Consider the following 67632-nt stretch of genomic DNA (forward strand, 5'->3'; position numbering starts at 1 on the left):
CATGTATGCTATTGGTAAGTTTACTGCCCGTTACATCAAATGTACACATGCATGGAGTACTAAATGTGAACTATTTACGAAACTAAAAACACAAATATAGAATAATTTGCGAGACTAATCATTTGAGCCTAATTAATTCATGATTAAACACTAATTCTTACAATAAAACAAAAAAAACTACAGTAATTACTGAACTTTACTACCTCCAACGAAACACCCCTAAACAAGGCCTGTTGAACTAAACTAGGAGTACTGTATAAACAAAGAGGTGAGGACGTTCTCCAAAGCAAACCAATCGACGCATGGAATCCGTCCAAAACTGACCAGCACAACCACGGCGCAGAGCCGCAGACCGCAGACCGTAAGCGGCGCGCCTCTGTTCGGCGGTCCCTGTCCGAGCCGCTGTAGCCCGTAGACTCTGACCGCGCGCAGAAACGCCCGAGAATTCGTGGCTGCTGGACCGGACAAAAACCATGTCGCTGCTGGAGAGAGAGAGATGGATAGCTCGGCGATGGCGAAGCCGCCGATTGTTGGTATCCGGCTAGTCATTACGTACTCTAGATTGACCGGTGTTTTCTTATCTTAGCAGGAGCCGCGATCAGCTAGCTCATCAGCTGTTTTGTCCCTTGCTAGTGGTAACTTTTTTGTTCATCAGCTCATCAACGTTTTTTTGGTTGGTTGCTAGTGGTTACTGGACGTGCTTGTCGATGCCTCGTTGGTGGTGCGCAGTAGAGGCCTGTATTTCTTTTTTTTTCTCAAATACGCATGAGCACTAAGCCTTGTTTAGTTCAAAAAACACTTAAAAAATTTTAAAATTCTCCGTCACATCGAATCTTACAGTACATATATAAAACATTAAATATAAACGAAAACAAAAACTAATTACACAGTTTACCTGTAATTTGCGAGACGAATCTTTTAAGCCTAGTCAGTTCATAATTGTACAATATTTATCAAATACAAACGAAAGTGCTACAGTACTCGAAAATAAAAATTTCTGCCAACTGAACAAAGTGCTACAGTCTGATTATATTAAGCAGAAAAAAGTAATTTACAAGAACTGGTTAAAGACCGCGGTGGCGTTAGGCCACGTCCAAACACAAAAAAGACTCTGGAAACTCAAGCGCTACTAAGTTCAAACTTCAAAGTCCCCACCGGAATCCACTGATCCGCTTCAGCTCTGATGACAAGTGGTCGCTCCTAGACCGTAGCCGTGGCTCCTTGAAGCAGCACAGGTTTCGCTCTTTCCAGATTTGCCATGATGCAATTGAGTCCTCTAGCAGACTCAGATCCAATCAAACGGTCAGATTTATATCATCAATATATAGTTGAGTACCTTCCATTCCACAATTAATAAAAATCCTACTTCCTAAGAAATCAAACGGTATTAAATCTAACTAGATTTACATACATTTATATATTCAAATACATTTATTATGAAAATATATTATGTGCATATCATAAATATTAGTATTTATGGTATAATTTAATCTCAAAATACATAAAATATTTTTAAGGCTAAGACAATAGAACAAACGGTGCTCCTTTTTACATCAAAGGCATTTGCCAAATTTATCAGAAAGCTTAATAGCCACTGATTTCAATACTTCGGTTACTAGCTTACTGAAACAAGGCCCTCAAAAAAAGGCGACGATGCCACAAGTCTCAACCACCCCCTCGACTCATTTATCATCTACTAGGCGGAGTGAGTGGCAAATGGATGTTGGGGGGGTTGGGGGGGGGGGGGGTAGAGAGAGATGAAAAAAAAATCCAAACTCAAAGCGAAAAGGGTTTGATAGACCAAGAGGAGCAAGATAGGGAGAGATGGATGGAGAAAGTGAGTGATGGACAAAAGAAAGAATTTTTTGCTCTTCATTATTAACTATAGATATAGATATTTTCCTCAGAGTTAAATACATATAGCTTTTTAATATAAATGGCCCATATCACAGACACAAAGGGGACGAATCAAATCAATATAGTGTTGGTTTCAAATATTTCTTTGAATATATTGAGTAAAAGCAACATCTGTATCTATGACAATTGTAGCAATCATTCAGGCACTCATTCCAAATTCTAGATAATTTTGCTTAAATAAGCAAATTGATACAATACTTTGGCATTGGGATGACATACTTGAAGCCTGATATCTTTTGGTACTCGATTATGTGACATTGCAACTTATTGTGTAGATAGTCATACGATTAGCCAATCCATATTCGTAAATAGGTTCATAACACCAATAGCCAAACAACTCTATGAGATAATATTTGTTATCACAAAATATATGGAAATAAAAATTGGAACATGGGAATTGTAACAAATATAAGAGTATATCTAAATGCATAAAAAACTATATGCCTAAAAGCTAAAATGACCTAGAATTTAGGACGGAAGAGTACATTACTATAAATAATAATAAAAATATAGAAAACAAAAAGAGTTGTGGACTTGTGGTAGCAAAGTCATGCGCACATCTCAACATGGCAATGGGCTCTGATCCCCGACGGGGAATTCCTCTATTAGGGGATGTAAACGGGACAAATTTGCTCCCCACGGGGACCTTAACGGGTTAGAAACCAGCCCCGTCGAGTGTAGAGGGGGTTGGAGCGTTCTCTAGGTCCCCGTCCCCGATACTCGCTGGCTCCGAGAAAGCAGGCCGAAAAAGACCTAATAGAAGTATGTTTAGCCTAAGCCTAGAAACTTCGATATAAATACTGTGAAACCCTATCCCCAATACTCCTTTCACGCTTCCTAGCCGTCGGGGCGTGAGTCCTCTGTTCCTTTCTCCCGACATTTTCTCTATGGCAATTCCTCTGCACTCAGATTGCTCTCCTTCAAATTCCTACGACTCCATCCTGGTATTGAGCTGCTCGTGGACTTCCTCCTCCTACGGCATGACGCATGAGCTGCTCGCCCTTCTCCTTCCCCATGGCGACGATGCTTGCTCTCTGTTGTAGCTTCTCGCTACTAACGCACACATCTCGTACTCTCTCTAGTACTGTTGTTTCATCCTCCCTCTAGTGCTGCTTCGTGGTGGACGCGCCTGGACTAGACGGGATGCAGCAGCCATGCTCCCGCCTTCGACTTGTTGTCGGGTCTGTGATACCTATCAGAGTCCCACGACTCTATACGGGGACGAGGACGGGAAAAAGGTAGCCCCAAGACAGGAAACGGGGATAGAGAGCTGGGGAACTTATAGATATCGGGAGCAGGGACGGGGTCTCAATCTCGGGCGAGGATGTCTCCGTTGCTATCTTGACGCATAGCATGCAATGCGACATGTCAACACCACAACGGCGAACTGCCTTGCTATAGGTCTATAGGAGTAGAACTTTAGTGAATTAGTTCCATCTCACAAGGCAGGACATGGTGTCGTGAGTAGACATGCTAGGGACACCATCTCAACGCCTTGCTGACAACCGAGATACATCATCTCAACAAAATATAAGGTACTGTGGCGTGCCATGTTCAGATTTAGCAAAATTTATTAAAAAATAAAACTATAATTTTCAGAGAAACTCTCTAACCAGGTTTAACGTACGATTGTCATTTGAGTATTCTCGTTAATTGCTTTAAAACTAAAATATTTGAAATACATTGTGTCATTTAAGTATTCTCTTAAATTACTTTATTTTTTTTTAAAAAAAAATCGAATACATTGTATTATCTTTTTTTTCTTTTCTTGGTACTCGTACTCAATGAATATAACTTAACTTAGATTAGAATTAGAAATAACAAAACATGTTCCACACTAGTAATAGGATGTATCCATAAATCGTTGGGACATGTTCCACAGTCACACCCAGCCACACAGGAGAGACGATATGAGATTTGACAGTTCGCCGGGCGTGTGCAGTGGTGATAGGCCCGAAGACGATCCCGTCGGGACATGTGGAAGTCCAGGCTTGGCCGCCCGCTCGCCGGCCCACTCACCGCCGTCGCCGCCTCCCTGCCTACACGTGCGGATTGACCACCTTCTGCCTGCCGACTCTCAAATCTCCCCCTCGTTTTTCAACGTGTTCACTAGTGTCTCACGGTTTTCAGTGTGTTCGGCAGACCTTTGTCTGCCACAGCACGTTTTTGCCCCCTTCAACGTGTGGTTCACAAACGTTTCTTCGTCCATAAGCACAACTCCAGCATACAGCACCGCTGCAAGCCTGCAAAACAACGGGTCCAAACCAAACCAGCTTACCTTGTTCGCTTAAATTTATCCGGCGAATCAGTCAGTTATTTTATTTAATAATATTATTAAAAAAAACCGTGGATAATTCTTTGTACCTTTCAGGCAGCCAAGCGAACATGATAGTTGAATACAGACGAACAGCACTTCTTCAGACGCGACCAGCAAAATGATCGAAATAACATAATTCCCGTTTCAGTTTTTTCAAAGAGCCAACAGCTACAATATACTCTGTGCTACTCGAAGCTTGACGATGACAAATGGAGTATCTATATAGCCTGCACTACCTACCCCCATTGGAGATTGCAACTACAGGACCTTATAAAATAGAATTACTACTAACCAATGAAGGAACAGAAACCCTGCACTGAACCAATCATGTACTGTATGTATATGTACAAGAACACACACACACACACATGCCGCGCACGATCGACCACCCAATGCACTGTGCCATCCGTCCGTCTCCCTCCCTTCCGGCGGGGCCACACGGTCTCATTGCCGCCTTATCCAATCCAGCTATAGTTTCATAACCTATCTCCTCCTCAACGAGGTCAACAATGGCGGCTCGCCTGAGTCAAGCCCACACCGAGCGGTTGCGTCGCATTGCATTGCGCTGCCCAAGACAGATCAACCAACCAACCGCAGCGCCTTCTTTTTTTTTAAATAAATTCCCCCCTTTGATTGATGACCTTCGATCGCGTCGTCGTCTTCGTCTAGAACGGCTTGCCCCAGTACATGAGGATGTCCTGCAGCAGCGGGTCGCCGGCGTGGCCACCGACGACGGGGTCGAGCATGGAGCCGGCGGGGTTGACGGGGTCGGAGGCGAAGGTGCGCTCCCACTCGCTGATCTTGGGCTGGCTCTGCACCTCCCGGTCGCACGCCAGCTGCTCCGGCGACAGCACCTGCTCCGAGCAGCTGGAGTCCGCGTGCAGCCGCGGCATCGAGTCCGACGGCCGGTCGTAGTACGCCGCCAGGTCCGGGAATGGGGGAAGCCCGCCCGGCGCCGCCACGAACGGCTTCTGCTCCGGTGGGGAGCTCACCGCGGCCGCTGCGAACATCGGCTTGTGGTCGCCGCCGGCGACCGCCGACGGCTTCTCCAGCCCGCCCTTCTTGTTGTAGATGCGGCACAGGACCCAGTCATCCAACTGCACCCATCATCATCAGAAATAAACAATTTGTCAGATATGATGATCACGTAAGCACTAGCGCAAACTGATAATTGAATGAGAGCTAAAAGAATCACAAAGCGTCATTTCGATGTCTAATCCCAGACCCCACAAGAACTCTATTCATTCATATTCATATATCCAGTTGTTCTGCGTCTTTGCTGCCGTCGCCGTCGCAGGGCGCGACGGGCGAAAATGATTGGTTCGCCATGGGCATCGAATGCTTCCCCACCGAGGACAGCGACCCATTCGAATCATTTGGGCAAGTTGCGCCGGTGCAGCCCCCCTAGTAGCATGGCCCATTCCAAAAAAGAAAAAAGAAAAATCAGCGGCCCAAAACCGTGGGCCACGCTTATCCCCGCATTCATTTCGAAAGCAACACATTATCGTCGACTTCTTCGTTTTCTTTTGTGTTGTTTGACGCGATGATGACACGAATTTACGTTACGTTCGTCGTCGTAGAACACGGACGGACGGACGGACGGCGAGGTGCTTCTAATTTCAAGCTTACCCTGAGGCTGTTCTTCTTGCGGGCGGAGCGGTCGACGTCGGCGAGGCGGTACTCGTGCATGATCCAGTTGGTCTTCTCGCCCTTGGGCGCCTTGCCGGCGTAGAAGACGAGCGCCTTCTTGATGGCGAGCGGCTTGGGCGTGCCCACGGGCTTGTCGGCGCCGGTGGCCTTCCAGTAGCCGGACCCGGCGGCGCGGTTCGGCCTCGACCCGTTCGGGTACTTGCGGTCCCGCGGGGAGAAGAAGTACCACTCCTTCTCGCCGTACAGCGCCATCCCTGAACACACACACATACATCATGCACGGCATCAATATAATCGATCAGGTCGATCAACATCATCACGGCCGCCGGCCAGAAAACTGAAATTGTTCACGGTCACCGTACTGGGGAGCTGCCATGGGTCGAACTTGTAGAGGTCGATCTCGGCGATGATGGGGACGGCGATGGGCAGGCCGGCGCAGCGGCGGCAGAGGTAGTGCATCACCAGCTCCTCGTCCGTCGGGTGGAACCGGAACCCCGGCGGCAGCTGCAGATCCTGACCGCCGCCGCTCATCGTGTTCCTCCCTCGCTCAATCGCTGCCGGCTTGTGCTCTGCTGGTCGACGCTGCTGCTGCTAATGGGAGGAAGAGGGGAGGAGGGCTTGAAACTTGTTCCGAGTGCGGAGCCGGGCATTTATAGGCGCGGGCGACGGCGACACGTGTGGCCCGTGCGCCGGCCCCCCGCGGTAGCGCACACGTGGAGCCCCGCTCTGACCGGTTGACCGCGACACGTGGGCGCCGAGAGGCGGCGCCAATTCTGTCACTGCTTACGTCAGGTTTCTTGGACGGACGCGCGCTCGCGTCAGCGTTGGCGCGAGGGGTCCACCGCTGGGCGCGCGCTGCCCCCGGCCGGGACCTTCCGGTGGCGGCGCGACACGTCGGGGCGGCCGCGGTGGGGCGGCCGGGAGAGTACGGATGGCCGCGGGGGTGAGCCGTGAGCGTGATGGGGGAGGATAAGGATGAGTCGACGGCGACGCTGGAGATGATGAGGCAGGCGGCCCATGAGTTATGCGCGCGGTAGGTGCGTAGTTGGGACTTGGGAGTTAGGCCTTTTTCCAAAAAATTTCAAGATTCCCCGTCACATCGAATCTTGTGGCACATGCATGAAGTATTAAATATAGACAAAAACAAATATTGATTACACAGTTTACTTGTAATTCGCGAACTGAATCTTTTGAGTCTAGTTAGTCCATGATTGGACAATATTTGTCACAAACAAACGAAAGTGCTACAGTAGCCAAAACCAAAAATTTCCCTCAACTGAACAAGGCCTTAGTACCACGCCCGGCCGTTTTCTTTTCTTTTTCTTTTCTTTCAAATTCAAAAAGAGAAAAAAGAATGGAAAAAAAAACGAAGATAAGGGAGAGCCAGCTAGCTGATTTTGGAGCATTTAGGATTATGATTGCTATGAGATTTTGATTCCTTTGTTGAGTATATAAAATTAATTGCTACGGCCATAATTGCAGATTTATATAGGAATCAAATGGACTAGCGTCACTAGCAGCTTGCTTATCATAGAGGAGATATGTATTAGGGCAGCAGCATACGTAAGCCTATGACGAAAATAAATGTGACAAAGTGTAGACTTTTTGTAAGGATTTGAAAATACCATTACAATCATCTTTGTCATCATTATCCAAAGAGCGGGTTGTGTTAAGAGTTATCTATAATGTGAATATGTTCTTATAATCTACTTCATCTGTTCTAAAATAACTTAGAATTTTAGAATTTAACGTAGATGTAACGCCTTACATTTTCACTACGAAGATAAAAATATATAGAACCAGGGGGGGGGGGGAATACACTTCTACACCTACAGAAAAAGCTAGGATATTCTCGCAGCATCAAGTCTCGCAGTTTTCTTTTCTTTTTCTTTTTGAAATTGATGTTATTTTTTAGTTTCACGCTGGTCCACAAAGCTTCTGGCTACTGATATTATCTTTTATTTTCATACGCATGCGATGGACCTCGCATCATCTTGTATTTTTTTTGTGGCAAAATTTGAATAGCAAATTATTTTAGGACGGAGTGAATGAATATATATTTAAGGCAATCATACATATGAATACATTTTAAGTAATCATTAGTCAGAATCTACTAAGTTTAATTAGTTCCAATACTAATTACGTACACACTAAATAATGCATTATTAAACATTCTAAGATGTAATGTAAGCTTTTTAGATTTTGCCCTATTAAACTTGTCTGACTCTAATTAGATCTATATAAAATACTACTATATCTACTTTTATGATATTAAATAATGCATTTATCAAAATACATTTCATGGATGAATCTATTTTGGTTATAGATTATTTTGCGATTTTGGTAATATATCCATCCATCTAATTAAAAAGAGTACAAATCAAAACCAAACTATTTTAAGTTAAACTAAGTTCATAGGGAAAAAACATTGCCTTAACCTATAAAGATATTTCATAATAAATCTTATCTATTTGATATCATAAACATCATTATTTTTTATTAAAAAAATATTTAAGATGGATTAACTAATTGTTATAGCTAGAATTATACTCTTGTCTTTGAACCGATGGACTAAGCATTTATATAATATCGAAGAGAGCACCGATGCCGCACACAAGAGAAGACCATTGATTGAAAGGCGGTGGAACAAGCTCGCGACCGAACGAACACCGAACCCTGTAAATCCACACGTGACGAAGAAATGTGCGTGCGCACAGCATGCGCCATGCGGATATGCTCGACGAAATCACGAGCGACGAGACGAGACGACCCGCTCAAAGCTGCACGCACGCACGCATCCACGCCACGCGCGCTCAGCTGATACCGGTGACGACGCAGCGCGCGCGGTGGATTAGGTTGCCCGCATTTAGCTAGATTCCATCAAGATCAAGGTCAGGCTGCGTGCGGCGTTAGTCAACAGTCAGCACCGCCCGCGCGCTTTTCCTTGCCTTGCCTTGCCTTCACGCTCGCGGATCGCCCGCCCGTCCCTCCGGCTCGATCCCTTTCACGTCCATGTCCAAGCTACGAACTGGAAAAAAGCGCGGGTGAGTTCGGACGCCCAGCTCAGCGACTCGATCGATCGATCGCGCTGGGACGCACGCACGCGGCTGCTTTCAGGCCACCAGGTCGATCGCCATTCGATCAGGCAGCGCCAACCGGCCGGATCAATCGAGAAGACAACGATTCGTCGGTGCACAACTGCACATTGACTAGTGGCTCGTTGGTACGACGTGTCGGCCGGTTAGCTAGTCTCGCGTAGTAGTACGGGTTTCGTGTCGTGTCTTGTCCCCGTGCCTATCTGCTGTGTGCTGTCCGATCGTTCTGCCCCGTGGAATATGCTTATTGCCCAGGCGAATCAACCAACTGCAACTGGGGTAATAACCAGGCTAACAGCTAGCTAGTATGTCAAGATCACTTCATGCGTGCGTGCGTGCGTGCGTGCGTGCGTGTGTGTTCTCTATCACGCGGATGCCGCCCCAGGAAATTGGTGGCTAATGTGCGTGACTGGTTTCTTTCTGCCCGCGCGTTTTTTCTCCCCGCGCGCGATCCGATCCCCCTGCCGTACGTTCAGTTCTCTCGGGGTAGATGGTGATGGGATGTATGACACATGATGATGGCTAATGACATAGCTTGCCGGCTCGAGATACAAACAAATACAAGAGGGTTTCATCAGACATAATTAGGAATATACGATGCTCGTCTCTATTATTAATCGTTTAACAAAGATGATTGTCGCTAATAGCAGAGAGGGTCATTCTGAAGGTGTCAACTCTAGACATCGAGACAAACACTGTTACGACACAAACTTTTTCATACAAAATCTGATTGAGATAAACATTGTACTAAAATTGTAGAAATCGACGCAATCTATAACTTTGTAACGGACAAGTTTTGTATTAAAAATTGTTTAGAGTCAAAAAAAATATTTCAATTTCTTAGTTTGAAAATGAATTTAATATTTTCTAATGCTTGGATGCTGAAATACCTCTCTCTCACATAACTCTCCACTATAGTGTTTATTTATTTTTATTTATATGTCTCATGTATTTAGCTATTTGTAAATTGTCATTGATAACGAACAGAATTCCTCCTGGATTAGCTATTTGAGAACCATTTGGGACGCCCTAAGGCCTTGTTTAGTTCACCCTAAAACCAAAATTTTTTCAAGATTTCCCGTTACATGAATCTTGTGGCATATGTATGGAGCATTAAATATAGACGAAAATAAAACTAATTGCACAATTTACCTGTAAATAATAATACCAATCTTTTAAGCCTAATTGATTCATGATTGGACAAATATTTGTGAAATTAAAACGAAATGTTACAGTATCCAAAAACCAAAAAAAAACTAAACAAGGCCTAAGTCGTACTGTGCACAGTGCACAACTGTTGCTATTAGCTAGCTTTCGAGTGGTTAATAAACGAGCGCGCGCGAGGCCAATAACCTCTGTAGGCCCGCCGGAGTATAATATAAATAAATATACATGTATATGATTAGTCAAAATCCCAAAAGGGGGGGGTGTTTAATCATGCATATCCCATCAGCAACGTAGACATCGTGCTCATCACTTCACCAGTAGTGTCCTCCTCCGTCGTCGTTCCGATCGATCCCCAGCTAGAGCCTAGAGCAGCTAGCTAGCTAGCTATGCGGTTGAAAGTCTGGTGACTTTACAGCGAGGGATAAGATGCCGATGGATCGGATGTGCTGCGTACCGGTTGTGGTTGTGTACACTGTCACCCATCTTCGATACTGACGTACACTACTCGTAGCCACCGTACCAATCTAAAATTAAAAAGCAGATATGGTGGGAAAAGCCGATCGATCGACTGTTGCGTCATCATATATTTCGAGTATATAGTTTGCACGACAAAATATTAGTTCGTTCTCTCGATCACCTCCAAGCAACTGATGATCATCATCTTTTTTTTCTTGGCGATGAACTGATGATCATCTGATCTGGCGCATAATTATGCTTTTATGGATGCATGCAACGGTGAGATGAACCGTGTGGCAACAAAAAAAGAAGATGCACCTTTCGCTAAAAAGTGTTACGCGTGAGTTCACACACACACACAAAAGAAAAAAGAAAAAAATTGGGATGAGAGGCAAGCCGGAAATTAAAGAAGAAACAGAATGCATGGCATGCATGATGAGTCATACCCACACGCGTTGTTCTTATCTAGAAACCAGTAGCAGTAGGTACTTGTTTACGTATGCATGAAGCACAACCTAGCATCATTACTTCTAACTATAGCAGCTATAGTAATTTAACTATGGCTTCCCAGCTTTTCACATACACCACATGTACGTGACGGCCTCCTCTGTTTAAAAAAGGGTCACCTAGCTTAGCTGCTTCCATCGTCCTTAATTTTATTAGTACACAACTAGAAGCAGCTGTTTAATACATCCATTTGTACACGTCCTGGCTGGCTGTCTGTCTCTGGATCACTCGGCACAGGGAAAAAGAAGTAATATTCTCTAATATAATGGCGTCTGATTAGGAAGCCCAGCTGGGGGCGAAAGCAGTCGCTAACCTAACTCCATGTATGATCTCAGTCCGCGATAAGCCAGCGGCCATTTGTTTAAGGGCGTCTAGACGGTTCCAACGGTTTCTTTATGCTTAATTTGCTGCCCTGGTGAGGTGAGATGAGGTCGATCGATCGCCCCATTATAATTTAACTACAATGGCTTAGCTAGTGGCGCATTAGCGAGTAATCGGTGTGCACAGCTACCATGGGACAGGGCAGGACCGTGACTCCTAGTACGCAGACAGGTTTCGACATTATTTCTGTGATCGATCACGTGTTTGCTTTCACGTTGGGAGAAGGCCGCCTCTCGCGGCTGCATTCAGCTGCTGTGTCGACCTGACCTGTACCGCACAGGAATATGCTAAGCGAACAAACGCAGTGGAAGATTTTAAAATTGTTATCGGTAGTACTACGTGTCATCTGCACACATTTGATGCCAGACCTGATGGCCAAGGCCCAAGAGAGTTGCCGAAAGGTTCTGAATGTTGAGGATTCAGGCCTTGTTGAGATGCGAAAAAATTTTAGATTTCGCTAATGTATCATTTTCGTTTGTTTGTGGTAAATATTATCCAATCATAGACTAACTAGAGTCAAAAGATTCGTCTCGCGATTTACATATAAACTGTATAATTAGTTTTTGTTTTCGTCTATATTTAATGTTTGATGCATGTGTCGTAAGATTCGATGTGATAGAGAATCTTGATTTTTTTTTGGTTTTTAGAGTGAACTGGCATTGTTCAGTTTACGAAATTTTTTGGCTTTGGCTACTGTAGCACTTTCGTTTGTTTGTGACAATTATTATTCAATTATAGAGTAACTAGGCTCAAAAGATTCGTCTCATAAATTACAAATAAACTGTGTAATTAGTTTTTATTTTCGTCTATATTTAATACTTTATACATATGTACAAAGATTTGATGTGACGAGAAATCTTAAAAATCACATGTGTTTCTCTGGGTTGTGCTGTGCTGTAGTCCAGTACAGTAGTGTTTCGGTGCAGCCTGGCAGGCACCGTCCACTGCTCTACAACGGGCAATGGCTTCGTGAAATCTGCGATAAATCTGCCATTTACTGCTTGGTTTTTTTTTGAGAATTGTCTTGTTTGTTTGGCTAATAAATCATGATAAAAAACATTGTTAGCTGATTTGTTGTGAGAGAAAAATCTTCAAATTTGTTAGTGCTGACTGTACTGTACTGTGCGGAGTCGTTTTGGATCTGAAAGTCTGAGGCCTTGTTTAGTTCCGAAAACTGAAAAGTTTTCGGAACTGTAGCACTTTCGTTTGTTTGTGGTAAATATTGTTCAATTATAGACTAACTAGGGTCAAAAGATTCGTCTCGTGATTTACAGTCAAACTGTGTGATTAGTTTTTATTTTCGTCTATATTTAATGTTTCATGCATGTGCCGTAAGATTCGATGTGACAGAAAATCTTGAAAACTTTTTGGATTTCGGGGTGAACTAAACCAGGCCTGAAACGATGTACCCCTGCCTTGTTTTTCCAATGCATAGCCGAGTATTCAAGGCCCCTACAGTCAGTACGAACCTCGGTCCGTACACGCGGTATGGGCGAATCAAAAAGCACGCCGGGCGGGCCCCACTTCCTGAGAGAAAAACCGCGCCCCACCTCCCAGTCCGTGCAGGCCGGTAGTACAAGCAACCCAGCAGCGCCGCGCCGGGAATCAGCGATCGGCTGCGGGGCCCGCGACTTGGGGAGCAGTTGCAGCCGTCCCGCAGCCGCAGACGGACCTGCACCGCGTCCGTGCACCGGGTCTAGCGGAGGCCCGTCGCTCCCCGCCCAACCGGCCCCACCAGTCAGTGTAGGAAAGCGCCTGGACCACCGTGCACCTGCATCACCTGGCTCCACTCTCAACAACTCCGTCCGTTGGCCTCCTTGCTCTGGTCGCTGCCGCCTCCCCCTCGTGTTCACACTCCTCTAGGCGCCTGAGGCCTCACGGTCTTCGTCCTCGCCCCCGCGTCGCAGGCTCTCAGACCCGCGTGGAGCTCACGGCGGCGACCGCCATTGGACTATTGGAGTTCCCGGAGGTACGAAACCCGCCTGTCTCCCCCCGCCTCGAATGCCTAGCTTTCTTCGCTCCTAGCGTTGCCCGGTCCCCTTGTATCGTCGTAATCGTAATCATGCCCGTTTGATTGCTCTGGGATCGGCCCGTGCAGTCCCTGTTGCATTTGTGATTTGGTGGTTGTTCAAGTGCTGCGATTAGAGGGGATGGAAGCTTGATTTCGTGCGCAAGCAGGTGCGTAAACCTGCTCGCACACGCGCACGCGCGCGCTCTGAGTCTGGATTCGGGATTAGCAGCAGGTGTTTGAGGTGATCCTGCGTTTCGACTTGGCTAGAGGCCCTGTGATTACGACAGATTTAGGGTTTAGGAGGGGAATGGGATTTAATGGGCGTATGGGTACAGTACTCTTTGCACTAGGCGGAGTTTCTGATCGCCAGCTTTTTGCACGCGTTGAGTATGATAATAATTCGTTGTTCTCATGCCTAAATTTCCACATTTCAAGAGATAGGAACGAAAGTATGTGCAATTTAAGGTCCAATACATTTGATAGGCTATACCAGTGATGACTTTATGAGATGTGCTTGCATGTTGGATTGTCTACATTTCCTTAAGTGGAGTAAGACTCATAAATGGCGTTTGAAATTTCCTTAAGCGGTACCAGAACTGTCCAGTCCATCCTTTTTGCTTTGGTGAGTTCTGCAGCTAAAATAGACTTGCATTATGCTCTTCAATCTTCATACAGGCCAATGGAGGAATCGGTGCCAGTGTCAATAATCAGCAGTATTTCAAACTTTCGTACCCTGTCTACTAGTAGTGTGGTAGAAACTGAGCTAGTTAAAAGATACTGCCGGAAGATTGATGAAATCCTGGGTCTTCTGAAGCTGGTCCTCGATGAAGTTCTTCCCCAGATTACTCTAGATGATAGAAAAATTCTTCTTCTTGAGGAACTGGATGCTACCATCAATGATGCGATAAAGCTAGTTGGAAGCTGGGATTTGATGATGAGCAAAATTTATTTTGTAATTCCCTTACCCCTTCCATTTACTACTGTCATTCACATAAGACACAACTTGTAGCTTATACAATGCTTTCGTTATTTAATACTTGCAAATTATTATATGAAGGTTATGCAGGTGGAGTCCCTTATTACCAAGATGCAAAATTATGTGCTTGAAGTGTGCCAAGTTGTCAATTCTGAAGTGACACCACCAGAAACCAATTGTGTTTCAGTGTACTTGGAGGTAATGAAAAAGCTTTATTGTCATATCAGTAGCACTCCTTTCATATGATCTCATATTCTAATCACTTTGGTTCTTGCAAATTTCAGAAAATAAAGCAATTTCAATGTGAGAAAATTATGGGTATCATCAAGGAGGCTTCCAGGGACCTTGTCAAAAAATTTATGCCAAAGTCAGAGACATTGACAAATATCCAAGTCTCTTTGAGCTTGTCCACAAATCAAGAATTGTTGATGGAGGCTGTTGCCCTTGCCAAAATTAGAACAAGAGTCAGCGCTGAGGATAGTTCAGAACTAGATGGTATCAACCATATCTCTGAATTAGTCAACCATATGCTTGAGAAACATGTGGAAGAAAAACAGATGCATAGTATTAATGGAGTGCCCATACCTGCTGATTTTTGTTGCCCCCTTTCCCTTGAACTGATGTCAGATCCAGTGATTGTGGCTACTGGTCAAACATATGAACGGGTTTTCATCAGGAAATGGCTTGACTTGGGTTACAATGTCTGCCCCAAGACACGTCAAACTTTGGGACACAGCAATTTGATTCCTAACTACACTGTCAAACAGTTGATTGAAAATTGGTCTGAGATACATGGTGTAGTGCTACCAGACCCTGTGAAACTCTTGAGTTTGAGCTTTTCTGTTTCCCTCAAGCCGATTAATGGTAGAACAAGTGATAAATCTCCTTCCTCTGAAAACTCTCCAAGGACAAATAAGTTTGGTTCACCAGATCATATGATATCATCAGATGACAGTTGTCATCCTAACTTGCTGCATGAGAATTCTGATTCAGATGATCAAATCTCCAAGGCTTCATCTTCTGAAGACACAGATGATTCTGAAACTGATTCTTCAAAGTTACTAATTGCAGCTACTGAAGCAAACAAATTAATAATATGCAATGCGACTACTGATGGTTCTGAAGCCCTTGTGCAATCGAGAAAGGATGGTTTCCATGCTTCTGATGTTGAGCAGCATCTCCAAAGCAACGGTATCAGTAGTGATATTGGCTCAAGTGCTTCTTCGAGCAGCAACCATCTTGAAGTCGTTGAGAAGAATAAGGAGGAACAGGTCTCAAGTAACAGCATTGCATCAGAGACTACAAGGAATGGCCCAACTGCCACCTTCTCAAAACCAAATTGGCTGCCAAGGTTGGGTGGTGTTCGTTCTCGAAATCATTTAGTCTGGCAGCAACAATCAGATAAAGCTGTTCCAATGGATTCAAGATCTGATTTTGCTAGTGCCGATAATAAAGTTTGTAAACTTATTGAGGATCTGAAAAATGAGTGTACTGATCTCCAAAGGGCAGCAATAGGAGAGCTGCTGGTTCTTTCAAGGCACAGCATGGAGAATAGAATTGCCATTGCAAACTGCGGTGCTATACCCTTCTTGGTGAATCTTCTTTATTCTGCAGATCCCAGCATGCAGGAAAATGCTGTAACAGTACTCCTGAATTTGTCGTTAGATGACAACAACAAGATCACCATCGCAAGTGCAGATGCCATCAAGCCTCTCATCCACGTTCTTGAGACAGGTAACCCAGAGGCAAGAGCAAACTCAGCTGCAACTCTCTTCAGCCTTTCAGTAAATGAAGATAACAAGGCCAGAATCGGACGCTCTGGAGCGATCAAACCCCTGGTTGACCTGCTGCAAGATGGCAGCGCGCAGGGGAAGAAGGATGCAGCAACGGCTCTCTTCAACCTATCGATATTTCATGAGAACAAGGCCCGCATTGTTGAGGCTGGGGCTGTAAAGCACCTGGTGGAGCTGATGGACCCAGCAGCTGGGATGGTTGACAAGGCCGTCGCCGTTTTGGCAATCCTTGCCACGGTGCAGGAGGGAAGGAGTGGTATTGCTCAGGCAGGTGGCATCCCGGTGCTGGTTGAGGTTGTTGAGCTGGGCTCAGCACGGGCGAAGGAGCACGCTGCTGCTGCTTTGCTGCAGCTCTGCACGAACAACAGCAGGTTCTGCAGCCTGGTGCTCCAGGAAGGTGCCATGCCTCCTTTGGTGGCGTTATCGCAATCAGGCACGGCCCGTGCAAGAGAGAAGGTACAGTTGCAATTGCAGTCCAGTCCGTACCATATTGGCATAAGCATAAACTGCACTTGCAGTCCAGTCCGCATCATATTGGCATAAGCATAAGCTGACACTTTCAGTTCTGTACTTCATGTTTGAGAAGTAAAAACTTGCAAGACAAACCTATATGTTATGCCGTAGTAGTTTAAACAGCTTAACTTTTTTATTTTGTATGTGCAGGCACAGGTCCTTCTGAGTTATTTTCGTAACCAGCGTCAAGTTGGCAAGGTCGTCAGGCGCTAAATTCAGACATTGTTGTGGTTTCGCTCAGGCGTAACTTAACCTCTGATGTAACTATGATTGCTTTTCCTTCCGTTCTTGGGCAACCATACTGGTTGAGCAAGTGGTGTACATCCCGTAGTGACCGTAGGCTATTACTATTAGTGATATTCCTGGGTAGCGAGTGGTTGAAGAGTGAGACGTCTCCGTTGTACATTATGTGCTATTTTTCAACCGTAATCATTTTTTTCTTCTTTGACCATTGTTGGAGGGGATGTGATTATTGTTTACCCCATAGTTTGCAACTTTTATACCATTCCCTGAAATGACAACTCATCGTGTTTAGTATTTGTCAGTATTATTAAGTACTTTGTATTTTTCTAGTACTTCTCTTACTATGCTGACATATTTCTAGCTGTTGTTAGTATACGGTGCTGAGTATTACTGGATAGTGAACGATGCTGACATATTTGTAGCTGTTGTTAGTATCTGTGTCAGTAGCTATCATTATTTATCTCATAGTGTTTCGGTATTTATTTTGATTTCCTTCAATACTTTGTTCCCTGCTTCTGACAAATCATAGCAATTGTGTTAGTATTTTTGTGAACAATTTCTATAACTTGGATTCAGTACTACTCAGCAAATTTGTTGGCTTCCAAGTTACTGTAAATCTTGTTGGCTTCCAAGTAATATTAGAACTCTCATCTTGCATCAGTATTTGCAATTTGTAGAAGCTTTCAAGTTACAGTTTGGCTTTTAAATCTCAATAACGATTTCAGTACTACAGTTTGGCTTTGTAGGAGGGGTCCCGACGCACAGGGCACGGCAGGAGGGGCGGTGGCGGTAGTCTTCTGGGCGGTCGGCGTCTTCGAAATGGCTCACAGAAAACCCCTTTCGCATTCGCGCACGTACACAATGGTCTTGTTTAGTTGCAAAAATTTTACAAAATAAAAACTGTAGCACTTTTATTTATATTTGACAAATATTGTCCAATCATAAACTAACTAAGCTCAAAAAATTCATCTCACAAATTACATACAAACTGTGTAATTAATTATTTCTTAATTTATATTACTCCATGCATATGTCGCAATATTTCTTAATTTATATTACTCCATGCATATGTCGCAAGATTCGATGTGACAGAGAATCTGAAAAATTCTGCAAAATTTCTCTAAACAAGGCCAATATAGGAGGTAGCACGTACTAGCCCGTTTGAAAATGTTACTATTTTAACCATAAAAAATGTTCATGTTGGTCCATTTCGATGTCCAACCCAGACTGAGACTGAACACTGAACATTCATGCATCGACAATGGCACAATGCTCGAGCCTCGAGGTGACCAAAAGGTGTTCCATGTTCATGAGGTCCAGACCGGGAACGAAACGAGATCCAAAAAGCTTCGACGACGAGAGCAGGCTACAGATGCAACAAGAAGGCATCTCTAAGCAAGATAGCCTGCTCAGAAGTCTGCCCCGTCTTCCACACTCGGAAGCCCTCGTCGGTGAAGAAGCCCAGTCGTTTCCAATGCAACATGTGCATCATCGTGAATGGCCCTTGGGTCTTTCCTTCAGGGTCTATGTAGTGCCACTGCCACAGGAGCGCCGAAGGTGACACGCCGTTCGTGGCTGCACCTGCTGACCCTTGCTGCTCTGGGCGCAGAACTCCATTCATGGCTGTATGAGCTAGCTGTCGCTGCTCCGGCTGAAGAACCCCATTCATGGTTGCAGATGCTGGCTCGCGCTGCTCCAGGTGAACATCCCGATTCATGGCCCCTGGAGCATGCATCGCCTTGCCTTCTGGCTTATGTTGCACTGTGCGAGGGTCCTCATCGTCATCACTGCTTAGATCGATGACTTCTACAGCTTCATTAACCTTTGCCATGGCAGCTTGCCGGGAGTGGTCACTTTCATCTTGGTCAATGTTCATGGCTTGAGTTGGGCTATCATCTGCATCAACTTTACAAATAAAGGCCTTGTTCAGTTCGCAAAAAGCATGGTTTTTGGCTACTGTAGCATTTTCGTTTTTATTTGACAAACATTGTCCAATCACGGAGTAACTAGGCTCAAAAGATTCATCTCACAAATTACAGATAAACTGTGCAATTAGTTTTTATTTTTGTTTATATTTAATGCTCCATGCATGCGACCAAAGATTCGATGTGACGAGGAATCTTAAAAATTTTTGCGAACTAAACAAGGCCAAAGTTAAATGTGATTGCAGAAAAAAGAGAAAATTGTTAGGAGGTTAACGACAGGATAGAGAATAATATGTCACTGAGCAATGTCTTTTTTTTTATTTGAAATAAATCACTGTGCAATGTCTTCACAGCAAAGAGCAAATGCCTATTTCTGCAGCAGGATACGATAAACACCAATACAATCAGAATAGCAATCCATGTGTTTGAATGGGGAAAATGCAACAAATGCCCAGTCATCTAGATTCCATTTGATACTAAACCAATATGACCAAACTTGTAATTATTAAGAAATGGGAGCCAACCATGCAAATATTAGAAACCTCTAGAAGCTCTTGCAAGAATCCATCACATTAGCAAAGGTGTTGAGTAGCAAACCTTGAGCATCGTCCATTTGAGAATGTAGTGCAGGATCATGAGTAACACCACTGAGGCAGGCTTCATGAGCTACATGGATAAAATGAATACATAAGATCCAAAACTAGCAGCATTAATTCCACAGGATCAATATATCAGAAGAAATGGCTTTATGATCAAGCAGTTCATAACTGACATGATCTTTGGGCATAACAATATATTCAATTTTCTATCAACATCATACCCGCATGCACACAAATGAGTTATACATGCGGAGGTATTACCTTATCACTGCTATTGAATGTAGCATTTGGTGGTCTATCAGGGTTTCTTGGCATCACCATGCTAGACTATTAGTATCTAGTGCAACCCACATGACTAAGTGATCCTATGGTTTTGGTGTTCAATTGGTTTCAGAATTCCAGTTACTCAATATAAATAACGACCCTAAAACATTTAAGCATTCCATCATTTATTATCCTTATTAGTTTCAATCAAGTTCTAATTAAAATTTATATGCGCATAAAATATATCTTGGACTGATTCCAAGTTGAATGAACATACAAATCAAATTGTTGTCTGAAAAGTGTTAGCACTAGATAAGAATCACAGTACAGAACCTTCAGAAGGAGCTTCACGAGTAGCATCACCTTGCTTAGATGCAACTGATGGCAGACGAAATCACCAAAATAGCCCATAGATAGCAATTAGTTACATAATGGAAGTTATAAGGTAAACAAAAGAAAACAGGTAGTGTAATTTTCAAAACATCATATCTGAATCAAACCTTCTGATGATTCTTTGTTTAGAACGTTCAAACAATCGTGTATTTGCTCCGTAGCACCTGGAACAAGCAAGTAGGCTTTAGTATTAGGTGGAGAGCAAGCAAGATAAGCAGGTCTTTGCCTCCGATGGCATTATAATGGCTTTCCAAAACCACTAATTTATTTCTAAGTTTGGATGTAGTAATCAGTCGATAGCAACTTTTGTGGAGCTTCAACAGTATAACATACTACAATTAATCATGATTCCCCAGCACAGCATACCAACCACAGCCTAGCCCTTAGCAAGTAGAAAGAGAAACCAAACTTGACATTAGTTCCATCTAGCAGTACAAGTTAAGAATAGAAATTACTTAAAAGGAAAAGGTGGAGAACAGAGAACTGTTACGGAACCTTTGGTCCTCCCAAAATATAAAATTTGAAATAAAAGGGTGTAAAGCGAACAAATGTAGATTTCAATCATACCTTTTGACAGTTCCCCATTAAGAACATTCAAAGAATCAACTACTTGATGAGCGGCACCTGAAACAAAGCAAGACAAGCAGGAGGAAAACTACCATTAGTTTCACTTTTGTCTATACAAAATTTAAAATAATTTGTAGGAAAGGGAAAAAGGCGAGAGATGCAGAATGCTTATGGCTAATCAATATAATTTTTTTTATTGGTCATAGTTATTAAACAGTAACATCAAATGCTTCTATCTCCTAAGATTCTAGCCTGTGCGGGAGCATAGGTCGCTGGAGTAGAGTATAAAATCTAAATGAATCGAACTCACAGCATGCTAAACTTAAGTTTCAGTAATATTTCTGAAAATGGTTTTGCATTGACCATTCAGAATGTACTTTCATAACTAAATATCACTTCTAATATTTCAAAACAGATGATACATGGCTTGCTGTATCATCTCCAAATCAACTCATCTGAATACTTCCATTCTAAATATAGCTAATGAACAACTGCAAACTTGTAGGAACGGAATTCCATTTAGTAATAGGTAGTCAGCTTTTGCAAGGGCAAATATATGCATATCTCAATTGCAACAGAAATTATGGTGTTACTTAACAACAAAATGACGCATCGACAAAATAATTAGCTCCATTTTGTATAAATTAACTGTGCTTACTTTTTCACAGTGCAATTTTTTTTGAAGGATAAGCAGGGGAGGCCCCTACTTAAATTTTTTGATTATATGACAAACGGTACAAGTTACAGGGCTTCAAAAGCGCGATTTGGATCGAGCATGTAACAGCTTAGGTATTTGGGACCATTAGGAATGTGAAACAGATGCAAAGGAAGGAAAAGGTGCTTTAAGAAACCAAAATTTCAAGTGTTAGCACCTCTATTCTCTTGAGAAGAGTTGCTTGCTGCAGCTTGGAGTTCAGTTTCCTTTTCTCCGCATTCTGTATCAGGAACAATTTCTGGAACCTCTTCAAGACGACGCTTTCTTTCAGCTGGTGTGTTTAAAAGTTTTTTTTGGCCCAGTAGTTCCACCAATGTAGAAAAGAATGGGTCAAGGAAGAAATCCTGTGGGAAGTTTCTTCAATGGTCCTAAGAATATGTACTACTACTAACAGTGAAATATGAAAGCAAGATGACATTAACAAAATGAAACACTATACTAATACTAATACATGATGATCACAGTCAGTCTAGAAAGGATATTCTACTTGTAACCCTTTCATCTGCGCAATATTGATCTTTCTTTCTAGTCTCACAAGTTCTCTTTCAATCCACTGGAAAATGCCAATGTCATCGATAATATTAGATGCACACATAACACATGGAAAGAAAAGATATATCAGTACAATAGTAGGACCAATGAAGAGCTGAATCTACCATGAGAATTTAAAATTTTGCCTTCAGACATCAAATGTTGTCTAATAGATGCAAAAGATTAGAGTATGTGATGCAGGTAATACTGCCATTCAGACCTACAGGACTTCCAAAAAATAGCTGTATCAATTAGAGTATGGTGGACAAATAATTCAAGTTTCTAAGCAAAAGAGGAGAACAGCAATTGTGTACAAGTTTCAAAGCAAAAAAAATGCTGATATTGATACTATGTCATGAAAATCACTATGTCCTTGGTACGAGTTACAAAGTACTCCTTTTCAGTTGATTCAGACAACCAGTTACTTGTAAAACTTCTAATTTGTATCTATCTGCATACATTTCCCATCCAACATACAAAAGCATGAAGTAGCAAACCAATGGCATTCACTGAACTGCCAGGTGCACTTACATGATTAACTATGTCTGTATACACAGTTGAAACCTTTTCCTCCAAGTCAGCCTGCCAAAAAGAGCGAACTCAGAAAACTAACAAAGGAGCTTAGCATATGCATATTATAAACTCAAGTAGAACAGGAGACACTCTATCTTTAAGTATTTACAGCTGACACATATTAATAGGTGCAACCTTAGGTAAACAGGCTGTCTTAAAAAAAATCGGGCTGCAGGGGACGTAGCCCATGTGAGAACGAGTGGATTTTGTTAAACCCAGCCGGAAAATTCACTCCCACGAGGAGACGAACTCAGGATCCAAGGAGTACTACTCAAGCCACCTAACCAATTCAGCTAGAGGCCCTTTCGCAAACAGGCTGGCTTTTATGTCTGCAAGACATTTTTTTCCCTTGTTCGTAGTGTCACCATGAGAAATGATGGTAATTGGTAAATATCAAAGAGTTTGAAGTTTATATTGCCAATATGATATCCTTGCTGTATTAAAAATGGTATTTGCAGATTTGCTTACAAGACTGCCAGTGTCCAATGATTTTCTTTAATAGCTGAAGGGAGTAGTGGAAAACCAGAAACGGAAATTTTTTTCGAGAACATGCAATGGCACGTGTTTCATTAAGCAGAGAGTTCAGAGTTGACAAGAGGTAATCCCCAGATTACCAGACACACACTCACACAAGCAAAGGGACAGCGAAGGAGAGAAAAACAAAGAGGAGAAAAAGACCAAAGCACTACAAAAGCACCACACAGATCAACCAGAGCGCCGACCGTCGAGAACCCCTAGCGGTCTGTACCCTGCCGCGAACCAGAGAGCAGCCTCCTCCAAGATGAGTTGGGCAAGTTGCAGCGGTTGCCGGCTGGTTGAATCGAATGTCTGTCTGTTCCTCTCCTTCCACAAATTCCAGCCAACCAGAAAGAATAAGGAGTCAAAACCGCGCCTCAGCTCCTTTGGAAGAAGCTTGCGCGACGCTGTACACCAAACCATAATCCGTTCCTCCTGCGCCGGGACTAGCCTAAGCAGGCGGAACGCCCTGAGACAGACAGTCCAAACCTCCCTGCTGAAGACACATCCCAGGATAATGTGATCTAGAGTTTCGGTTGATCCTCAACTATCAACAAGTACAGAGTATGAACCGTCCATGACATGACCTGGCACAAATAAAGTAACACCTACGCCATACCCAAAACATTTCCCATCATTCTAACTAGCTAGCGTATAACATATAGAAAATATTACTGTGGTCCTTTATCTCTATGGACTAGTAAATTTCATTTCTATTAACAAAACAATCTGGTTTGTACACCCTCATAACTCCTCAGTATTTGCTAGTGTTCTAAACATCCAATAGGAAGAGCAACCAAGGAAAATTGCCTAGATCATTTTTCACCATGAATCCACTAATTGCTGCTGCTTCCGTTATTGCTGCTGGATTGGCCGTATTAACGAATTGGCAGGAGCTCTGCATTTCAATTAAGCAGAATAGAGTTTATGTAAAGACTGCGGCTTAACAACCGACCACAGATATTTCCCCTCACAAACCACACTCCCGGGAAACATCCCAAAAATAAAGGTGTCCCTGGAGTGACGGACAAGGCCAGTCTACCCCTGCAAATCAAGCGCCCTTCTGTATTGTACTAAGCGTTCTTTAGAGCATAAGAAGCATAGATCCCCTACTGAATTTGTATAGGAATTATCTTACTTTAGCACTGGAGTATGCTAGAGGAATCTGTGATTTATTTGACATGACATGAGATACATCCACAGATTTGCGTTAGTAATTGGCAATGTGAATATGTTAGAATGAGAGCCATAATATTGATTCACAATAAATGTACACATACATCCAACGCATGCAAATACAAAATATTCTCATCACTAGAGCAATGGACGTCAAAGGTGAAAGAAAGAAATCATTTATTCAACAGCATGATAAGTCTACTCCATCCAGTGCCACATATTCAAATCATCAAATGGTTATGCACTGCCACTACATTAAAAAGAAGAAAAATTCAGAATATGATCTTACAACAGTAGCCCGTTTCAGTAGTCCTTTCTCGGCCAAAAAAATAAGATCACCACACTCATCCTGTTACCAAGGGAAAACGCATAATTATTCCAACACATCTTTTATTCAGGCAAAAAAGGCTAAATATTGAATAAGTGAGCCAATGTTGCACAAACTACTTAGTAATGACAAGCTACTTTAGAACAAATGTAGCACTAAATTTAATTTCCTATCAGCAACAACTAACTTAATAGCATTAAAATGCTACTAGATTAAAAAAAAAAGATAGTACCTCTGCTAAGTCCTCATCTGAGAGTATTGATATACTGATATCATCCAACAAACCAGTAACACATAAGAGAATATTTGTACATGTATCATTTATCTTGTATTCATTTTCAGACTTCTTGATGCCTGTTACAGGTTTATCCAACAGCACGTGAGAAAGTAGTTTCCTTTCTTGACAAATGAACTAGACCATCAAACCTAATAAAGAATGATTGCAAATGATCTATACCTGTTACTTGTCCAAGAAGGTATGCTTTTCTAGGTATTTCATAGCTGTGCACATTTTTTCCGCACTTGACTCTAACAAAACAGCCAACAACTTTCTGTTCAAATGTGTCTGGCTGACTCGTCAAAAGACTAATAACTAAAGTTTTTCTCAGGTAGATTAGGTTGATATTATTCTGAGTAAGGGCGGCAAAATGTCTCTTGCTTCCTTCTGAGACCCTCTTAGCAATCTTTGGCTCCAGACTATTCCGAGGTCTCTTTTTAATAACTGGGGTGTCATCATCATCTTCAGAACTACAAAAACTTTCATCCTCTGAAACAGCATTTGAAGCTAGATGAACTGCCAAGAACTTACGGATCATTTTGCATCTCACTTTTCTTCTCGTAAACAGGGGTTGCAGCTTATCATCACACAAGAAACGAAGTTTCTTATTGTCCTGGTATAGTTTCTTCTCTTTGATGTACCCTTTGACAACTCCAATAATTTCAAGTTCATCAAGAGGTTTTGACGTATCCTTTCCAAAACTTGACAAGAACCCAATTAGCTCTTTGGAACCCCACCCAACATAGGTTCTCTTATTTGACTTGTTCTTCTGTGATGTGTTCGCTTTAATCTGTTTTCCCTTAGAGTCAAAAGGAATTGTACCATTGGCGCCATTATCAGGAGATGTATTTTCATCTGACTTGTGATCAACAGCTGGAAATCTCTCTAAATTCACTCCTTTACAGTTAAGCTTTCTATTCAGAATATAACTAGCTTCTTCCAGGTCAACCAATGTCAAATGTTCTGCATCTTTAATTCCTTCCCAGTAGTCTTTAAACAAAATTTCGTAATTATATGTTTTTGCCTGGAGATGCACATGAACACTTGTCAGAAAAGATAGAAGAAGAAAAAAACATGTTGCAGAGGTCAAATTGTATTTTTTTTTTATATAGTATAAACAACTTTGGAATTCTTTCCACAAAGAAATCCAACAAAGTTATGGAGGGGAAGAACTAAAGGTGAACTTTATAGCAAGCAACAAACTCTTTTCGAGAACTGACTAGTAAAGACCCAATATTGTACTTGAGGAATCTGGGTTGTTTTATCCACTTAGACTGTGGCATTCTTGTTCTAGGAGTGTTGTGGGTGTGTGATCAGTGGCAGAGCATGAGCTAAAATCAAGAGGGGGCCAATGCCATATGCTCATGCTACACCTAGCTAGCTGTTACTATCTTCCAGGTTGTGCTTTATCCATGAGCAAGAGAAGCCAGCAAGTAAGATGAAAAATGAGATGACGTGCTTGTGCATGTAAAGCTCGTTTGATGGCATTGTGTATGAGCTCCTACATCATTCAGTACAACGGCCGTTGATGCTTTAAGAATAGAGAAATGCTTGAAAGCCATAATGAGCAGCAAATGCAGGAGAGCAGAGCGTGTCAGGCACATGTGAGTCTGGCTGTGTGGATAATACATGGATTTTTTTTCTTTAGTGAAATGGCATGCAGCCTCTAGTGCATTTGAGAACAGTATAATGATTCAGAAAAATAGTTGGGTACATGCATGCAGTTACCACATGAGGATCATTCTTCTCAATCGCGATAGCCAGGTTCAAGCAGGTGCTGCAGAATCCCTTATTTTGCTTTCTCAGTTGCACAAATTCTTGTTTTCCAAGGCAGGCATAGCAAACAGAGTAAAGTGGACAGCACAGGCACTGATAATCAGAACATCCTCTGCACTGGACACATATGTGCCAATCTGTACAAAGTCAAAATTAGGCTCACGAATGAATTACAATAGATTTCAAGAGTACAGAAGCTAAAACAGATATTTCATAAAAGAGGTTAAAACAGACATTCCACATTTCATGATCATATATGTCAGGTGCAAAATGCTCATTATGTGCAACTATTTAACTCCTGGTTAGCTTGATGTGTTGTCAGACAAAAGAAGTTGGATAGTTACTGTTTACAAGTTTTTATTGGAGGCACTGAAATGCTAGTTGTATTTCTGTTCCATGTTGCATAATGCTGGAACAGGTACCTCCGTAAAATAGCAAACAGTTGAAAGCACAGAAAAGAACAAGGATAATTTCATAAGGCGGTTCCTTTCAAAAAAAATTCATAAGGCGGTTTGTACTTCAGGATAGGTGGCCGTAACCAAGAAACGAACAAGTGAACATGAGTGACAACCAATTTTTGGACAAGCTTCCAGTCAAACTTTCTAAAGCAATGGTTATCAATATATTCCAAAATATGCATACTAGGAACACAAAAAGCATATGTATGGTGTTTTTCTTTTGGAAAAAACTTCCACAGTACAAATTTTATGGATTCTACAAATTTACCGCAATATAAAATACTCGTGAAAAGTACATCTTCTTAAGACTGATGTTATCCAAGTACAAGTATTTGTGACTGAAGGGTGCACGATTTTAATTGCAACAGATCATACCAGCCCTCAAGCATCAACATCTGCAGAGCTATTGAAGGACATTGTCTTTTCATAGCAGTCATTGACCAGAAACACTTTTCCCTGTATCGGACCATTACAGATTCATAAAACCAGGCACACATTTAGGATGCATGGTCATGTTCAACGAATGGGTAGGTCATCATGATCGTGCAGCACATGTGTGATGTAAAACGCCAATCAAAACTATTGTTTGACATTAACATATCATCCACACATTCAGGACAGGAATGGTAAAATGGACAGCGTACAAGTTCTCACCGCATATGAACCCCTCATCTTTGTTTTGGACACAGCCTGGATGGTAAGCCTTGAGGCAGTTCCTGGAAAGGACCAGGACGCAAAATTAGCTAGCAAAGCAAAGCTGTTGGCAACGATTGGACTGAAAAATAAAATGAACCAGGCGACGTTTTTCCCCAAGCCAGCAGAGACATAAGCAGGTGGATTCAGGGGACTGGGTGGTTTCACCACGCAGAATCGCTGCACCAACATCTACCCAGCTGCATTCCGCAAGCCATCCAAATATGAAATACGCCGGAACAAGACAGCAGAACGAAATCACGCAACCGATTAAAGAGCAATCGCGATGAATTCTAGTCTTCTTCTTTTTTTCGCACCAAAAGAGCCAACCGATCGACACAGAAAACCCCCAAAAAAACCCCGCATGTTCATCATCAATACAGCTAATCGGGGCGGCGGAATCAGACGTATACCTTACCTAGAGTCACATACGCGGAGGTCGTGCCCGCTGTCCTTGCAAACGAAGCAGCATTCCTCGGCCATCTTGTCCTTTTCCTGCCCCTGCCTCTTCATGCTCATCATTTCCTCCCCTGGACGCGCAAACGGAGCGGCCTGGACTTAAACCCCCTCAAAACCCTCCGCAAAACCCCGGGGTCACCCTCGCCTCCGCGATCCTCGCCCGGATGACGGCGGTCGGCGCAAATGGCGGCGGCGGAGGGCGGGCCGTCTGGGTGAGTGAGGGTTTAGTGGGTCCGAATTCTAGAGAGCGGAGGAGCGAGCGATTATGTGGCCATGTGTGGGTGCGAGTGAAACCAGCCGGTGCCGTGGGGGGAAGAAATGGAATGGAAAGGCTCGAGTCGCGCAGGCCGCCGGAGCGCAGAGCACGCCGTCGGGCGGTTGGGGGTCTACCGGCGCGTGCCGCGCGTGACGCGTGGTTCTGGCCGCTTTGTCCTTGTTGGTTGGCTCGCTTCTTTTCTTCCTCTGCCGGTCCGTCTCGTGGAAGGGAAGTTGCTGGAGGCCTTTACATATAATGTCATTATAAAAATTATAAACATTAGTAGTTATTTATTTATAAGTTATTTTTTTGATAATATTTATTTATAAGTTATTAAAAAGTTGAGTTTGTCGCACTTACATCAGATTTGACTCTAACGGTATTAAAGTGCAGATATAAAAACATCTAAATATCTAATTGTTTCTTTGAGCATCTTAACGATCTCAAATAAAAGAGCTCAAAACTAGAAAGTTGTAGATCTCGTCGAGATCTACAATATTTATATAAAAATATTTTTGTTTTATTTTGTATAAAAAATATGCTTTTTCTAAGATATAATAATCATATCAAATCATATCTTTTTGTAAGAAATTCAACAAAAATAATTTTTATACAAAAATTATAGATATTATGGAGATCTGCAACTTTTTAGTTCTGAGTTTTTTATTTAAGGTCATTAAGATGCTCAAAAAAAATTATTACATATTTAGGCTTGAGAATATTTTTGACTTTTCACACTCGCGGTTCAACATTATTAGCGCTAAATCTGACAAAAATGGCATAAAAAGCAAAACAAATTTAGAGCAATGGTATCCACGAGAACTTAACTTTTTTTAATAATTTATTGAATAGTTATCAACTTTTATAATGTCACGTAAGTAAAAGTCTCGACGTACAGAATGGTTCATTGGGATTTGGGAGCCCAACCCAGTTACCCAGCACCCGCACAATTCTGCTTTTGGGCTTAGCCTGTGTGATGCATCAGTAAGACTTGGGCCAAGAAATAGTACAGGTCAGGCTTATATCGTATTCTTAATTTACTAGTTAAGTGCACGTGCGTTGCTACGGGTATATATAGAATCTCATGATAGATAACCTCACGTGTAGAACATATATAAAATCTCATCCATTCATTAATATTTTTTTACATAAAGCTAAATATTAACCATAGAAGAAAAAAGGCATGGTAGAAATAATAATCATCATGTTACAAATTAAACATAAAGTCATATAGTTATTAAAAATATATTATAATATAATGAGTACATCCAATCAATAAGATATACACAAGATCATCATATGCTACGTGTCTCCTATTGTTCCCAGACTTCTTCTATTATCTAAAATGCAAATGGATACAATCATACAACAAATGTTAGTAACAAAGGACACAAATGTAAGAAAATATAACATTTATACAAAATAGAAGATAATACCTTTTCATAGAGTGAGGACCTCTTTGTAGACAATATTTTTTGTGTATGTACCATTTATTTTTGTATTATTTTTCTTATCATTCGTATCACTGGGCAGGACAGCAAGGATCCTGATATTCAATCTGGCAGTGGCTCTAGATAGCGCAACATACAGCTGGCCATGAGAGAACACTGGTTCAGGCAAATACACACCAACATTGGGAAGAGTCTGCCCCTGTGCTTTGTTAATCGTCATGGCAAAACTGAGTCTAATAGGAAACTGCTTCCTCTTGAACTGGAATGGAAACATCTCATCATCCGAGGGACATAACGGAATCCGTGGTAGGAAGATTCGCTTTCCGGCATGGTCTCCAACCATAATTTCTGCATCGATAATATTTCTTTGGAACCCTTGAACCACCAGTCTGGTTCCATTGCAAAGTCCACCTGCAGGGTCGATGTTCCTTAGCAATATGATCGGACACCCAATCTTAAGCTTTAACACATGTGGAGGAAGACCATTGGGGGTCAAAGTGTTGAGGAACTCAGATGGGTAGTGGTTGTGTGGATCATCCACGGCACTATCAAAGCTATGGTACACCATCTCATCCCCTTGGAAACGACTTATCATCTTCATGTTAATCATATCAACAGAGTCGTTCCGCGCAGATAATATTGCTCGTGAGGTGATGTAGCTCTTGTCTGACATATTGGCATTGAGGGCAGGAAATATGCAGTCAATTAACATATCAAGATCACCGTCTTTTCCATTCTGTGGTATGCATATATCATCAGGAAGGTGGATTTCACCATTACAATTAGCCTCCTCAGAGCCTCCCCCAATACGTAGCAAGTATTCTGCAAACCATGGATCGTTCTTTGCCCTCATGTTGCGCACCAATTTGAGATGTCGCATGGAATTCCAAAGGTACGACATCCGCAGTGAGGCACCAACTATTTGTGCCCAAGACCCTCTTGAACAACTGGGAGAAACTGCCTAAAATCTCCACCAAACACCATAGTCTTCCCCCCAAACGGGAGGTTAGGACGGTCCATGATATCACGGAGGCTGTTGTCTAGCGCCTCAACACCTTGTCTCTTCATCATTGTCACCTCGTCCCAAATAATAAGGGATGCGGTCTGAAGCAGCTTGGCAGTACCACTCTGTTTTGTGAAGGTACAAAAGGCTCCATTATCGAGGGTGAGGGGAATCTTGAAGCGTGAGTGGGCGGTTCTACCACCAGGCATTATTGACGCAGCAACACCAGATGTTGCTGTTGCCACAGCAATCTTGTTCTGACTACGTATAGTAGCGAGTAGGGCCCTATATAGATAAGTCTTTCCTGTGCCGCCAGGTCCATCCACAAAGAACAAACCCCCGTGATCGGTATCAATAGCAGACATAATCTCATTGTAGGCAGCCCGCTGCTCCTCGTTAAGGGTCTTTGATAGTGCCATGTCATCAATGCTTGCCTCAACGCTAGCCTCCTCAAAAATCTCCCTGGGAATATCACCGGATGGATCATATGTGTCATCGATATCAGGAAGTGGGTACATCTTTATGTCCTTCTGCATTGATTCTAACAACTTTCGAATATCTATGAGGACCATCTGCTCCACCGCAAAGGTTGATTGGTTATTGCGCCTGTAGTCCTCTGACATTGCCTCCTTATGCTTTTCCCAGAGTTTTAATACATCACTCGGCTCACAAAAAACCAAGATTGTTGCAAAGAGCCTTCGCAGTGCATATGGCATCATCCATAGAGTAGCTTCAGCAAGGCCCTCGTGCAGCGTGTTGTCCGCTTCAATGAAGCCCCTTCTTTCTGCAGCTTCACGGAAAGTCGGTAGGAGTTCGCCAGACACCGTCCTTAGATCAGTGAACGAGGTAGCACCAACCACATGATTTAGAAGCACCCTAAGATAGTAACGCTCCCCTTCAGCCGGATTGGCACATACAACTCTTCCAATCTGTCTTAAATGATTCTTTTGCGCCCTCCTAATCCATTGTTTACCTTGTGAGTCCCACTTATAGTACTCAGGAAAGTCCCGATACAATATACCACGGGCATGTTCAGATGTGTTGTTCTTCTCGAAGAAGGCTGTAAGCATCGACCTTTCAACACCTGGACGATTAAGCACTCGTCGAACACCTTCACGTCGATGAAATGATACCATGTGCATGTCAGGAAGATGGAGCTGCAAGGACAACACCGAAGGGGACCTATCATTTATATCAAAACCATATATCCTCCATAAGGCTTCTGGTGGAGTTACCCATCTAGCATCCCTGTACTGTTTGATCTCATCGATGTTTCCTTCATTGTCCTCCTTGTTAGCCTCTCTCACAGCTACAGACGTGCGGTCATGACCCTTGTAAATGTACTTAAACAAATACTTGACGGCCTTGATGCTCCCACATGCTTCAACATTGATGTGGCAATTGAACAAACGTAGGAGGTATGGGTTGTAAGGCACGACCCATCTATTGTCAAGCTCATGCCCACGAACTTTTTCTTTTCTACCATCATCACGTCGTCTATAAACTGGGTATGAATCATTGCCTTGTAATGTGGCATCACAGAAAGGTCGTGGGTAATGGTTCTTGCATGATTCACGGCCCTTTGTGCATGGGCAGTTGCGATTAAGTACTCCACAAGGGCCATGCATCATATGCTTTGTAACCATTTTATACAAGTCTGGATACTTCTTGTTTGGGAGCTCGGCAGAGATGAGTAGGTCATACTGCTCTGGGCACGTGATCTTGTAGCGTCTGTCCATGATTAGCAAAAAATGTGCATGCGGTAGACCCCTCTTCTGGAACTCCACAACATACACGTGTGCACGGACCTTTCCAAGGATATCCTTTTTTAACAACACGTGCTTAAGCTCTTCCAGTTTTGCCCTAAAGACCCGATCAATAAGGTCTGGACGATCCTGTGGTGTTTGTCCAGGGTACAACTCACGCGTGATCTCATCCCACTTTGGATTACATGTCATAGTCAGGAAGATGTCTGGTTTCCCAAACCTTCGCACCAGTGCCATGGCATCCATGTACCTACGCCTCATGTCCCTCGGGCCTCCGATAAACGACGAAGGCATCACGGTCCGCTTTCCAACAGCTTCTGATCTACCCTCACCAGCATGCAGGCTATCAACCAATCCTTGGTAGAGGTCGGCCCTAATCTCAGTTTGATGATTGCATATGTAATCCAATCGAGAACTCTCGATTTTGATGTATGTGTCCACTGCAAATTGTTGGAAAAGACGCTTGCCATGAAGTATGGGATTAAAGATTCCTGGTCGTATCTGGAACTTGTAGCAGTAGTAGTCACGCACAGAAACACATAAATTTCCCGGAGAGTCTACAAAAACTATGGTATTAGAGGTGTTCTTGTGATAATGGTTTGATATACATGAAAAGTATAAGAAGATAAACAAACCTGTTTCTTCTTCTTCAATACCACTACGAGCCTTACGCAGGGCACGAGCCACGTTGACATCCTCCATAGTAACACCTTTCTTTGGGATATCCATATGCCATCCAAGCTCACCTCTAGGGAAGAAGAGTGGGTATGAAAGAGCATCATAGCATCCATGGTATGATCGGATGCCATGCCTGCTCCTATCTTTCCCATGTAGGACTACACTATTCTCAAATTGACCAAGGAGTTCACTACCCTCGATCCAAACAACAGCCACCTCCGAAGCCAGCGGTATGTTGTATGTCCTTTGGTCCAATCGCTGATCAAGGTTAAGTGTAAGATGATAGTCCTCGAGGTGTTCAGCTTGCCCTAGACTCCTCAAATGTTGTGAGTACGGGTTGTCACGAAGGATGGCCACCAGTCTGTCTATAACTTCTTTATCTTTTTTATACTGTTCTTCATGACACCTTCGATACCGGTGCTCAAGGCTCGGATCATCATCATAGAAGTAAAGCTCAAGATGTCTGGGCTCCTTACCATCTTCTATACCAAATGACCTTATGTTGTGATAGATCATGCCATGTGCACGAAAGGTATATATGCCACTATTTCTAATGTTAGCAGTAGCACTATCGAGGCGACAATACAAGGAAGTGAAAGAGAAGTGGCCATTGAAAAACCTGATATTGCTACGAAAGTGCCTAGCATCCGCATCAGAGCTCGTCCAAAGCCTCATGAGCTGGTTTGGTACGACGGGTGCATTCAACTCAACCTTTCCGTTGCGGCAACAAAACCCAGGAGGTTCTTTTGGAAACCTCTTCGCTCCACAATGGTGGCAATCTGGGACAGGTTTTAGCATATGTGTCTCTTGGGGCATGTTACTATACACCATCTCATACGGGTCAGGTCCTTCAGGGTTAGAAGTTGTGTCTTCCTCAGTAGTATCACTTTGGACATCATCATCTGATTCATCTATTGAAATGATTTGAACATAAAAATGAAGGTCAGATAAAGGAGTGGATGTTTAGAAAGGTAATAGGTATTTGTTTACAAATACTATTTACAAATACCTTGACCAGCAAACAAGTATCCCTCATCCTCTTCCTCATCCTCTTCAAATATATCGCCCTCATCATCATCTGTGATCACCACAGTGCCATGATATATTACAACTTAGGTAACATTAAAGGAAAGTAAATAAAGAATGCAAAAAGTAGTGCAAAATACCAGTGTCATCAAATAAAAGTTGTGTGGGTGTAGCTGATGCATTTTGATTGCTTGATCCAACGTTTTCTGTCAATCACATATTTGACATGGTTGAGATAGGAATAAAGTTGTTCCATGTCAAGGAACGGGGGTAGGGAGGTCTTGTTACTTACTGTTGTTGGTCACGGTTGACTGAGTTAAGGGCGTTTCTTCATCCGCATGGTCTATCTTCATGCATTCATCATCATTGTTAGCTACTCCCATGTTTTGACCGATGCGACGCTCAAACATAGTGTTACGATGGGCTAATAATGCATTTCTTTGCCCAAATGTAACATTTTGTCTATGTGTCATATGACCAAGTAGTACATCACCGCATCCATCATCATCATCAACAACAACATTTGTCTCCTCAGTAGGTTGTGGGAAGCAAATAGGTGTTGCAGTAGATTCTGGGATAATCCAATCGCTGGGGCTTACTATGGGTCCATGAGGCCTAGATGAGTTTGCACCGGGCCACACCATCTTCGGATTAAAGAGTGGATTTTCCATTGCAATGGACTCATTGTTTAAGGTGTGTCTCTGCACCTCCCTGGAGCGGTTTGTAGTCACTTTCATTGCCTCTTTTCGAGATGGAGTTTTATTGTAAAGCCTCTGTTGCTTGCGCCTTTGTTCCCGTTGCTCAGGTGTCTTGTTTGCATATGTATTCCTAAACCTTGTAGTCATGTCTGCATATGTCGTCCTGAATCTTTCACGACCAGCCATGACTTGCTCATTTGTTAACTCTCTCTTATGTGAAGCATCGTAATCGGTTATGCCTATTGTTGAAACATGGGTGCATTGTGACTGTATTTCTTGATTAACTATGTTGCGAGCGGTAATTGCATCATCACCTACATAGTTGTGTTTGAGTTAAAAAAGTAGCAAGACAACCAAGACACACCAAATATCCATCAATGATCCTCTCGTTGTATATAAAGCTACTAATAATTTCACCAACACAAAAATGTAGGCGTTGGTGCCATATTAACAATAATTTAATTACCTGATAACCTTTTGGACATAAGTATATCATCATTGTTGTTTGCATGGAGGGAATCATTCCTATACAACCAATCATCTGTTTCATTAGGATCCATATTTTCCTTGTTTGATGCAGTCTGACCATCTACCAATTGACACATCATACATAAAAAACATCAATAGTAATATCGGTATTATTATTCACCAACAATTCTAGTATACAACCATTGGTAGTTTCATTACGTAGGTGTTGCTCCTTTCTTCTTTTGTATGCTTCCCGACGTTTTTTATTTTTTTCGTCCCTTTTCTCCTGAGACATTGCATGCCATCGAGCCTTTTCTCTTTCTCTCTTGCGCTGTCCAGCATCGCTTTCTACAGTGTTACATTCATATACCATTGATTATAATTTGTAATAATATTATACAATATGTTAAATTAAATATAGTAAATGCCCATGTATTTTGTTTACCTCCATTAGTAGTGTTAGTCTTGTCACCCAGTGGTGTAGGAGAGCCCCTATTTTCCATTGAAATAACCAAGAATTGCCACACAATTCAGTGCTTCGGCGTGCTGATCTGTACTTCAGTTCTGCATGTTGGAAGAAACAAACAAACAAGGTTCGCTATCTCACTGCTCTTTTCTCATTCCATTCTAAACTGATATTATCCTACTTCTTTTCTCGTTCCATTCTAAATTCAGTCGCTAATAACCACTGATTATTTATTATCTTTTTTATCATTCATTTTTCTACTCCCAAATCTCGTTAGCCATTTCTAAACTCTGCAAGAAAATTTTCTAAACACTTGACCACAATGACATATATATGAACTTTGGAGCTTGTGGCACATATAAAAAAGAAAACTATAAAATTATTTGTAGCCACTCTTAGCATTCTTAGAGGCATCACATGTATCTTGTAGTTGCAGTAGAGGTTGCAGAAAGGTTCCAAGGTTCAGTGTAGGGTCAGAGCTAACTAAAGCAAATGAAAAACAATTACGGCAGAAGCAATTGGAAAACTGAAGGCTGAGTAAAATAATAATAAAAATCATTATCTGAAAGCTGAATGGGCAAGCAACTAAATTAGTGGCCTGAGCTAAAATACTGTTACCATTGATATCAATAGGAAAATATTTTTAACGCATTTTAAACATCTGGATAATGATAATATTCCGATTTCAATTTTAGCTTACACCTAAATATGATAACCATACAGGGTAGGCTGCAATATGAGAAGTCACAGGCAATTCAACAAGCACCTAGAGAGCACCATCACATCACCAACCAAGTACGGGGGAGAAGCTAAATCGTTGAGGGATGATGCAAACAAAAGGATGGCGGTTCTGTTGGACCTGCTGAGCCTGGGCGTCGTGCTCCTCCTTGCTCAAGGACAAAGGCAAGCACACCAGCAGGCTTTGGAGTCCGACTGGATGGCCGGGCGCTCGGCGAGAGGCGAGCAGGGCCAGGCCACAGGTCACAGGGAGCCCGGACGGGAGGCCGGACTACGGGAGCTGCGAGGCATATAATACATTCAGTGCAATAGCCAATTAGCTAAAGAGGGTTTGGGTGCTCCGTTTCACACAGCAGGAAGGGAAGAGAAGGGATTGGCACACCTGGTGGTTCTCCTCGCCGGCAAAGTGCGCAACGAAGTCCTGGGCACCGGAACGCTGCGCCGCATCTGCCGTAGGGTCGCTGCTCCGCCTCCGCCCGGGAGGCCACGCCGCCTGGGCACCGCGCCGCCTCTGCCGCAGGGTCGCCGCTCCGCCTCCGCTGTTTGCACGCTGCTCTGCCTCCTCCTGATCGCCGCGCCGCCTGCTAGTCACGAGAGACGTGAGAGGCGTGAGAGACGTGCGTGAAACAAAGGTTGGGCTTGTGCCGGCGGGAGGGAAGTAGTTGGACGTCGTGCGTGGGCTGCGCGGGGGCGACGGTTCCGCGGGCGTGCGCATAGAGGAAGCGGAGCGGGTGATTAGCGCGTGACGGGGGATTAACTCATGACAAGGGGTCATTAGCAGAGCGAGTACGATAACACGCGGGTCTTTTTAGTTGTAGAGATAGAGACAAAGAAGTACTTTAATTTGGTTTTTTTTATATAAAATTGGTTTCTTTATGGTTAGATCGATGTATAATTTATTTTGTCAATTCTGGAATTATACGTACGTAAGAGACTTGGCGGATGAATCTACCACTTAAAATAAAGTTTTCATGTAATTCTTCAAAGAGTAAATTGCACGGCCGGTCCTTAAAGTATTACGTGGTTTTCATCTAGGTCCCCAAACTATGAAATCGCTCGTCTGACTCCCTAATGTATTTAGGTGATCTCATCTAGGTCCCCAAACTACGAAATCGTACATCTAACTCCCTAATGTATTTAAGTGATCTCATGTAGGTCCAAAATACACATAAGGAGGGTTAGAAGCTGACATGATCATCCACATGGATATGATTTAGGCACATGATCCCTGATTTAAGTCCATGCGTGCAGCCGCTGGCTCGTCCCTGCTCACCATCACAGCGCCCACGGCATATGATCTGGTCATGTAGACGGCAATGGCGGCTGGTCACACGAGTGAGTGTAACACCGGATAACCACAAACCAAGCCCTTCTTCTCCCATATCTACCTTACCCCACTCGGCAGTGTAACCGACCGCCATTGCTGCCTACATGACCAGGTCGTATACTGCGGGCGCTGTGATGGTGAGCAAGGACGAGCCAGCGGCTGCACACGTGGGCTTAAATCAAGAGTCATGTGCTTAAATCATATCTATATGGATGACCATGTCAGCTTCTAACCCTCCTTATGTGTATTTTGGACCTATATGAGATCACTTAAATACATTAGAGAGTCAGACGTGCGATTTCGTAGTTTTGGGACCTAGATGAGCTCATTTAAATACATTAGGAAGTCAGACGTGCGATTTCATAGTTTGGGGACCTAGATGAAAACCACGTAATACTTTAAGGACCGGCCGTGTAATTTACTCTTCTTTAAAAATGGAGTTATCCTTATAAGGACAATATCTTGCTCCAAGAATTTGCCATAGGAGTTTGTTGTTTCGGTAGTAAACTAGAAATCATCCAACATCTATTTTAGATTGTTAATTTGCTAAATTTATCTGGCATGTGTGTGCATGTTATGTTTGGAATTTCACCACATGTATTTTTCTTTATGGTTTTAGAGAGTGGTTTTAGAAACCATCCAACATCTATTTTTTTCATGGTTTTAGAGGGTGGTTTTATCTTTTTCTTTTTTATTTATTTTCACTAAATCTTTGAAAAATCATAATAAATCATAGAAAAATTATAAAAAAAATTAATTTTATTAGACTCCTAATGAGTAGAACTACACAGTGAATATAATATGGTATGCTTTAGTACAAAGTTTTTGCTGTAACTTTAAATCTATGTTTTTCTGTAATTAATTCGAATAATTTATATATGTAGTTCCTATGGTCCAATTGTGATAATTTTTTTATGGTGGGCTCATTATTGTATGCTTGAACTATGTTAAAACTTTCATACTCATTGGATCACGTATAACTTAGTTATAGATAAAGAATAGATCGAACAAGAATAAAGCTAAATAAATCTACAACTAAGTTATACATGATCCAATGGGTACGAAACTTTTACCATTGTTCAAGCATACAATAATGAGCCCACTATAAAAATGTTACCACAGTTGAACCATAGGAACTACACATATGAATTATTCTTATTAATTATAAAAACATAGATTTTATCATATTATATACTAATTGTGTAGATCCACTCATCATGAGTCCAACAAAATTGAATTTTTCATTTTTATGATTTTCTCTGATTTATTATGATTTTTCAAAGATTAGTGGAAATAAATAAAAAAGAAAAAGACAAAACCACCATCTAAAACCACTGTAAGGGGTTATTTGACCGTTTTTGAAAGCTCAGGAGGTAGAATATCTGATTTATAGTTCGAGAGATGAATTATTCCATCCTAAATAGTTTGAGGGGTTATGTAGACTTTTTCCTTGATAAGAAATGAGGCTATTTCTGACAAGTGCATACAAAGTAAATACATTTTGTAGGTCTTGTTCAGGGAATACTCAAGACTTTGGTTCTAGGCGCAATTGCAACAATGTGATAACTAAAAGAAGCTATTGATCCAAGCTTGATGCACATAGGAATCGGCGGTGGTGCTATTTTTAACATTCCATGGACGACTGTTTATTTTTAGAATTTAATTTTAATGTGGAACTCTTTGATGAACTTTGATTATGTTTGGGTGGTGGGCCACGGTATGTATTGATTTCTCTTCTTGAAAACGGATGCAGCTAAAATATTTTTCTACTATCTAAAAACTATATTATTGGGATCATGGGATGTAAACAAGAGCCGTATAGCCACAGGGACGGGCCTGCCTACAGACAAAGCCTAAAGGATGAACTGACTCGGCACCAGCAGCAATCAAACATGAACAGTGTGAGGAAATGAGAAGTATATAAAGTAGGGAAAAAAATTAAATGAAAACAAAAAAAATAAGAAAAATATAGCAAAAAGCGTGGTCGGCAGGATTCGAACCTGCGCGGGCAAAGCCCACATGATTTCTAGTCATGCCCGATAACCACTCCGGCACGACCACTTTGATGCCGTGGTTCATCTAATTTTCAATAGGTCATGTAATAATAAAGACAAGCAGTGGAATCAGCTACTCGTGCTGTAAAATTAAGTTGCCCCTGATAATTTTTCCTAGCATCACATAGATAGTACATTAGTACTATGGCTTGGATGACCTAGCATGCAAACTTCGAGTTTGGCTATATACCATTGCTCGATAACTAGACGGCAAGACATGGCCCCGTTCTCAGACCCAAAGCCTGAAAATAGTTTCTGCCAGATTTGTCGGATTTAAAGAACGTTTCTAGACTGATACATCATGTAGATTCATACTAATTACATGGAAATCAGGAACCTTGTTTTCAGCTTTAGTGTTCCAGAGAGAATCTGTAGAGCAGTTGTTTCGAGTGCTGACTGCTGAGAATTCAAATGCTGAACGACGGGATGATGAACCCAGTTTTATAGGAACCGGTGGCATTTCACCATAAATCTATCATAGCCATGACACATTGCGCTTTGTGTTTCCCCACTTTTCAGACCGTCCAAACATAGGCAAGGTCTCTCCACACAACCTTTTTCTAAAGATATACTCAAATCCCTAGCCAGGCACTTCTGCAAAAAAAAATGTAGATGTAGTGACTAAAACCTAGAACAAAGGTGATGAAATGATGGCCAGCACATAACCTAAATTCCACTTGTACATTGATTTATGGGTAATAGTCATATACAGCACATTACCATAGTACCATGGGTACTCAGTACTCAATCATTTACATCTCCAGCACATAAGATCCATGACATAAGGATTCAGAAAATAAAATTATAAACATGGGTATACACAAAAGAAACACAAACTAGATCAGGCCTAAATATCATTCCGCGTGAACGGAAACTTACAAGGTCTTCCACAAGTGTATAGTTCCAAATTACAAGCAGCCAGTACATCTGCTGCTGGGCATTGCATAATATGCCGGCCTGTAAGCGTCTCTGCATGGCTGGCGCAGTTGTATTATTAGCTCTATGCCTCTATCACGTCACTGATCACACATCTCACAGGTGCCCCAGCACAGGCCATGGAGTCACTCCATTGGCAGGAAGCATAGGTTTTATGATAGGAGTTCGCCGCACCATCGTCATGGATTCATTCAGACGTGATGATTGGCCCTTGAATTGGGAGACCTTCTGCAGAGACGTATAAGCCCAGGAAAAGAACTTTCAGTCAGTAATGATAGTCTACAAGAGAGAATAAGCATCGCAAAGTGCAAACAGAGGTAAGCAATAAAGGATGGGTAAACTGGGAAACGTGGATAAGGATCAATTCGAGCATCTAATCCCAACATTCCAACCAATGATTTGTTGGATCGTCAATCTAGGAATACTCTGGTATTTACATCTGCTCTGCCATTAATAATCACTTCACTATCTATAACAAAGTCCTATATAAGTTGAAGCAACCAAAAATGCAATTGTGGGCGTAGGAAGGCAAGCTTATATCCATTATATTTTGTTTCTCCTCTCTGATTTGGCTTCAGCATAAACAGCACAAGGACAAGGGTATCTCCAAAGACAGTCAGTTATCATGAGGCAGCATATCGTTTATTCAGTGATGAAAGAAAAATATATACAACGAACATCTAAGCTCCCAAGTAGTTAGTTACTGTTAACTGATAAACACATTCCTCAAAAAAAAAACGATAAGCACAGTATGTATCTTATCAGTTTCTACAAGCGAGAAAGCAACTCAGAAAGAAGCAGCGTGTGAAGAAGTCACAAGCAAGACGCTTGCAGGGAAGAGGATGGAAAGGCGTCACCTTTTCGTCGAGGACGAGGCGGACGCGCGCGACGGCCTTGCTCTGGCGGCGCATCCGGTACAGCCGTCGCCCGAGCACGGCGAATCCAAGCAGCGCGACGGCGAACGGCACCGACCAGGCGCTCCTCGCCGCGCGTAGCGCCCACACCCGCAGCGCGTCCAGCGACAGCTTCCACCACGGGACCGGTCCTCCTCCTCCCTTCGCCACGGCCCCCTCGCCCCCATCAGCCGCGGCTGCCACCGTGACGCCGTCCTCTTCCCTGGCCCGCTCCACCGGATCGGTGGCCTCGACCTCGGGCCTCTCCCCGTCGGAGGACGAGTCCGACCAGAGCGCCGCGCGGTCGCGGCCGGGGAAGAGAAGGTCGTCAGGGTCCGGCTCCACCCAGCTCGAGTTGTCTGACGCCCCAAGAAGCCCCTCATCCACACCCTCCTCCTCGTCCACCTCGTCGTTCCCCTTCGACAGCGACGCCCTCCGGGGGTACTTGGCGTCGGAGCCGAGGTCGAAGTAGTCGTGCTTGATGGCGCCGGCGTCGTCCTCCCCGCCCCCGCCTCCGCCGCCAGCGTACGGCTCGGCCGCCACCGCCGCCTTGGGGGACGCGAGGAGGAGCTCCCAGTCCTCGTCCATCTCGCGGAGGCCGGCTAGGGTTCGCGAGCGGGGATTCGGAGGGCAAAGAGGAGCGCAGGGGAAGGAAGGGGGGGCGGCAGAGAGTGGTGGTGTGCCGTGTCGGGTGGGGAAGGGGCCGAAGATTCGCGGGGCTGCAAGGAATCGGTGGTTATTTTGCGGTTGCTTGGAGTTTAGGCGTTTTGGGGCGGAGAAAGGGTCAGGAATTCGATTCCTTTTTGTTTGTGCAATGCGACTAGTCATCTAATGATGCATCATCGGCGATTCAGTGGTCGTCAGTAAATAAACCGGCCAATTTTACAGAATCTGTGGGCATTCGATTTCCACATGGCTTTTACTTCAGCAGGAAATGCACTGAGTAGATTTACAGCTTTGTTTCCCCCCCGGAAAGTCCACAGTTGAACTTCACTGGACACTACTCGAAATCTTTTTTTTTTTTGGTCGAGATTTTTTTCGTATTTATTTCTGATAACCGGTTGTTATTGTCGAATCTGCCGTCATTCTGAATTCTGATAGCGAAACGTGAAATGAACCCACCAATTGGATGCCTGCATACGGAAGCAGAACGTGTGCTCGGTAGCGACGGCCGGCGCCTGCGAACCTGTAAAATGTCCTTGTGTTTTGGAGGCGCCCCAGCTTACAACGACTCGATTTCCTTCCTCGTCTCTTTTATTTTGTGGGGCAATGAAAAAAACAGATTCAGATATTTTTTATTGAGTAAAATGCACCGTCCGGTCCTTGAACTTGGCCGGCGGTGTCATTTAGGTCTCTAAACTTCTAAAGTGATATTTGTGAGTCTGTAAACTTGACAGACTGTGTCATTTAGATCCCTGAACTTTCAAGGTAATCCCTACATGTTCCTAAACTTGGCCAGTGATGTCATTCTAGTCCTTGAACTTTCAAAGTGATCACCACAAGTCTCTAAACTTAGCAAGCGGTATCATCCCTATCCAAACATAGTCTAACCTACTCTATATAACCTAACGTGAATCCAACATGTGTCAATTAATCAATCATTATTTATCTCATATTTATCAGGAAAATATAAATTATATAAAATAATATACATCAATAAAAAACAAATTAAAGTATTAAACTAATTTACAATAACAAATATATTAGCTTTAAACTAAAGTATAAAAATAGTAAAATTAATTAAATATTTGTGTATCATTGATAGTATTACAAAATAATATTAAAATTCCCATAGTATTAAAAGTTTTCTCTATTAAAAGTTACTTCTAATATTAGTATTATTTTAAAACTTTTAATAATGTTATTATAGAAGTAACATTTAATAGTAGTATTATAGTATTAAAACTTTAATAGTAGTATTATGGTATTAAAATATTTAATAATATTGTGATAGTATTAATAACAGAGAAAAGTTAACCTTTAATAGTAGTATTATAGTATTAAAACTTTTAATAGTAGTATTATGGTATTAAAATATTTAATAATAATGTGATAATATTAATAACAGAGAAAAGTTACTTTTATAATAACACTATTAAAATTTTAAAAATAATACTAAAATTAGAAGTAACTTTTGATAGAGAAAACTTTTAATACTATATATAGGAATTTTAATATTATTTTGTAATACAATCAATGATATATAAATATTTAATTAATTTTACTATTTTTGTACTTCAATTTAAACCTAATATATTTGTTGGTGTAAATTATTTTAACACTTTAATTTATTTTTTGTTGATATAAATTATTTTATATAATTTATATTTTCATGATAAATATTAGATAAATAATGCTTGATTAATTTACACATAACAACTTACAGAGTAGGTTAGACCATATTTGGACAAGAATGATACCGCTTGCCAAGTTTAGGGACATGCAGTCATCACCTTGAAAGTTCAGGGACTAGAATGACACCACCGGACAAGTTTAGGGACATGTGGTGATTACCTTAACAGTTCAGGGATCTAGATGACACCGTCTGTTAAGTTTATGGACTCATAGATATCACTTTAGAAGTTTAGAGACCTAGATGACACCGCCACAAGCACCACCGGCGGTGGATTTTGCTCTTTTTTATTTGCGGAGCACAGACCCCTCATCTCTTTTACTTTGTCTGCAGCAGTTTTTCTCTGGTAGAGTAGTAGACATAGACTGCAGCCGTTTTTCAGATGGAGTAGAGCCGTCGTGTGTGTGAGAGCGAGATTTTGGAGCGAACCAGCTCTCAGATCGTGGCAGCCATCATTGCCAAAACCAGAATCCAATGCGTCTACGTGCTCATGTGATAATGCTGCGAGCTCTGTTCGAGTGGGAGTGGTGGCGCTGGAAGCTACTAGAAACGAAGGGGATGAAAGGCACGAGTCTGTCCACGTCGACGGTTCAGTGCTTTCCTGTCGCCAAAGAGTACGAGAGTCGATAGGAATGATATCCAAAAACGGCACGTCGATGCGGTTCAAGTGCTTTTGTCTGCTCAAGTTAGCGGAGAAAATCAACCACACCCATCGTTTTAGAGAAGGCGTGAGCGCAGTAGCTCGGTTTTGTCGGCAAGAGTCTACGAGTTAGGCCGCCGGCAGCAAAACAAACCCGGGCGCGTGCCGCCGCACGTCGTTGCTGTCTTTTGTCGGCAAGAGTCTATGGGCGTGGTACTGTGTGACTGTACTAGTCGATTGGACTTTGGAGTGCATTGCCAGCAGCGCAGTTTGCACGCATGGCACCTCTTCCTCATGGTGCGTGCCCTCCTGTTGGATGGGTTTGCACAAGTCGCGCCGCCGTGGACCTGCACGCCCTAGATGTGTTGCGACTATCGTGTACGTATACGAAGCATGCAAGTTTGAAGCGCCATCGCCGTACTCGACGTACGTTTTCCACTCCAGGGGCCACCGCCATCGCCGTACTCGACGCACAGTCCGATCCCATAACTGACTGCACTGTCCGACCCCACGGCGGCCCTCCGATGGCGTTGCCGGCGGGCACGGGGGTGGTGGCCTACAACGCGGCCATCTCCCGGTGCGCCCGCGCGGGGCTGTACGCGCGGGCGCTGGCGCTGTTCCGCGAGATGCGCGGGCGGGGGCTGCGCGCCGACGAGTACACCCTCCCGCCGCTCCTCAACTCCGCGGCGCTCCTGCGGGGCCCGCCGGGGGCGGTGGCCGCGCTGCACGCGCTCCTCCTCCGCGCGGGGCTCGCGCACCACCTCCACGTCGCCAACGCGCTCGTCGACGCCTACGCCAGGCTGCCCTGCGCGGGGGGCGCCGCCACGGCGCGGGCCGTGTTCGACGAAATGCCGCGCCGGGACGTCGTCACCTGGACCTCGCTCCTCACGGGGCTCGCGCGCGCCGGCGCCCACGCCGCGGCGGTCCGCGCGTACCACGGCATGGTCGCCGCGGGGGTCCAGACCGACGAGTTCGCCGTCGCGGCGGTGCTCAGCTCGTGCGCGGGCTCCACCGCGCTCGACGTGGGCCGCTCGGTGCACGCCGCCGCGGTCCACCTCGGGCTCTGCCCGTTCCGCTCGGTCGGGAACTCGCTCGTGTCCATGTACGCCAAGACCGGCGCGCTGCACGACGCGCGGGCGGTGTTCGACGCGATGCCGGCGCGGTGCACCATCACGTGGACGGCTCTCATCGTCGGGTACGCGCAGAACGGCCGTGGCAGGCGGTCGCTCGAGGTCTACACCGATATGGTCAGGTCCGGGTGCAGGCCGGACTACGTGACCTTCATCGGTCTGCTCTTCGCGTGCAGCCACGCCGGCCTCGTCGACGCCGGCCGGGATCACTTCCGGTCCATGGCGGTCGACTACGGCATCGCTCCGGGACCGGATCACTACGCGTGCATGGTCGACTTGCTAGGCCGGGCGGGGAGGCTGGACGAGGCCATGGACCTGCTGAACCGGAGCTCCACGGAGCTGGACGCCACGGTGTGGAAGTCGCTGCTGGGCGCGTGCCGGGTGCACCGGAACGCGGAGCTCGCCGAGCGCGCGGCCGAGATGGTGTGGAGGCTGGATCCGACGGACGCCGTGCCGTACGTCATGCTCTCCAACCTCTACTCCCGGGCGAGGAGATGGGGCGACGTCGCGAGGATCCGCGCGCTGATGAAGGCGAGAGGGATCACCAAGGAGCCCGGGTGCAGCTGGGTGGGCGTGAACGGCGTCACGCACCTGTTCCACGTCGAGGACCGCGGGCACCCGCGGGCGGCCGAGATCTACCGCAAGGTGGAGGAGATGACCGAGAGGATCCGGGCCGAGGGGTACGTGCCGGACACGGACTGGGCGCTGCAGGACGAGGCGCCGGAGGGGAGGGAGAGGGGGCTGGCGTACCACAGCGAGAGGCTCGCCGTGGCCTTCGGGCTGCTCGCCGTGCCAGCGGCCGCACCCATCCGCGTGTTCAAGAACCTACGGGTGTGTGGCGACTGCCACACGGCAATCAAGATGGTCGCCAAGGCGTACGGCAGAGTGATTATTTTGAGGGATGCAAACTGCTTCCACCACATGAAAGACGGAGAGTGTTCTTGTGGTGATTACTGGTAGGGAGACTCGGCGAAGTGGCGAAGTCGGCTCTTTGATTTTGATAGATTCTTTAGCTGGTATGAATGCTACCATAGAGCGAACTAGTGGTATCGAGAAATTGGAATTTCTGTTCGATGAGAATTGACAACACGTCAAGAAGAGATCAAATTCCCTCCAGAAAATTGCTCTGAACTTCTATTAGATTTGAATTGCACCAAAGGTGCCAGTGATGTACAATGTGCTAGTATACTATCCAGGCTCCAGAGGGCCCTTTCTACTAGAGAATCCTACCATTCTAGTCGTCGATCTCCTTTACAGCATCCTGAAAAAGGCAGACGCAAGAGGGCAGTCAGTATTGACTAAACCCTGAAGCAAATGCAATAGTAAAAATTTAACCACACGCGCAAATAATCCCCCAGTATTCGCAAAGTTTTGTTATAGGGGGATACCAGAAACATGTTATATCATGCTTTTTTCCAGGAATCCTCTTGAATTGCCACTTATCCTATATAGGTATGTGGTCCATGAAAAAATAGGTCCTCACCTTTGCGAGCCTTGTTACATAAGTGGCAGCAATGGCTGTAAACAATAACCCAACACCCAGTGTCCATAGCTGTCCATTTCCTCCCAAACCAATTTCCGACTCATCTTGCTGTCAAAACAAGAAAGAAATTTCATTATTCAAGCCAGTCATACATTTTTTTTTCAAGTCCCACAAAAGCTCTGCTGCTACGCAAATAGGAAAAATCGATAGATATTACTTTGCCAGTTTCAGTTGCACATTTTCATCAGTCCTCACAGACAGGATGACATTATATCAAGAATCAACAGAGCTATGTGGATACTTCATTATCAACACCAGATTATGGTAATCTCATGAAATGTATGAACTGCTATGGCAAAGATGGAACCAGTAATAGGAACAGGAAGTAAATTGCAAAGCAATGTCTTCAAGTGGACTAAGATGTCTAGATCAGAATATGTGAACATCTCATATTATTACATGATAGAACATCTAAAGAATTGTCATGCTGGTACTTTTATAGAAAGTAAAGACCATCAGAATAATGAGAGACTCCAAGCTACATGGGACAGAAACAGTTAACTACTTTTAGTAAGTCCTATATAGGAGAGCAAGAGGTACACATATGGTAAGGAATAGCTCTGACTAGCAGCTACTATAGCATCTTCAATAGTTTCAAAAAAATAATTGGTAAATCAATGAGTTTTCTATGTAGCTAAAAAAACTGGGAGCACATTTGTTGAGTTTCTCCAACAGTAATCTCGGTCCTAAAATCTAGAAGACAATTTTGCAGAACTATTTCTAAATCACCCTAACCACTTTACTTTCTTCCTCTCTTGTACATTTGCATTAGGAACCCTGTCCTACTCCTTATTCTTCCCCACGATTGAGTTTGTTTTCCATGTGTGGAAAGATTGGTAGTTGTTGGAGAGCAGTTTTTTTCAATCTTGCCAAAAAATCAAGATTGGGAGTGGATTTTAGAAACTCTTAGAGATGTTCTTAGAAGCTGAAAACCTTGACGGCACAAAAATGTGGTTATTACACATAAAATTGTATTTGCTATTTTGGCAGTACATTTTTTTTTACTCAAGATGGACTTAAAATACCAGCAGTTTAAGAACTCACAATTATAGCTCGCCCGAATGCACCAGCACTGACGTAAGCCCATGAACCTGGAAGCATTCCCAACCAACTGCATAGGAATAACAAAAAGTGGATATCAGGGCAAACAAGCCTTTCCAAGAGAACAACTATAGTGTTGCATCATCCCTCACAAAATTAAAATTCCAAGCATAGTTAAAAAGAAAGTGATACTTGCATAAGTCATAAATTCTGTCCCTTTAGTCACTTAAATTACAACTCTTCCAGAAAAGCATTAACATACTGCATCACAAGAAACATGCGGAAGAAACTATGCCATTAACAACAGACAATTTATCACTAAATGCAGCTTGCTTAGAATTACAAATTACAACCACTGATATCCACAGATAATGCCACAACCGGAGCACGGAGAGTAGAAACTAACCTGCCCAAGACATATGGCAAGAACTTCACTGAAGTCAGGCCATACAGATAGTTCCCAAGGGAGAAAGGTAACAGGGGACTCAAACGAAGCAAAGTAACGACCTTAAATCCATTTTCACCTATTGCCTTATCAATTGCCAGAAACTTCTTATTTCCTTCAACCATTTTAAGAATTCTCTCTCTGGCAAAGTATCTAGCAATAAGGAAGGCCACGGCTGCAGCTAGCTACAAAAGCAGTAAATTTCAGTGAGTATATGCAAGTTTGCGCAGAATTATCAAAACAAGTGCTACTGATGTGAAGTACTTACTGTTCCACCGACTGAGACAATAATTGTACCGGTCACATTACCAAACAACAGACCAGCTGACATGGTTAAAGGTATTGCAGGAATTGCGAGAACCTGAAACGAAGGAAAAATAATATTATCAATATTCATAAGCTAAAGCTCCAACCCAAGATATGCATGTGGCAAAACTTTTTCAACTTTATGTCACTATCTGTAGTTGACCAGCTATTGCAATGGAAAGGAAAAAGGCCATTATAACAAACACCACCAAGGATGAGGGCTGCTAAATTGAGGGCATACCTCCAACCCTGCATATACAAGTACGAACAGAGCGTATCCGGCTGGACCATAGCCTGCCCATGTAAGACAACACACCAGTTTAGCTAAAACAATCCAACTAAGGGATATGAACAAAAAGTACATGACAATCAAACAAGGAGCAGCGAAGACATGCATTTTTTCAGTTCAGCAGTCCTTATTTTTCCATTTATAACACAGTTATGAGCATATTGTGCAGCGGCAGTGCACAAAATGACTGAAATGAGAGAGTGCAACGAGTTTATAGTAGGAACCCCTACAAGGGCAAAGGTTGATGGTAATGCTATTAACTACTCAGCTAATTGTCACAGCAATTCACAACCTAGCTAATTAAGAACGTGCAGTCTTATCACCTCACCAAGCAAGCCTTAGTCCAGTGGCTTTGATCCAAGTCCAAACCACTGGTATCCCATCATCAGGGAAGCTTAAACTGCGTGAGGAAGGTCGAGTAAAGCTCGATTAATCCATTACCGTCAATAAACCCTGAGAACTGCGTGAGGAAGGTGTTGATCTGGTCCTTGTACACGTATCCGGCCGCCCCAAACCCCCCTACGAAACCAACCAGTAGCGCTCCCGCGATCAGCGTCCCTGTGAGTGCCCCGGCGCCGCCGCCGCCGCCGCTGCCCTCGGCCTCCTCCTCCTTGTCGTCGGCGGCGGGGCGGCGGTCCTTGGGGCTGCCGCTCCCGCCACCGCCACCGCCGAGGCGGAAGGGTACGTTGGGCGAGGCCTTGCGGAGCGTGGCCTTGTTGGGCTCCCGCAGCGAGGAGAGCGGCGGTTGGAAGGCCCGCCCCCGGTGCAGCCGCCGCCGCCAGGGCGAGGCCCCCGTCGCCGGCGGCGAGAAGTGGGAGGAGAGGACCGGGGAAGGGGAGAGCTGCGGCGAGAGGTGCGGCTGCCTCATGGAAGGGGGCGTGGGAGGGCGTCAGCCGTCGGGGAGTGGGCCCGTCGTTTCGTTTACTGCGTGGTGGGGTGTGAGGCCATTAGAGCGCGGAGGCGATAAGAGGGAGCGGGAACCAGCAAGTGGGGAACGGGAAGGCGCTGGACTGGACGGCTGGAGAAGAGAGAAGAGGAAGGAGAGGAGCACGTGGCTCCATGTGGGGCACGGATGGAACAAAACTGGAGGAGTTACCACAAAATGAAAATAGAAACTCCATGTGTGAGCTCTCTTTGTCAGTGTGATACCGTTCTGGTTCTTTCAGGGGCATCAGCAAATAGTAGATGCTCCGGGTCACCTGGTGCGATTCCAACTGCGTGGCTGCAAATTCAGTCTTACACCCGAAATTCAAAATCTTTTCGAGATTTCACCTAACATTGTATCTTGCGGGATATACATAGAGTGTTAAATATAAATAAAAAAATAACTAATTTCACAGTTTATCTATAATTTATAAGATAATTTTTTGATCATAGTTAGTTCATAGTCAAATAATAATTACCAAATACAAATGAAAATGTTATAGTACCTAAAAACTTTTCACCTAGATATTTGGTTCCAATACAACAGTAAAAATGGGGGCTTTGTCCTCGGGCATTTGGGTTTTAGATTCTTTTCGAACGATGGCTGCATATGTTTTATATATTAAAATTGTAGTTTTAATTTGTTACAATTGATCTAGGTATAATCTGCAATTTTCGGTTTCGAAAATAAAAACTTGTTAGATAAACCGCAAACTTGATAAAATCGGATATGTAACGGCACCGAAATAATTATTTTATATAATTAATAAAGAATGTAATGGTACTTAGTTGGTATCATAAATATTATTATCTTATCATATAAATTTGGTCAAATTTGAGATGCTTTACTCTCTAAGACTCTTGGAGTGACTTATAATTTAGAATGAAAAGAGTAGAAACTAGTAGATAATGAATCCAAACAGAGCTTTAGACTCAAATTTATTCATGCGAAATGAACCCAGATAATGAATCCAAACATGATCTTAGACTCAGTTTTAGGCCTTGTTTAGTTCCCAAAAAATTTCAAGATTCTCCGTCACATCGAATCTTGCGGCGCATGCATGAAGTATTAAATTTAGACGAAAACAAAAACTAATTACACAGTTTGCCTGTAAATCACGAGATGAATCTTTTGACCCTAATTAGTTTATGATTGAACAATATTTGCCACAAACAAACGAAACTGCTACAGTATTCAAAATCCAAATTTTTTGCTAACTAAACAAGGCCTTATTCATGCCAAATGAACCCAATGCAGTGCGGGGACAACATGACACTGCAGGACTCGGATTGTCCAGAAAATGGTGTTGATACCGATTACAATTTACATGTCCATGATATGGTCACGGCCACGAACAGAGACAAGGCTCATGTGCAGTGCATGGACTAAAATTTTCTATGCAGTACATGGCTGTTCCTTTTTGACATATTTCATTTGTATGCGGGTGAGAGTACTTGGACATGTTCTACTACTAGTTTGCGCTTAACGTTGCATAGGCAAGGACAACATTTTGCATAGAGATGGACTTTAGTTTTTTTTCCCCCTTGCAATTCACGACAGGTGTTCTTGTTGATTTTGAATCCATGTGCAAGAGTGTACGAAGGAGTATATCTTGGCATTACAGTGTTCCTGATTTCGCATTGACAGATTAAATTGAAGAACCAGGCTCTTTCTATGCAGAGTTGTATCAACCGATTAAACGTCTTATTTTTCAGCACTACTTCAGCAATACTTTTCAAAGATTTTTCTCTCACAATAACAACATAAGCAACACCAGCAACAGCCAAATTTTAGCAAAACGAAGAGCCACGCTACAGAAAAACACGAGCACTAGTTCAATTTAAACTTGACGGGAAGGAGCAGACTGCACCCCGCTTTTTTAATTAAGAGGATGCAGGGCTCAAACCTGGGTCTCCTGACTGAAAACAAGCTCCAGTAACCAGTCACCCACGAGAGCACCTACAGCACTAGTTCAATTTGACAGCCGCGCTACAGAAAAACACGAGCACAGTTCAATTTGTCAGTCTTTGTGTCTTCGGCATCGTTTTGTCGTTTCTCGTGATGTGGCAACCACAAATCTGATTTTAAGTCGTCCCAAACAAGCCTTACATCTCATGATGACTCACTCGAGAGAGTAAACCTACACACGAGGCCTTGGCCATAGAGCCATGACGGATTTAGCACTTGTTCCTATTCTCGTATCAACCAACTGGTTCGAAAAAACAAGGCCCTTCCTAGTGATTTCTAACGACTGACCAAACTGATCATGAAATCTCGATACATCTCACAATGATTTGCTCGAGAGAACACACCTACACATGAAAGGTGACACACTGACACTAGAATTTGAGTATCATGGGAAGGTCAGGTATACCGGTATATGGCTAAGTTACTAAAAAATCTGTATATTTTATAAAAAACACGCATGGTAATTCACAGAAGAGGACATCAGTAATATAATTTCGAATAGAACCGATCTGGGCATGGACAAGAATTCAAGATGCAGTTGCACAGCTATTTTTCAGTTCCCAAACAGGTCACAATTTTCCCAGTACATATACATAGTTAGTCTCCTACCACAGTTTGGCTTAACATTAAGAGCCCATTTAGGAGAAGAGAACTGCTCTTAGAAATTTTATGATTTAGTACTAAATCCTAGGGATTAGGATCCTAAGACCCCCATTCTCCAAACAAGGCCTAAAAGATTATATAAAGTCATAAGGAAAATCAGATAGCTTTTCAGAGATAGCAATTGAGGAACGAACATGAAAATGTAATAATAAAGGTATCTTAACCTTCCGAAATGTGTGTTTGAATGCTCATCAGGTCAAAAGTATTATGGTGGTGTCACATTTCAACCACTAATCAAAAGCTCGTCTGGGGCGTTTTTCCCCAACAATAGACAAAACAGTTACAGAACTACCTGGAGTTCTTAACTTTCTTGTTCATCCAACCTGTCAAATTAAAGTAAATTTGTATCATTATTTTAACTGCAAAAAGAATTGCTGCTCTTCATCTTTAGAGCCACAGCAGTCAGCAGCACCCTCATCAGGCAGTGGCATTCTTCAGGTATGCAATGAGATCAGCACGTTCCTGTGGCTTTTTCAGTCCAGGGAATACCATCTTGGTTCCAGGAATGTACTGCATAGGGAAAACACAATAGTTTAGTAAATCAAAGGGAAAATTTCTCATTTAAGGAATTGACCCTAAATCACAATGGCAGTCCACAAGTCAAGAGGGAACGAATATGACAATTGGTATGCAAAATGATACGGATCATGTTTGGTATTGATGCTTTCACAGCTAGCATTGGCTGACCAGTGATCAAACACTAAAATGGGATAGAAGTATTAGTTTGTTCTCCAGATTATTAGAGTAGCAAATATCACTGATTCATGAGTAGGACATTGTAGACTGAAAACAGACAGAAGTATAATAAGCAATCCCAGGAGCAAGCTTGCAGGGTGCTATCAATCCAACTGAGCACAAATCTTGCAACCCATTCCATACTTATCAATGTGCTCTACAGCAGGTAAATGGAATAAAACCCATCAGCCAAGACAGCAAGTGCCCGTATCTTATATTGTGGATATACATGGCAGAGCCGCACATTCAACATACAAAGCGGATGTGTGGATGGCAACATATGCTGGTGACACACTGTGAAAGGAATTATCAAGGTTTTGGGAGTGTGAACTCTAGCCGTACCTTCTTAGGATTAAGCAGGTAGTCATACAAAGTGTTCTCCTCCCAAATTACAGCCATGCTCTTGTTAGCTGTGGAGTAAGAGTAACCAGGTGTTGTACCAGACTGCCTCCCAAATAGACCATTCAAATTAGGACCTGAAAGGTATCAACACGATTATCATTGCTAGCTTCAGATGGTTTGAATGCCAAGTCAAGTCAGTGAAATGCTATAATAACATTAAAAACCAGCGTGCGCTTGACACTGCAGTATCCTGAACAGCTGAAGAGTCCATAGATTACAAGGACAGGCAAAACAACTGTTCAAAATCTTCAGGCATATACAATAGGACTCGATAAAAGATTTATTGGCTAATTAATGTGGACATTGGACAGCACCACACAATGTCACAATCATACAATGTTTTTGAGTTCTATAATGCACGAGCCTAACAAATTAGAGATCAAAAGGAAGGGCTTCGGACTATCTCGGATTAGCGACCAGAGAAACGCGCATCTGGAATGCAATCGCGTGTGATCTAGGATAATCACAACTAAGCAAAGCAAGCCTCCATCACCATCAGACCGCCACGCAGAACGAGCTACGACTACGACTACGACCCCGGAAGCAACGAGCCGTTCGAAAAACAAAAATCCGTATCGGCGTCACCGTCACCCCTTGAAAACAAGCGATCGATCTACAAAGGCATCAGGTACAGAGAACTACTCTCAGGGATTGGCCCCGGCGCTCACCTTGCTTGTGGCCGGCGCCCTTGTCGACGGTGTGGCACTGCGCGCACTTGGTCTTGAAGATCTTCTCGCCGGCAGTTGGGTTCCCCGGAGGCGCCTCAGAGAACGACGCCATTGCTGCCGAGCACGAAGCAGGGGGGACCTGGGCTAGGGTTAGGGTTCCCGTTCGCACGCAGTTGGAGGCGGCGGTGGCGGTGGCGGCGGCGGAGACGGACGGCCCTGTTGCGGTGTTGCGTTCTCTCGTTTAAAGGAGACGATGCTCGATGCAGCAGGCAGGCACACACCGCGTACGAGAAACGCGAGCGGCACCCGGCTCGTCAAGTTACCATAATGCCCTTCCGTCCGTTCGCGAGTATACGGAGGCTCGACTCGGGTGGAGCGGGCCCGTATTGGGAATGGGGTGGCGCCGGCGGGCTCGCGCGCTGTGTCACGTGTAGCTGAGCGGGGAGGTGGGCCTCCGGACGCTGCGTCGTGGGCCTAAATCCATGAGGAAGCTTATCAGCATAAGAGGCCCAGATAATTTTTCTCAGAAAAAAAAAGAGAGAGGCCCAACTGATGTAGGAGACGAGCCGCCCCACCGAGGCACCGAGAGCCGCCGGTGCAAATGTGCAATGGCGACGTCGCTGCCACGGGCAGGCAAGCCGCTCGAGAATGTCGTCGACAAGCGCACGAGCTCCCCACTTGTGCTAGTGCAAGCTCACTCTCACACTTCCCTCGATTCCGCAGGAGAGGAGAGTGAGATGCGCGTCCAACTAGGACGATTCCACCCTGCGATCCACCTGGGATTGGGAGCCCGGGGACCACGCGATGATGGATCATCGTCATCACCAAAGGGGAAAAAAAAAAACTCACCGTTTCTTTAGGACAGTTTGGAGTGCTCGATGATTAATTAAACAAACGGCATCGGGTGATTGATTTATCGCCAGACACATCCATGCAGCGCTAGGACGAGTTGGCTAGTGTGGCGTGCTAAGGAAACGCTTGTGATGCTCCCAATGCACATGCAGTCTGTACTACGCGCATCCCATCTCATGCGTTTGCAACTTGCAAAAACTCTGGTTTCATGTGTCTAATACAGCCAGCTGCGCGCCCACATGAATTTCTTCGGGATTTAACTTGTTTTACGCAGATTCAACAGCCCGAACACACACAGAAGAGAGAGGTGGAAGAAACAAGGCGCCGACAGGACATCTTGTTGCGACATTTGCCCTTTGGGATGTTCGTTTCAGTCAGAGGACTTTCCCAGCTCGCCCAGTACAAGTAGTAACGTTCACTTTGCTTTGCTCCTGTTTGAGTGAGAAGTGATTCCAAAGAGTAATCGAAACACACAGACACAGCGCAGCCCCCACAAACCTAATCATACCTACCCGACCATCAAAAAACACACATCACATGCACTTTAGCAGTAGCGGTACTACACTAGAACTTACTTAAAAACAGAGGCGGCACGGCCTGTTGAAAAAAAAAACAAGAACGGGGTTTGTTCGTTCGAACTTATCTGCCAGAGTGCCAGTCATTCATACTTTCAGGATGATCGAATCAGGAGTAGCTCTGGTACTAGCAGAACGATTCAGGCATCCGTTGATGTACTGACAGGAACACTAGTGCAGTAGAAAATTTGGGGCAGGACAGAAGCCAACGGCAAAAATAACACACGGCCTGCACTGTCCAGTTGACTAATTCCAGCGGGGAGGGCTTTGGATTCCAGGCAACGGGCATCTAGATCACGCATAAACATTTTTATTCACACTAGAAACATCCGCAGACCTATGCATGCATAGTCAACAGGCATAAAGACAGGAGGGGGTGAACCGCGACGAACGCCAAGCCAGCTCACGACAAAATCCTCGCAAAGACAAGCTGTCTGTCAGCTAGGAGCATTGCAGGTCTTGGGCCCTTCGGCCATCCACATGTATATACTGATATCAAATTCATTGAACATACAGGTGAAAATGATACACCAAACCAGGGTGAAAAACAATTTGAAGTGAACTTCAATTGCTATTTAACTTGATTTGGTCACACATTTTTAGTTACCTTGATATCTTCACCGTTAAACTGTTTTTCAAATAGAAAAGAAAGGGCTGAACAGATATGGAAGGCCTTGGTGGTGGTCCTTGGTCCTTACCCAGCATATATATACTAAACATCTCCCAACCGATTTATATCCGGCAGCCCCTGCTTTAATTCAAGGCCAAGTAGCAAATATAATATACTCGTCGCACAGCTGTCGCAGAGAGGAACAGCTAAGGAATAAGCGACACAGCAGAGGCCCATTCCAGCCTAGTCCATGGTGTAACTTATTGGCTAAGATATTATGAGTTGTGGAGCAGCAAAACCAACCAAAAGTGAATTCCAACTCAGCCTCTTCCAGCCAATGCCAGAGCACAGCTCATCAGCCATTGCAAGATCTAGCTACTTGCTACTTTGATAAATGGAATTAGAGTACTGGGCTAATGATGAGTTAAGCTACTTGGAAAAAACTTTACAAAAACCTTTTGATTGCCACAAAACTGTTATCATTAAGGTAGTAAGAGGAAAGAGAAGGGAAAAAAGGGGGAGAACATAGAAGAGGGGAAAAAGGCACAGGTGAATACTTCTTAGTATCTAGGGATTTCCTTGAGAGGGAGCATCGGCATTGCTGCGCTTGGCGAAGAGCCTGAGGGTGATCCAATATGGACACCACTGCGAGATGAGAAGCCAATCTCATCTGTACCATCCTGCTGAAGCTGGTCTTCTCTGATCATTGTGCGGAAGGATATGGATCCCCGCTTCGTTGAAGTGTCAGAATTCCGCTCAATTTCTCGGAAACTCTGGTTGGCCACAAGTGATGCACCTTCATAGTAGTAATCATCATAAGGCACCATTTCTGCTATGTCCCTCTGGCCTATATCTCGGAGGGCCAATGAATCAGCTACAGGGTAGTAAACCAGTAAAAGTATCCCAACAGTTGTGCATGACAGCATCATCAAAAATGACAGGAAGATAATACCCTCAAAGGCAACATCTCCTGGCTTGGGCAGCACTGAAAACCCGAGGAGAAGCACCCTGAAAGGAAGGAAGCAGAGCACTGACACCATCAGTAGATAAACCCTCCTTCGCAGTGACTTGTTAATAACCAAGGACAGCACCCGTGATCCAACATATGATACATAGCTCATCAGGAAAGCATCTACAAGTCCAAGAAAAATGGTGCCAAACAATGGGTAAGTGCAAACACTGGTATCTCCAACCGGTGAGTACGTCCGTATGAAGTATTTAGCAATCTTCCTTCTCCCAAGATCATGGTTCTCATCTCTAACAAACTTTGGCCCAACAAACACTAGGATTGCCTGCACTGAGAACACTGGAATGCAGAAAATCAACATGTAGGCCATGGTCTTCCAATTCCATCTTTGGTTTAAAGTGCCCAGCTCCTTCTTTTGTAACGAGCCATGGAGCAGAAAAGCAAATGCAAAGAAGATCCCTGGCTCTGCAAACCCTAGATTGGAAAGTATGTACACATCACATATGTTCCTCTGCCATGTTAAGCTGGAGAACAACTTTTTCTTCAAGAAGCTCAATCTCACTATCTCACCTACTCCCCACCAAATTGTGATCAGAATCAGAGCAATGCGAGTCACCCATGGGCCGTTAAAGTAACCAAGCGGAAGGAAGGGGGGTCCTCTCCGAATCCGACACCTGAAGTAGACTGACTGGAAAATGCAGAAGAGGCCCAGAGCAGCAAACAGCGCAAACAGTGCGATTGTCAACACACCGAATGCATCGGCAGCTACTCTGGTCAGGGGCATCACCCGAAGCACAGTTGCCACGCATGCTCTCCGCTCGCATGGACAGCACAATGGCCCACAAATACCATATACTCAGCAGCAGCCTTCTCAAGTCTCAGCAATGGCCAGCTTCTAGAGGACTGCATTCAACAAATAACTGTATAAGATTAATGACAACACTAGAGCATATTAACCAAGACTTAAATATACCAAGAAAGCAATTTTGTCTTCACCCCCACACACACCTCAATCGCAAATTTCATTTGATTTAAGCTGATTATACCATAAACCTCCAGTGCTCATACTAGGACAAATCCATTAGTGATTATGTGTGCAGTTAATACCGTACTGAAGTACATAATTTGATCAGCTGAATTAATAGGCACTTAATCTAGGGCATTTAAGTTGGTAGATTACTTGAATCAGGCAATCAGCTAACTAAAAGCTTTACCATTTCCGCATTAAAACACAGAAACTTTTTAACCCCTCAACATTTCAGAAATACTAGCAAGAATAGCACTTGTTAACCCTTAAATACTCCAATAAGCAACATATTTGTTCGTTCCCCACGGGTAAAAAGGCTCAAACCCAGACCGTTAACCACCTGAGTAAGCACTAGATCACCAAGAGAAGTTGCCTGAAAAGCTTAGGAAAAACTGCTCAAGCTCCAAGCAAATCACCTCAGCGAAGGCCGGAGGGCGGCGGGGAGCGCCGCCAGGGGCCTCCCGGCGCGGAAGCTGAGGCAGCCGAGAAACACCACCGAATCCGGTGATTCTGATGACGAAGCGGCGTCGGCGGCGAGGCGAGGTGGGATCCGGCGGCGGCGGAGGTGCAGGGGAATGGAGCCCTAGAGACGGAGATGGAGAAGTGGGGGAGTGGGGAATGGGGGAAGAGAGAGGGGGGGAGGAGGAGAGAGAGAGAGAAAGGGAGAACGGGGCGGGGAGGAGAGAGAGCGGAGACAGAGCGAAGAAGAGGAGGGGGGTGCGAGACAGGCTGTCTCCAGTTGTCCTGCGGCTCGGTAGTCGCCGAACCTCCAGCCTCGGTCGCCCCCACCCGAGCCTGCGTGGCACCCAAAAAATGGTGCGTGCACCAACACATTCCACCAAATTTCAAGCTTCTTGCATTTGCCAATGGTTATGTTTTCGTTGCATTCAACATTGATGCTCTTGAACGTGAGACCGCAGTGGCTGAGGGCTCTTTAGTCTTCACGGTAAGGCTTCATATACATCGTGCTTCCTCCATTCCAAAGTAAGGACGTGTTTGGTTCTTAGTCTTAGTTCACCGAACCAAACTTCTAGTTACACCGAAGCTACGGTGGACAAAACGTCTGCCATGCTTTTGGCGAGAGGAGGCGACAAAATCAAACTACGAAGTTGAGGCACGTGTGCGCCCTGCCGAAGTTATGGCGTGAAGTAAACACCAGCACAACGTGCCTAAGATGTGGTGAGATGAGTTATGGCGCGGTAGAGCTAAGAACCAAAAGCGCCCTAAAATGCTTCTATGATTCAAAATTTATTTCAAATTAATAGGTACATAGGTCATATAGGATATTGTATCTATCTATGGCACCAGCATGATAGCACAACTGAAACACCAAGTTCGTGTGGGACCAAGAAAAAAGTCCCATAAAAAAAAGGAAAGAAAATAAACCAACAGAGATTTTCTCTAGATTGTGGAGGCTCTCCAGAAGCTTTGTTAGTCCTCATCTTGTGGCTATCTGTCTGATTGAATCTAGAGTGTAGCGGACGCTAAGCATGAATGGCAAGCACAATAGCTACAACACCATGTGGATCCTTGGACTAACATTTTTATAGTATAAGGCTATTTATGTAATTTATCATCTTGTATTGGTTTTCGTGTCCAATCCTAGAAACTTATTTTGGAACATAGTTCATTATTTTTTCTGTTTTTTCATGTCCTAAAATACAAGGCACACGACTTATGAGCTTGCATAGGCTACTTATCTATACATACCACATTTATTACTAATTGTTAGACTCTTTCGTGTTTCATTAGTAGACATTAGATCCCCTCACGTGAACTAGTTACATGTACTACAGTGCTAATACTTATGCAACCATCGTTACTTAGACTCTTTCACATTCTATTAGGAAACATTAGAGCCTCTCACGCGAGTTGGGTATACGTATTAGTACTCTTGCAACCCGCTACTTGCATCTCTCTCATACAATGAGTGTTACATTTCCACTCACTCGCACTCTGACTACATAGGTGATGATGATAGCAAAGAACGTGTCAAAAGGAGGCTTAAGGATAGGCAAGAAAATTGGTCATGAGACAAGGCGGCTAGTCATGAGTGCTCAATGTATGCATGCATCGATGCATGCAACGACAAGCCCAACTAGAGCTCCCAATGCGCAAGCGTTGTGTGACTATGTCTTCTTCATGTGAATTGAAGCTTTTGCTCGCTTGTGATCATGGGCCAAACTGAAGTTAACGCAGTTACCATGTATGGATGCATGGTGTTATGCAGGAGAAAAAGTTAGCAGGGGAAAAGTTTTCCATCTACATGTGTGGAAGGAAAGCTTGTAGCTAAACTCTCTTCTCTTGATCTTGGCTTCGAGGGATTTAGGTCATGTATACTAGAATCGAGGAAGTATATATCAACTTTCCCTTTATACTTTCATTACTTATTTATATCAAATCGCCAACTTGACTACAACAAATGGTCAAAAAAAAGTAAGCCAAAACATTACTAGATCCATGGAAGAGTTGGTGCATCCAAGGGCGATGAGTGGTGAACTCATGAGCTAAGTACCACAAAAATAAACTAGTGGCATGAAGTTGTAACACCCGGCCCAGGGCTTAATAGTATTAATAGAAGACTTATACCAACAAGTTGCAACTTCTTTTCCGGAAGCCCATCTCGAAAGAACTCTAAAGTTAAGCGTGCTTGGCCTAGAGCAATTTAGGGATGGGTGACCGACCGGAAAGTACTTCCCGGGTGCGCGCGAGTGAGGACAAAGTGTGCAGAAAAGACGAAGTGTTGGTCTGTGGGGACTGACTATGTCCTAGAAAAGCTGCCAGATGTAAGCGGACCCGGCCTCGTGGAGGCGGGACGTTACAGAATGGTATCAGAGCCAACCCTCGCGGTTTCACGGGCGCGTGTGTCGCAGTTGCGCAGGCATGGTGTGCATGGCTGGTGTGGATCCGAAGTGGTCACACAACATGGCATATGCGCTGGCACTGGATGCACGGACGTGGCCAAGAGGGACGTTCCTGGCTTGGGGTTGATCGACGAGGACGTCGATCTCTTAAGGGGGTGAGGATGTAACACCCGGCCCAGGGCTTAATAGGATTAATAAGAGACTCATACCAACAAGTTGCAAGCCCATCTCGAAAGAACTCTAAAGTTAAGCGTGTTTGGCCTAGAGCAATTTAGGGATGAGTGACCGACCGGGAAGTACTTCCCGGGTGCGCGCGAGTGAGGACAAAGTGTGCAGAAAAGACGAAGTGTTGGTCTGTGGGGACTGACTATGTCCTAGAAAAGCTGCCAGATGTAAGCGGACCCGGCCTCGTGGAGGCGGGACGTTACAGAAGTACTAGTATCATTTGCTTAAATCGACAAATTAACTCTAAGAGGAGCGAAGTAGTGGATAGATAGAGCCGCGAATGAAGGTAGAAAAGAAGCCTCTATAAGCACATCGTGGCATCAAGATGAATCAACTTTGTTACATCTTAAATTGGTTATATACTTCACTGCTAGAGACAAAATCTATGAAGATGATAAAGTGGACATGATGTTCTCATTGACGAGTCTCTTGTAATCCTATTGATAAATCAAAGTGATATTGAAGCTATGAAAATTAAGTGGTAAGTGGCATGGTAGATAGAACATCACGTCTAGCCAAACCGAAAGCTTTTCCTATTATTTGGTCAGGTTTTTCTTAAATATAGTGTATAGATATTATACACATAAAAAATCCGACCAAATAATAGGAATAAGAACAAAAAAATCCAACTTGACACCATTCGTAGTAGCGGCTTAATTAATACCACTTGTAACACCCATTTGTATGCTACTTATGGGCTTTTGGACTTGAGAACCGCGGACTCGATACCACTTGGAATACTTGCATACCACAAGGCTGATGATGGTGATCCCCCTATGTCCATGGGATCACAATATTTATGCTTGAGCTCCTTCGAGACTAAGGTGGAGGAGATGCATGTCTCGGGCATTGTAACAGCACAATACTCTTGGCAATGTGTTTAGGTAATAAAACAACATATATGTTATTTGTACACATTTCATTGTTGATTATGTCTTGCGCTGCACTTAACTACTGTAAGCCTGTCTTTGCTGCGCGATAATGCACTGTGCACCCATTATTCAGCCGTTCAACCGGGCTGCAGCTGCAGGATGCATACCGAGTCTGCTCGCTCAGTTGTTAATGAGAAACGCTAGCTAGGTCCGTCCAACGCGACGCGACGGCACCGCGGCACGCACGGAGGCACGTCCGCACGTATATATCGCAGGTCCCCCTGGCCATGGATCTGCGCTCCGCCGACGGAGGCAGGCAGCGCTGGACGGAGGCGGGGGATCCGCCGGCAGTCAGGCAGGCAAGGGCACTAGTGCATCGTCGTCGGTTCACGGCCCTTTTTCGCTCATCAAATCTTTCACAGCCTTGCGAGCCACGGTTAATCATGGGCGGGCGCTTTGGCGAGAGAGGGAGAGCGCCGACGCGGGTATCATTGGATGCCTCCGCTCCGCCGTGCCGTGCGGTCCTGGGGGGAGACGACCGACCCCAACCTCGTACCGCCTGCACGCGGGATGCATATGCATATGCCATGCCTGCGCTCGGCTCAGATCCCGCCCGCATCTTTTCTGATCGGAAAGCGCTGCTCGTCGCTCCTCCCCGGCCATGCCCCCCTGACGCGCGCTGCGCATCCAGTCGTGCCCTGTCGGCTCGGCTGTGCTGCCTGCCTGTACACGCGGGCGGCGGGAGAGCTTCCCTGTTCCTGCCAAAGTGCCAAGCGTGAAGGGGACGGGGCCAACACCGTCCCGTTCGGCTGTGCTGCCTGGTTCTGGGCTTCTGGCAGTTTGCGACACAGCAATTTCGTAGCCTCAGCCAGTGAGCATTTTAAGCTTCCACGCAAACAGCCTTCAACTGGGCATGGCCCCTGGGGATGCCTAGGCCTCTCATTTCATCATACAGCAAAATTTCCATGCTTTTGACGACCAAAACAACCGATGAAAACAGGGAAAGTTCAGGTTCATCTTAGAATCAAAAGGTTGCCAATAACCCTTTCAACAACAAAAAAAAGAAGAATCCGACAAAAAAAAAAGAACTAAGAAAGAGAAAAGAGGGCTTCCATTGCTAATGACATACATAGATGTTCACAAATTTTGGGCTGAAACTTACTTTAGCTAAACCGCGAATTTATTTCCAGGTATTTACACTGTTCTAAGTTCCTTGTGGACAACGAAACTAGGCACCGGTGGATATGATACGCGCGACTACATACACTAGACTACACTTCGGGACTAGCTGCTCTGCAAAGGAAGAGACGGAAGAGACGGGCCAACGGAGGTACTGAGATTTTTTACAGATACTGAGGTACACCATACAAAGGAAGGCAAGTAATGACGTCGCTCAGATCCATCATGTTCTGCAGGCCACTAGACTGAACGGCTTTTCCTGCTCTACACTGCATCAGTGCCATTGTGGTGCTGAAGCCCTGCATTGGATGGATGAGATAGCCTCGGTAAGAATGCACGGATGTGAAAAGCGCGTATTTGATGAGATTGCAGCGAGGCGTAGTAAGATGGCCTTTTGGTGTTCATGATGAGTAGCATACTTTGGCTTTCTTCCGACAATCGATGAGGCACCAGTTGGTTTGCTTATCATTCGTGATGTCCGACGTGGTGGAGGTGGCGCAGGCGGTGCTGGTGGCTGCAAAAGTGAGTATGGCAAAAGGTCAAATCTGATGCGAAAACATCCTCACCAACAAATGAATATCTTAGAATTCCATTTTTTGTAGAGAAAGGAAGCTTTATTTCCAGACGAAATATTGATCCGGTCTCTGTATCTTATAGATTGGAATTCTAATAAGTCATAACGAGAATATGCTGTGATGTGTAGAAATTCATACATTTGGAGCCCTCGCCTTTAAGTTTCCAGTCTGCAAAGGAGTTGTTCTCTTTGAAGTGGATGCTCGAGATTGCACTGTCGCCTGAACGCCCTACATAAAAGTTGTTAGTAGCTGTTAGTGAGTACGATTTTACTGTTGATGCGAGATTTTACACTACTTCCACTACCCCAGTTCAGCTATAACTGTTTCCAGAAAGATGGTTTGCTAAGATTTGGTGGCATGTGGTAACCTATGACATGATAAAGGATTCTTAGAACCTTTTCCCAGGAGCCCTAAACTATGCAAAACCCAGACATCCAGCAACACTGCTGGGCACATCAGTATGCCAAATGTGATCAGGCTTATGTGTTTGCCGCTATGGCCTATGGCTACTACAAACGAACATACAGTTGGACTGATAGGATTTATCAGCATTCGGCAGAAAACAGAAATTAGCCCCTGAATCGAAATGTATTGTTTTTCTAAAGAATGATGAGATATAGTTCACAAAATTACCAGATACTAGGTGTTCAAAGTAATAGCGACTGCTATAACTACTTACATGAACAGGGTAAACATTTAGTTGAAAGTTGAAACTTGAAACTGTCAATTTTGCGTGACACACATGCATAAAAAGAGGCAATAATCATAACTAGATCATGAGCAATTACCTCTTTCTTTTTTGACCTAGAAATGGTTTCAACTGCTGGTTCTCCGGCAGTAGAACTGAAAATTTTCCTTGGAGGAAGGTTAACAGAACTACAAAACCAGAAGTTATAATCAGGAAATATGGCAAATACAACTTTTACAATCATATTTTATAAGCATCATTTTCCAACATTAATGCAGATTAGCACCTCGATTTCTGCTTGCCAGATGCTTGCAAGTCCATTCTTTTTGACCTAGTAGAATGGCTGTCCAATACTGAAGGTCCCTTCAGTCTGTTGTTATTGCTGTTCAATGAAGCAGGTAAAGAAACAATGCAATCAAAATCCGAGACATAAAACTAGCACTTCCAAGAATCTGTCAATTTGGTGTGTAGGAGTAACCTTTTTGTTTCCAGCTTGCCACTTCTAGCAGCATTGGGAGTGACAGCCTTTTTCGTATTACCCTGCATGAACATGTAAAATGTTATGTTTTGCTGCAGTTGAGCTTTCACATGATAACCGAGCATGTGAGTAAGCATCAGTCCAAATGAAGATGCTATGAACTAGTGATTGCCTCAAAGAAAAGATACTTCAAACTACAAATGCCACATTAGGTGCTTCAGTTACTCTTATGCTGAAAAAGTCTGATATGATGACAAAGGTCTGGAGCATACCACTGTAGTTGTTTCACCCTTCGGATGAGCCACAGTTGCTCTTGCCTTACTAGGCGTCTTCACATCCGTTCTCACAACACTATCTCTAGTAATAGCACGCCTCTCTCCTGTAGAGGGTCGACGTACAGCGGAAATATCATTATGCTTCGCTGCATTTTCTCTTTTGACGGGGAGTCTTTCAGAAGTAGAAGGTCGACGTGGTGTGGTGACATTGGCTTCCTTCTGTGCACGATCTCGGGTGACTGGGCGTCTCTCAGCAGTGGAAGGTCGTCGTGGGGTGGAAACAACTGCAGGCAATTGTGAATTCTCCTTGGCAATTGCATGTCGGTCTCCAGTAGAGGGCCGTCGCGCACCTGCTGAGGAAGGTCTTCTGAGACCTGTATGCTTGCTCCCTTCTGTAGGGCCACACATCTTCTGGGCTGCTGCACTTGACCTTTGCACCAGCTTAGCCTTCTGGTTCATACTTGTATTGGGCTTCATTGAACCAGGCCTCTGAAATTATTCATGTAAAATGTGTAATGAGTAACAACTTAATAAACAATTCATATTGGTGGGCACACAAGACAACATGCACTCATCTAGTTAGTGAATACAAATTAGTGAGCAGAGAAACACAAGTTGAGAGTGGAATCAAATAAACACCAATTCATTTGTACTACTAGTATGTATGTACTCAGAAGGTTATAGTGTGTGCAAGTAGAAAGCAGCAAAATTTTATATATAAGATAAACAAATGCAGAAACAAAATTCATGGTATTACCTCACTAGTGTAGTCCATAGCACTTTTTGAAAGGGTTTTGATGGATTTGGGTATTATCTTGGGACTGTGTCTGAGCCTGGAGTCTTTCTCAATAATTCTTCTAGGAGTCCTTGCAGCTTCATATGTGGTTCTAGTATCACCATGAACAGAACCAGCATTCTTCTTCCCTGCATCCATTTTACTGGTAGAACTGCTACCACGAACAGCTCCTCTAACATCAGTTTGCTGCAGAACACCTGATGAAGAAAGATTAGATGAGGAAAATTCTGTATCGAAGTTTTCGTTTCCTTGGTCATCATAGCACTGCAGTCCGTGCTCTGACATAGTTTCATGCAGAGCTTCTTCCACATAAACATCCACAGCAGCTCCAGATCCAGTGGGAGTTTCAAGATCAGCACCCTGCTCATCTTCTGCTGTCTGGCTAGAGTCGCTACCATCACCACTGTATTCCAGAATAAGTTCAGTTTGCTGGTTTTGCTGCTGTGAAGCCTTTAGTTCCCTGATCTTCTTGTAATACTCTTCAAAATAAGCCTTTTTCTGAGCG

General features: G+C 43.9%; 12 protein-coding genes and 1 non-coding gene across 19 annotated transcripts in view; 2 read left to right on the forward strand and 11 right to left on the reverse strand.

Moving 5' to 3' along the window:
• LOC110433924 (NAC domain-containing protein 48) lies at positions 4334-6503 on the reverse strand. The gene is made up of 3 exons (XM_021457048.1): positions 6247-6503; positions 5864-6138; positions 4334-5331 (listed from the first exon to the last, which is right to left on the reverse strand). Exons 1-3 carry the CDS (start codon positions 6413-6415, stop codon positions 4900-4902), a joined length of 876 nt encoding a protein of 291 aa, XP_021312723.1. The 5' UTR covers positions 6416-6503; the 3' UTR covers positions 4334-4899.
• Positions 13291-17374, forward strand: LOC8061473 (U-box domain-containing protein 4). Its single transcript, XM_002456707.2, has 5 exons — positions 13291-13459; positions 14177-14453; positions 14559-14675; positions 14762-16726; positions 16934-17374. The coding sequence occupies exons 2-5, from the start codon at positions 14181-14183 to the stop codon at positions 16994-16996; spliced, it is 2418 nt and encodes an 805-aa protein (XP_002456752.1). The 5' UTR covers positions 13291-13459; positions 14177-14180; the 3' UTR covers positions 16997-17374.
• On the reverse strand, positions 18142-28854 carry LOC8061474 (zinc finger CCCH domain-containing protein 44). Of its 2 annotated transcripts, none has more exons than XM_021455653.1 (14): positions 28236-28854; positions 27779-27840; positions 26619-26803; positions 25071-25914; positions 24846-24967; positions 24575-24634; positions 22552-22602; positions 21972-22042; positions 21647-21804; positions 20775-20831; positions 20315-20371; positions 20148-20192; positions 19549-19617; positions 18142-18922 (listed from the first exon to the last, which is right to left on the reverse strand). In XM_021455653.1, the coding sequence occupies exons 1-14, from the start codon at positions 28337-28339 to the stop codon at positions 18393-18395; spliced, it is 2415 nt and encodes an 804-aa protein (XP_021311328.1). In that variant the 5' UTR covers positions 28340-28854; the 3' UTR covers positions 18142-18392. The 2 variants fall into 2 exon arrangements, with proteins under 2 accessions (XP_021311328.1, XP_021311327.1); XM_021455652.1 differs by having other exon boundaries at positions 18142-18931.
• LOC110433768 (ATP-dependent DNA helicase PIF1-like) lies at positions 29973-30836 on the reverse strand. The gene has a single exon (XM_021456338.1). The coding sequence runs from the start codon at positions 30834-30836 to the stop codon at positions 29973-29975; it is 864 nt and encodes a 287-aa protein (XP_021312013.1).
• Positions 30902-35386, reverse strand: LOC8061475. Its single transcript, XM_002458829.2, has 3 exons — positions 34749-35386; positions 34440-34508; positions 30902-34341 (listed from the first exon to the last, which is right to left on the reverse strand). The coding sequence occupies exons 1-3, from the start codon at positions 35338-35340 to the stop codon at positions 30902-30904; spliced, it is 4101 nt and encodes a 1366-aa protein (XP_002458874.2). The 5' UTR covers positions 35341-35386.
• On the reverse strand, positions 35525-38247 carry LOC110433769. The gene is made up of 5 exons (XM_021456339.1): positions 38215-38247; positions 37209-37410; positions 36948-37106; positions 36068-36186; positions 35525-35970 (listed from the first exon to the last, which is right to left on the reverse strand). Exons 1-5 carry the CDS (start codon positions 38245-38247, stop codon positions 35812-35814), a joined length of 672 nt encoding a protein of 223 aa, XP_021312014.1. The 3' UTR covers positions 35525-35811.
• Positions 40133-40214, reverse strand: TRNAS-AGA. The gene has a single exon. It is a non-coding gene; the product is annotated as a tRNA-Ser (tRNA).
• Positions 40870-42921, reverse strand: LOC110434194. 2 transcript variants are annotated; one of them, XM_021457992.1, is made up of 2 exons: positions 42001-42921; positions 40870-41368 (listed from the first exon to the last, which is right to left on the reverse strand). In XM_021457992.1, the coding sequence occupies exons 1-2, from the start codon at positions 42862-42864 to the stop codon at positions 41240-41242; spliced, it is 993 nt and encodes a 330-aa protein (XP_021313667.1). In that variant the 5' UTR covers positions 42865-42921; the 3' UTR covers positions 40870-41239. The 2 variants fall into 2 exon arrangements, with proteins under 2 accessions (XP_021313667.1, XP_021313666.1); XM_021457991.1 differs by having other exon boundaries at positions 40870-41371.
• Positions 44324-47343, forward strand: LOC8061476 (pentatricopeptide repeat-containing protein At2g03880, mitochondrial). The gene has a single exon (XM_002456708.2). It carries the CDS (start codon positions 45308-45310, stop codon positions 47117-47119), a length of 1812 nt encoding a protein of 603 aa, XP_002456753.2. The 5' UTR covers positions 44324-45307; the 3' UTR covers positions 47120-47343.
• On the reverse strand, positions 47256-50818 carry LOC8063147 (TVP38/TMEM64 family membrane protein slr0305). The gene is made up of 7 exons (XM_002458830.2): positions 50225-50818; positions 49736-49788; positions 49457-49549; positions 49150-49373; positions 48747-48813; positions 47643-47750; positions 47256-47420 (listed from the first exon to the last, which is right to left on the reverse strand). The coding sequence occupies exons 1-7, from the start codon at positions 50649-50651 to the stop codon at positions 47394-47396; spliced, it is 999 nt and encodes a 332-aa protein (XP_002458875.1). The 5' UTR covers positions 50652-50818; the 3' UTR covers positions 47256-47393.
• LOC8061477 (cytochrome c) lies at positions 53461-55427 on the reverse strand. Its single transcript, XM_002458831.2, has 3 exons — positions 55145-55427; positions 54417-54550; positions 53461-53849 (listed from the first exon to the last, which is right to left on the reverse strand). The coding sequence occupies exons 1-3, from the start codon at positions 55254-55256 to the stop codon at positions 53757-53759; spliced, it is 339 nt and encodes a 112-aa protein (XP_002458876.1). The 5' UTR covers positions 55257-55427; the 3' UTR covers positions 53461-53756.
• LOC8061478 lies at positions 57491-59875 on the reverse strand. Its single transcript, XM_002458832.2, has 2 exons — positions 59592-59875; positions 57491-59051 (listed from the first exon to the last, which is right to left on the reverse strand). Exon 2 carries the CDS (start codon positions 58930-58932, stop codon positions 57742-57744), a length of 1191 nt encoding a protein of 396 aa, XP_002458877.1. The 5' UTR covers positions 58933-59051; positions 59592-59875; the 3' UTR covers positions 57491-57741.
• Positions 64149-67632, reverse strand: part of LOC8061479 (protein WVD2-like 7) — a 5871-nt gene continuing 2387 nt past the window's right edge. For 3 of the 5 annotated variants that reach the window (XM_002458833.2, XM_021457013.1, XM_021457015.1), the window contains exons 3-10: positions 67089-67632; positions 66329-66820; positions 66057-66118; positions 65865-65960; positions 65679-65766; positions 65029-65118; positions 64735-64829; positions 64149-64614 (exon numbers count right to left, since the gene is read on the reverse strand). The exon at positions 67089-67632 is cut by the window's right edge and continues 140 nt beyond it. In XM_002458833.2, the coding sequence (XP_002458878.1) occupies positions 64590-64614; positions 64735-64829; positions 65029-65118; positions 65679-65766; positions 65865-65960; positions 66057-66118; positions 66329-66820; positions 67089-67632 (1492 nt within the window). In that variant the 3' untranslated portion in view covers positions 64149-64589. The remainder of the gene's footprint in view (positions 64615-64734; positions 64830-65028; positions 65119-65678; positions 65767-65864; positions 65961-66056; positions 66119-66328; positions 66821-67088) is intronic. The other 2 variants (XM_021457016.1, XM_021457014.1) reach the window with 1 other exon arrangement.

Source organism: Sorghum bicolor, chromosome 3, assembly GCF_000003195.3.
Source record: "Sorghum bicolor cultivar BTx623 chromosome 3, Sorghum_bicolor_NCBIv3, whole genome shotgun sequence".
NCBI lineage: Eukaryota > Viridiplantae > Streptophyta > Magnoliopsida > Poales > Poaceae > Sorghum > Sorghum bicolor.

What these genes read in the sequence shown, in the direction of transcription:
- LOC110433924 (XM_021457048.1), bottom strand. Translation starts at nt 6,415, where the DNA reads ATGAGCGGCGGCGGTCAGGATCTGCAGCTGCCGCCGGGGTTCCGGTTC. An exon ending in CGACCCATGGCAGCTCCCCA is followed by an intron (nt 6,139 to 6,246) that starts GTACGGTGACCG and finishes GTGTGTGTTCAG; the next exon opens with GGATGGCGCTGTACGGCGAG. An exon ending in GCAAGAAGAACAGCCTCAGG is followed by an intron (nt 5,332 to 5,863) that starts GTAAGCTTGAAA and finishes TGATGGGTGCAG; the next exon opens with TTGGATGACTGGGTCCTGTG.
- LOC8061473 (XM_002456707.2), top strand. Translation starts at nt 14,181, where the DNA reads ATGGAGGAATCGGTGCCAGTGTCAATAATCAGCAGTATTTCAAACTTT. An exon ending in TGATGAGCAAAATTTATTTT is followed by an intron (nt 14,454 to 14,558) that starts GTAATTCCCTTA and finishes TATTATATGAAG; the next exon opens with GTTATGCAGGTGGAGTCCCT. An exon ending in CGGCCCGTGCAAGAGAGAAG is followed by an intron (nt 16,727 to 16,933) that starts GTACAGTTGCAA and finishes TTGTATGTGCAG; the next exon opens with GCACAGGTCCTTCTGAGTTA.
- LOC8061474 (XM_021455652.1), bottom strand. Translation starts at nt 28,339, where the DNA reads ATGATGAGCATGAAGAGGCAGGGGCAGGAAAAGGACAAGATGGCCGAG. An exon ending in TAATGGGGAACTGTCAAAAG is followed by an intron (nt 20,372 to 20,774) that starts GTATGATTGAAA and finishes TGCTTGTTCCAG; the next exon opens with GTGCTACGGAGCAAATACAC. An exon ending in AAACAAAGAATCATCAGAAG is followed by an intron (nt 20,193 to 20,314) that starts GTTTGATTCAGA and finishes GTCTGCCATCAG; the next exon opens with TTGCATCTAAGCAAGGTGAT.
- LOC110433768 (XM_021456338.1), bottom strand. Translation starts at nt 30,836, where the DNA reads ATGAGGGCAAAGAACGATCCATGGTTTGCAGAATACTTGCTACGTATT.
- LOC8061475 (XM_002458829.2), bottom strand. Translation starts at nt 35,340, where the DNA reads ATGGCTGGTCGTGAAAGATTCAGGACGACATATGCAGACATGACTACA. An exon ending in GTCAACCGTGACCAACAACA is followed by an intron (nt 34,509 to 34,748) that starts GTAAGTAACAAG and finishes TGGTGATCACAG; the next exon opens with ATGATGATGAGGGCGATATA. An exon ending in ATACTTGTTTGCTGGTCAAG is followed by an intron (nt 34,342 to 34,439) that starts GTATTTGTAAAT and finishes TCATTTCAATAG; the next exon opens with ATGAATCAGATGATGATGTC.
- LOC110433769 (XM_021456339.1), bottom strand. Translation starts at nt 38,247, where the DNA reads ATGGCGGTCGGTTACACTGCCGAGTGGGGTAAG. An exon ending in ACACTGCCGAGTGGGGTAAG is followed by an intron (nt 37,411 to 38,214) that starts GTAGATATGGGA and finishes TCTCGTGACTAG; the next exon opens with CAGGCGGCGCGGCGATCAGG. An exon ending in ACGACGCCCAGGCTCAGCAG is followed by an intron (nt 36,187 to 36,947) that starts GTCCAACAGAAC and finishes TCCAACATGCAG; the next exon opens with AACTGAAGTACAGATCAGCA.
- LOC110434194 (XM_021457991.1), bottom strand. Translation starts at nt 42,864, where the DNA reads ATGACTAGTCGCATTGCACAAACAAAAAGGAATCGAATTCCTGACCCT. An exon ending in GCCTCGTCCTCGACGAAAAG is followed by an intron (nt 41,372 to 42,000) that starts GTGACGCCTTTC and finishes ACGTCTCTGCAG; the next exon opens with AAGGTCTCCCAATTCAAGGG.
- LOC8061476 (XM_002456708.2), top strand. Translation starts at nt 45,308, where the DNA reads ATGGCACCTCTTCCTCATGGTGCGTGCCCTCCTGTTGGATGGGTTTGC.
- LOC8063147 (XM_002458830.2), bottom strand. Translation starts at nt 50,651, where the DNA reads ATGAGGCAGCCGCACCTCTCGCCGCAGCTCTCCCCTTCCCCGGTCCTC. An exon ending in TTGCCATATGTCTTGGGCAG is followed by an intron (nt 48,814 to 49,149) that starts GTTAGTTTCTAC and finishes ATTCCTATGCAG; the next exon opens with TTGGTTGGGAATGCTTCCAG. An exon ending in CATTCGGGCGAGCTATAATT is followed by an intron (nt 47,751 to 48,746) that starts GTGAGTTCTTAA and finishes TTGTTTTGACAG; the next exon opens with CAAGATGAGTCGGAAATTGG.
- LOC8061477 (XM_002458831.2), bottom strand. Translation starts at nt 55,256, where the DNA reads ATGGCGTCGTTCTCTGAGGCGCCTCCGGGGAACCCAACTGCCGGCGAG. An exon ending in GGGCGCCGGCCACAAGCAAG is followed by an intron (nt 54,551 to 55,144) that starts GTGAGCGCCGGG and finishes GATACCTTTCAG; the next exon opens with GTCCTAATTTGAATGGTCTA. An exon ending in ACCTGCTTAATCCTAAGAAG is followed by an intron (nt 53,850 to 54,416) that starts GTACGGCTAGAG and finishes TTCCCTATGCAG; the next exon opens with TACATTCCTGGAACCAAGAT.
- LOC8061478 (XM_002458832.2), bottom strand. Translation starts at nt 58,932, where the DNA reads ATGCCCCTGACCAGAGTAGCTGCCGATGCATTCGGTGTGTTGACAATC.